Source organism: Aegilops tauschii, chromosome 5 (genome assembly GCF_002575655.3).
Source record: "Aegilops tauschii subsp. strangulata cultivar AL8/78 chromosome 5, Aet v6.0, whole genome shotgun sequence".
NCBI classification, from domain to species: domain Eukaryota; kingdom Viridiplantae; phylum Streptophyta; class Magnoliopsida; order Poales; family Poaceae; genus Aegilops; species Aegilops tauschii.
The window spans coordinates 202,861,239-202,933,327 of NC_053039.3; the positions used below are offsets into that span (position 1 = coordinate 202,861,239).

The 72,089-nt window shown below is 46.1% G+C and overlaps 1 protein-coding gene and 1 long non-coding RNA gene across 3 annotated transcripts; one reads left to right on the plus strand and one right to left on the minus strand.

The window, feature by feature from the left end:
* Positions 1 to 23,553: 23,553 nt before the first annotated feature.
* Positions 23,554 to 38,188, minus strand: LOC109775616 (aspartate carbamoyltransferase, chloroplastic). The gene is made up of 5 exons (XM_020334340.4): positions 37,629 to 38,188; positions 31,166 to 31,305; positions 29,798 to 29,971; positions 29,454 to 29,690; positions 23,554 to 23,904 (listed from the first exon to the last, which is right to left on the minus strand). The coding sequence occupies exons 1-5, from the start codon at positions 38,137 to 38,139 to the stop codon at positions 23,797 to 23,799; spliced, it is 1,170 nt and encodes a 389-aa protein (XP_020189929.1). The 5' UTR covers positions 38,140 to 38,188; the 3' UTR covers positions 23,554 to 23,796.
* Positions 38,189 to 38,575: 387 nt separating this feature from the next.
* LOC109775611 (uncharacterized) lies at positions 38,576 to 41,683 on the plus strand. Of its 2 annotated transcripts, XR_012184483.1 has the most exons (3): positions 40,086 to 40,562; positions 40,668 to 41,041; positions 41,126 to 41,683. It is a non-coding gene; the product is annotated as an uncharacterized lncRNA (long non-coding RNA). The 2 variants fall into 2 exon arrangements; XR_012184482.1 differs by having other exon boundaries at positions 38,576 to 40,562; positions 40,668 to 41,683.
* The last annotated feature ends 30,406 nt before the right edge of the window (positions 41,684 to 72,089 follow it).

Below are 72,089 nucleotides of genomic sequence, written 5' to 3' on the forward strand. Positions count from 1 at the left end.
CCATGTTGATGCGCTGTTGTAGAGGTAGTGGTAGAATGTCCATTGGGAACAATGGATTGAATCCGTTGAGGACTCCGAAGGAGGACTTGCGGGTAGTTGAATGTCTTGCTCGATTGTAGGCGTACTCGGCGATGGGCAAACATTCCTCCCACTCCTTGATGTTCTTCTTGATCAATACACGGAGTGATGTAGGGTGGAACCCTAATGGCCGATCTTGCACGAATTTGAGGGGGATTCCTCGAAGAACACGATGAACACGGGGAAGAACAGGGAGAAATCACAAAAGAAACACTCAAGAACAAGTCCAATCACACATCCACTAGACAATCAAACACACAAGATCCACACGGTACATGAACAACAAAGGGACATATACAAGGTAGATTTCTTCCCAAATCCAAGAGGAGATGAGGTCTTGATGATGATCTAGATAGATCCTTCCCAGGGTCTTGAATCCCTCGGGATCTTCTCACGTGCTCACATGGAGGTCTTGATCTCCATGTGAGTGGTCTCTCTCTCAAGAGAAGTAGAGGTAGGAGCAAAGCTCGACTAAGATGACCTATCATAATGCTAACCCTAGAAATGAGGAGTGGGTGGTCTATTTATAGTCTAAGCCACAAAGGGGTAAGTGGGATAGGGATACAAGGCCAAAGGCCCAGCTACACATAGGCAGGGTTGGACGTCCGGTGGTTACCGGACGTATGGTCGCTCGCGGTAGTCCGGACGTCCGAAGGGCATTAGACTTCCGGCAATTGGCTTCTGGACATGTAGCACCAGATATCCATTCGGCATTGGTCATCCGGTCGCTGGTACTTGTCGAACGTCTGGTGGTCGTCGGTCGTCTGGCCGCTAGTTGGTTATATTTCTTGTCACCATCTGGTTTGCGTCAAATACCAGATATCCGATGGTGTTCAGTCGTCCGGTGGTTGTAGCTTTTAGCAGCTCCATTTCTTCCGTCTCCGCTTCCACGCTTTCCTCGCGGATGGTGTAGGTGTTCCTTGGCACTCGCAATCCTCGTCGTCGTGCGTGAAGTCCCGGCAATACCTATGCATGCACATGAGAGGAATGTCAAGTAGTATACCATCCTCGAAGGGTTCAAGTGAGCACGTGTAAAGGAGATGATTCACCTTTATGTATCTGAAATAGATGCTGCACGTGTCACTTGTCAAACAGGCTCTTGACATGGTCATGTCTGTAGGATGCTCCGCATCATCTCCCCCCTTGAGAAAGATCCGACCTCGGATCGAAAACGAAATCAGCATGTGAAAAAGATGGCTTCGTCGTGTAGAAGTGGACGATCACCAAGTACTCGTCATCTTCAAGCTCGAAATAGGCACACTCCAATGTCGCACCATCTAGTGACTCCTTCAAAAAGAGAAAGGACAACAAACACTTGGATAAAAAATTGGTTAGCGTTAGTGCAAAACCAATCATTCAAGTGGTGATTCACCCAACAAGTGTGGTCATCCAGCATAGCATATGGTGTGACAAAGGATTGTGACATGACATGTATGCACATAAATTGAGCACACTCAAGGTCATCATGGAAGCAAGCATGTAAATGTGAGGTAGTGATGCAAATACGTGTGTCAAGAGAATAAGCATCTACCTCATGGTCATAGCAAGCATGCATCAAGAGCTCAACAAATGGTCTATGGTAAGCATATGGGTGATACGTCCATTTTGCAACATGTTTACCTACTGTTATTTACTATGTTTTTATGCATAATAATGCTTTTTGGAGTAATTCTAATGCATTTTCTCTCATAATATGCAAGGTTTACACAAAGAGGGAGAATCCGACAGCTGAAATTCTGGACCTGGAAAAGCTACGTCAGAGTTACCTATTCTGCACATCTCCAAATGAGCTGAAAGTTCACGTAGAATTATTTTGGAATAAAAGAAAAATACTGGAGCAAATAACTACTGGAGGAGGCCCACTAGGTGGGCAGAACCCACCTCGGTGGTATATAAGTCATTTTGACCTAGAAAAAAAATAAGGGGAGGACTTTCGGGATGAAGTGCCGCCGTCGCGAGGCGGAACTTGGGCAGGAGCACTTTTGCCCTCTGGCGGAGCGATTCCGCCGGGGGGACTTCCCTTCCGGAGGAGGAAATCATCATCATTGTCATCACCAACAATCCTCTCATCTTGGGAAGGGAAATCTTCATCAACATGTTCAACAGCACCGTCTCCTCTCAAACCCTAGTTCATCTCTTATGTTCAATCTTTGTACCGGAACCTCAGATTGGTACCTGTGGGTGACTAGTAGTGTTGGTTACATCTTGTAGTTGATTACTATATGGTTTATTTGGTGGAAGATTCTATTTCAGATCCATTATGCTATTTAATACCTCTATGATCTTGAGCATGATTATCATTTGTGAGTAGTTATTTTTGTTCTTGAGGTCACGGGAAAAATCTTGTTGCAAGTAATCATGTGAACTTGATATGTGTTCGATATTTTGATGATATGTATGTTGTGATTCCCTTAATGGTGTCATGTGAACGTCGACTAGATGACACTTCACCATATTCGGGCCTAAGGGGATGCATTATGGAGTAGTTATTAGATGGGTTGCTAGAGTGACAGAAGCTTAAACCCTAGTTTATGCGCTAATTCGTAAGGGACCGATTTGAATCCAAAAGTTTAATGCTATGGTTAGATTTTATCTTAATACTTTTCTCGTAGTTGCGGATGCTTGCGAGGGGTTTAATAATAAGTAGGAGGTTTGTTCAATTAAGAACATCACCTAGGCACCGATCCACCCACATATCAAATTATCGAAGTAGCGAACACAAATCGAACCAACATGATGAAAGTGGCTAGATGAAATTCCCATGTACCCTCAAGAATGCTTTGCCTATTATAAGAAACCATCTTGGATGTTTTACAATCATTTTATAGCAACTTCATATCATTTAATGGGACTAACCTATTGCCCAGTGCCAGTTGCTGTTTTTTGCTTGTTTTTTACATCACATGAAATGAATATCAAACGGAGTCCAAACACCGCGAAACTTTTTGTGGATTTTTTATGGACTAGAAAACATCCAGTGGGCCAGGGAAGCACCTAGGGGGTGCCCCGAGGGGGGCACAACCCACCAGGGCGTGCCTGGGGGCCCAGGCGCGCCCATGTGGGTCGTGCCCACCTCGGTGGCCTCCCACACCCCCTCTTTGCCCTATAAATTCCCAAATATTCCAAAAACCCTTGGGTTAACCCTAGATCAGAAGTTCTGCCGCCACAAGGCTCTGTAGCCACAAGAAACCAATCTAGACCACGTTCCGGCACTCTGCCGGAGGGGGGAATCATCACCGGTGGCCATCTTCATCATCTCGACGGCCACCATGATGAGGAGGGAGTAGTCCACCCTCGGGGTTGAGGGTTTGTACCAGTAGCTATGTGTTTAATCTCTCTCTCTCTCTCGTGTTCTTGAGATGTCACAATCTTGATGTATCGCGGGCTTTGTTAGTATAGTGAGATCATATGGTGTTTTCCCCTCTCTATCTTGTTGTGATGAATTGAGTTTTCCCTTTGAGATTTCATTTTATAGGATTGAATAATTTTATGGATTTGAGAGCACTTGATATATGTCTTGCATATGAATACCCGTGGTGACAATGGGGTATTATTTTGATTCACTTGATATATGTCTTGGCACTCAACTCGCGGATTCCCGAGGTGACATTGGGGTAATCTACGCATAGGGGTTGATGCACGTTCTTGCCTTTGTTTCTCTGGTAGAAATCTTGGGGCACTCTTTGAGGTTCTTTGTGTTCGATTGAGTATTATAAATCTGAAATTATTTGGTGTTATTTTAGTACGAACTCTTGGATAGATCGATCAGAAAGAATAGCTTCGAGGTGGTTTTGTACCCTACAAACGTTTTCTTCTTATGTTCTCCGCTAGATAGGAACTTTGGAGTGATTCTTCATCGCACGTTGAGGGATGGTTATATGATCCAATTATATTAGCATTGTTGGGAGGTTGCACTAGTGAAAGTACGAACCCTAGGCCTCATTTTAAAGCATTTCAATACCGTTTGTGCTTCGTTTTATCAATTGATACCTTGCTGCTTTTATTGTTCCTACTACAAAAACCAATATCTACTATCCATATTACACTTGTATCACCATCTCTTTGCCAAACTAGTGCACCTATACAAATTACCATTGTATTTGGTGTGTTGGAAACACAAGTGACTTTTTATTATTTGGTTGCAGGGTTGTTTGAGAGAGACTATCTTCATCCAACGCCTCCCACGGATTGATAAACCTTAGGTCATTCACTTGAGGGAAAATTGCTACTGTCCTACAAAACTCTGCGCTTGGAGGCCCAACACGTGTCTACAAGAATAAAGTTGTGTAGTAGACATCAAGTTCTTTTCCGGCGTCGTTGTTAGGGAGGTTAGGTAAGCGGCACTCACACCCCGTCTACGAAGCTCTTTTTTGGCGCCGTTGTCGGGGTGGTGAGTGCTTGAACGTATATCTTTAGATCTTGCAATTGAATCTTTTAGTTTCTTGTTTTATCACTAGTTTGGTTTATAAAAGAAAAGTACAAGAAATTGGAATTGAGGTTGCATCATATTATTCATCTTTATAATGTATTTTGTGAAAATGATGGAAAGGAAAATTGTGCTCAGTTGATAGAAGAAGAATTCAATAGAATGTTTGGTATAAATGATGAGCATGATTGCAATGTTGTTAGTATGAATTCTTTGAATATCCCTGATGCTAATGATATGGAGAGCCATAAGCTTGGGGATGTTATGTTTGATGAAGATGATACTTTTAGTCCCCCAAGATTTGATGTGCAAATTTGTTATAATGATTTCATGCCTCCTATTTATGATGATTATAATGATGAAAGTGGATTTGGAGTGGTCATGACTTTATTTAGTGATGAATCCACCATCTTGGATGAGGCTTCAATTGACTATGATAACAAAGTTGCTATCTATGATGATTATGGTGATAAAATTTATCCTATAAAGAATAATGATAACCATGAAACTTGTCATCATGATTTTAATTTTCACTCTCACGATAGTTATTTTATTGAGTTTGCTCCCACTACTATTCATAAGAAGAAATTTGCTTATGTGGAGAGTTATAAGTTTTCTATGCTTTTGTGTCATGAAAAGAATGCTTTGTGTGATGGTTATATTGTTGAATTTCTTCGTGATGCTACTGAAAATTATTATGAGGGAGGAACTTATGCTTGTAGGAATTGCAATAATATCAAATTTCCTCTCTCTGTGTTGAAAATCTTGAAGTCTTGCTTGTTTTGCCTTCCTATGCTAGTTGATTCTTGTTCCCATAAATTGTTTGCTCACAAAATCCCTATGCATAGGAAGTGGGTTAGACTTAAATGTGCTAGTCATATGCTTCATGATGCTCTCTTTGTATTTCAATTCTTATCATTTTTGCGAGCATCACTGAAATCATCATGCCTAGCTAAAAAGGCATTAAAGAAAAGTGCTTGTTGGAAGACAACCCAACAGTTTCACCTAATGTTTTTGTGTGTTCACATGATTAAGCTACTGTAGTAATCATGTTTTATTGCTTTTGTTTCAATAAAGTGCCAAGTAAAGCCTTTGGGATAGTGTGGATGATAGTTAACTTTAATCTGTGCAAAAACAAAAACTTTGGCTTCCAGAAACAGAATTGTTTAAATTCACTGGAATGTGAAAAATTCAGAGGAGATTCGCCAGGAGCGCGAGCGAGAGAGCGCGAGAGCGAGAGCCGCCCCGCCGTGCGTCACTCCGACGCCGGCGTCCACCCTTCCGCCGCCAGCGGCTCTGGCTCCGGCGGCCACCCTCCCTCCTCCTCCACGTGCGGTGCGCCTGTCCCCTCGCAGATCCTTCTCTTCGGCGTGCGCCATGGCTTCTATCCCGTGTTCCGTCACCTTGTCCTTCCAGGGAGAGCGGTCGGCCGTCTCTGGCCTGGGCCTCTCGTCGGCGTCGGAGAGCTCGGACGGGGGCGGAGTCCCTGCGGTGGGGCCTGAGGAGGGACTCGCGGGTGGCCCGTCATGGAGGATCTCGCCATGGCAGGAAGCACCCGCCTCGAAGAGGTCTCTCTGGAAGCGTCACCTCGAGGAGCAGCCGCCGGTGGAGGTTCCGCGACGCCCTTCGCCTGGCCGCAAGGAGGTCTCGTCGAAGATGCGGGACAGATGCTTCAAGTGCCTAGAGAAAGGGCACTTCCTAAAGGATTGCACGAACAAGGTGGTGTGCCTCCGCTGCGGTCTGTCTGGGCACGTCGCCAGCCAGTGCAAGAGGCCGCGCAGCCCGTCGCCAGTGGAGGAGCTCCGGCGCGATGCCACTTCCAAGGTGGCCAGAGGAGCTTCGGGTGCGCGTGTGGAGGCGTGCCCGGGCCCGTCAAGGCCGAGCCCGTCGGCGCCGCGCACTCTGCCGCCCCTTGTCGTCGCCTTTGGGTGTCACAGCGCCAGCGGCCTGGCCCCGTCTGGCGCATCCGCGGTTGGTGGTCGCGGCCGATCTAGAGATGGCGCCGGCCGAGCTTTGCGTCGTCAGAAGGTCAAGGGCCATAGCTGAGCTCGAGGGGAGGCTCCAAAATGCCATGGTGGTGTACGTCGGCGGAGACAGGTCTGAGCTCTCGCCGGAGCTGATGAGGACATGACTACCTTGGATACGACCAAAAATATTGCATACATGCATATTTGTCAGGTGATTTCTAGTGCAAATATTCAATAATCTATTTATGTTATCCAGAACAAAAATACTTCACACACTTTTGTGTTTTGTCTATTTGCAGGTGTATGGGACATTTGTACAATCCACATATGAAGATAGGGGAAAAGGAGAAGTTTAGGTTCTATTCAAAAAGTCCTGTCACGTCACTTTTGGGCCAAGAGAAAATAGAGTCCAAGTCTCTCACGTTCTGGATTCAGATTCGGACTTCACAGACATACCTGACTCAAAACGCCAACAACTTTTTCATACGGACTCCGAATTGGGTGATTCTTTTTTTGTTGGAAAGTAGATTTCGTCCTCTTTCCAACCAATTGGATTCACCTTGAAATTCGTCCGGAGCGTTGAGATATGGACAAAACAGTCTGACGCTGCAGCAGAATCCGAGTCAAACAACAAGTCCAAAGGTGTTGCGTCACCTCCACTTGGGCCCATGAGCCTTGTACGACCTAGGGTTGGTTTTAGGCTGCCTTAGGACGTCCTCCCACCTCCTTGGCCGCCACCCCTTGCTCCTATATAAGTAGATCCGTCTAGTAGCTTTTTTCTTGGGATTTGTTTAGTTAAAAGTTAGCCATTGCAACTTCGTGTACATCGTTTGTGTCCAACGACCAGACCAAGACCGCTTACGGATCCCCACCATTATCAATACTTCATATATATTCGCAATATTCAGATTGCTTTATCATATTCTTGCTTGTTTTTCGATTGCATGCAGGAATAGACCTTCATGGTCAGGCTGATCATGCTTCCGCCATCGTCGGTAACCTCCCGGGGATTGGTTTAGTGATTGCTAAGGCACAACGTCATGCACGTTTGTAGTCGGATCGTCAAAGTTGACTCCACCAAATCGATAGTTATCATCTCATCGAAAGATCGGGACACCCTCGCCTCTATCAAGTGGTATCAGTTTTCAGGTTGCTCGGTGAGAATTTCCAGTTTCCCCTAGATTAGATTTATTTTCTTACCTATTGTCCAAGAAAAAGCCACAAAAAAGTTAGATCTATTCATCCTTTTGTCCAACGACCAGACCAAGACCGCTTCCGGATCCCCACCTTTATCAATACTTCATATATATTCGCAATATTCAGATTGCTTTATCATATTCTTGCTTGTTCTTCGATTGCTTGCAGGAATAGACCTTCGTGGTCAGGTTGATCGTGCTCCGGCGTGGTCAATAACCTCTCGGAGTTGGTTTAGCGATTGCTAAGGCGCAACGCCATGCACGTTTGTAGTCGGATCGTCAAAGTCATCTCCACCAAATCGATAGTTATCATCTCACCGAAAGATCGGGACGCCCCGCCTCTATCAACCAAGATCGGATTTTCCCGCACAAGCGCCTCTGTTGTGATGCTATGGCTGGACGACCATGCCTAGAAGAAGCCCTTGACTGCTTCGGAGATGTTGGCTTGCTCCCATTTGTCGTCGACAAGGAGCACTGGAATGAAGAGCTTCTGCACCAATTTTATGCCACTCTGCACATATCAGCCTACAAGAGGGATCCAAAGACATGGGTCCTTGAGCGGATGACAGGAGACATTCATCATGAAGCCAAAGCTCAGGATTTCATCGAGCTTACTTCCCTGCCCACTCCTGGTGATCTTTATGAGCCAGGTTGTCTGCTGTATGAGAAGGAAAGTAAGAGCATCTTCCAGAAGCCAGAGCCCAACATGAGCCAAATGCTGAGCATGATGAAGCCATTGCCTGGAGATGCTGAGTAACCAACACACTTCTTCATCAATGACCTCGAGTATTTGCCTCGCACCATCTACCAAATTGTGCGGCATACTCTGTGGGCAATTAAAGGGCACTCTCCTCATGCAAAGATCGAAGGCACAATGAAGACAATTGTCTTCTACATTCTCAATGGCATCCGCTTCAACACTCATGACTTTTTCATCACGCAGTTGGCGGCTTCATGCATTGATCTATTTGGCCAGAAGTTCTATGCACCATGGATCATGTGGATGATTAAGTTTCGCTCTTCAACCAACTATCAAGCTTCAGCGCGCAATCACGTTGTCTTCTTCCATGAAGTTGATATGTCTCATCAAGCCATCTATCCAGAACCTGCCAAGGAACCCATTCGCGAAGTATGATGCCTTCCAAAGCTTTTCAGCACCCATTGAAGCCATTCATGTGCCAAATTCCAATACTATTGTTGCTGGTCCCCTCGTCGGTCAGCTCAGGCTGCTTCATCATGCCAACACAGATTGAACAGCCAGCACAGTACCTCAAAGGCCTCTGAAGCATGCTCGTGTTCTAAATGACAGAGAACTTCTTGTTTCTCTTCATCAAAAGCAGGATAGGCATCATGACTGGATGAAGCATCAGATGCAAAGTCTTCTAGTGGATGTCAATCACATTCGTAACCTCTCCACCAAGAATTTTTTTGTTGCTCATGAAGCCTGTCGGCGTGCCTAGAAGAGCCTCACTCTGCTCTATTCTGAAGATGAACTCACTGCAGATGGCTTCACTAAAAGATTCAAGTTTGACTCCAGGCCTCCACAATCAACAAGTTGGCGTCCCACACCATCTATTGAAGATTCTGACTACTCATATTCAGCTCCAACTGTTGTTGCTCGAGTCATTGATGAGGAGGACGACACCACTTCACCAGCTATGGCTTCACTGCATCAAGATGCTGCATTAGCCCAACTTGTGATAGCCTGGCTTAATAGGGATGATAGACTACTCATATCAATAAGGAATTCCTTCTTTTTCGGGAGCCCATTCGAAAAGAACTCCAAAGATAAGCGTGCTCAGCTTGGAGTAATTTCAGGATGGGTGACCGACCGGGAAGTTGCTCCCGGGTGCGCACGAGTGAGGACAAAGTGCGCAGAAAAGACTAGTATTGATCTGTGGGGCCAGTCTAGATCCCGCCAGGAGTAACGACCACCGACGGGTGTGTCCAGGGCGTGAAAAGTTGGTATCAGAGCCGACCCTCGCGGTTACATGGATGTTTGCAGACAGGTGTGCGGTCATGTTGTTCATGATGTTTGTGACCCGTCGTGGCACATGGCATGGCACATGTACTAAACTGGATGCACAGACGTATGTACCAAGAGGGAACGTTTGATGCGGAGCATCCTACGATCATCCCCATGGACCTACCATCGTCTCATCAAGAGCCAAGAGGACCCATGACACGAGCACGAGCTAGAGCTCTCGGGAACGAGGTGACTTCCTTCCTTAGTGATATCACATATGATCCACTCGAGACATGGCTACTACCTAAGTCGGATATGCTATGCATGATTAGGTGTCAAGAGGAACCTCCCGAGGATGCACGTGAAGACGGACAAGCCGCCAGTTCACGGATGAAGAGAACCAACGGAAGAAGGCAAGTTCACCTTCCAGGCCCCGGACATCCGTCCCCTGGAGCGCCCACATCAGCAGCAGCCCAGCCGCCCAACATCTACAGGCCCCGGACATCCGGCCCCAGCCCGGACATCCGGCCAGAAGCCCGGAAATCCGGCGCCACGCACCAGAACCTACAGAACCTTTCGCCGTCAGCCCGGACATCCGGACCCCTAGCCCGGACATCCGGCTCCTCCCGAAGCCCCGGAAATCCGGCCTCCTCGCCCGGACATCCGGCCCCGCCTATCCAGAGAGCACAGAACGCCTCCACGCCAGCCCGGACATCCGGCCCCCAGCCCGGACATCCGGCACCTCCTGAAGCCCCGGACATCCAGCCCGACGCCCGGACATCCGGCTCCGCCTGTCTGCGCACAGTGAAGGGTCGAAGCCCATGTACCTCTTCGCCCCCTAGACTATATATACTCTCCCATCTCCCTCTTTCTAGGGTTAGCATTGGTTTAGCTCATATGTGAGATAGAGCATTGCTCATCCATACGGATCTACTCCACGAGAGAGACCGCGGCCCCTCTACGGAGACGATCCACGTTGGATTCAAGACCTCACGGAGAAGACCCACATCAAGACCTCCTCACGGAGAAGAATCGGTTACCGTTTGTATCGTCCGTTGTTGACTTTGGATCTTGTATCTTACCTTTGTGTTCATCGATCTAGCGCATGTGTGATCTATTCTTGTTGGTTGAGTGATTTCTCTCGTGTTTCCCTCGTGTTTCCCCTCGTGTTCATCACGTTCTTCGTTGGGATCCGCTCCTTTCGTGAAAGATCGGGCATCTAGGGTTCTACCCTGCATCATCTTGGTATCATGAGCCACGTTGATCACGATTTTGGAGCCCCCTCTCTTTGTTTTCGAGCTTGATTTTGTTGTCTTTCGTCCTAATCCAAAAATTCCCCCACAAAAATAGCATTTGTTGGTGTGATGAAGTTTTGTTCGATTTGATCCGCGGATTTCGTGTGTTGCAGGTAGATCTAGCTTTTCCCCATCTTTTCCCCAATTTCCATCCACAAAATCTTCCGAATTTTGCCCCGGATTTGAACTCTCCACGCGGTGTTCTTCGGATCCCGAGCCCGGACATCCGGCCATCAGCCCGGACATCCGGCCCCTGACAGCAACACTTCCATCCTCCACTCCGTTCACCGCCTAACTCTTGCCAAAAAAATTCCCGGTGCCCACATACACTTCCGCATACCTCCACCACTTCCGCATAGCACCACCATAGCCTTTTCCGCTACCAACCCCGACAATTTTGACCCATTTTGCTTTGAGAATTTGAGTTGTGGTTTCCGTGTCCTATTGTGTTTCGGCTATCTAGGTACGGTTCGGCATCAACATCACCACCGCTCATCTTCGCCAAGGACTACTACGAACGGCTACATCACTTCGGTATCACTTTCACTTTCATATCATCTTGGTATCGTGATATCATCATACTCTCTTGCATTTGCATTGATACCCCATAGCCTTACTTTTGCATAGCTTACCCATCGAGACTAGCCTTTGAGTATTGCCGGCAACGTGACTTGTGCACATTAGTGTTCATACTTCCCATAGCATACATACCATCATTGAGTTGCATATCTTGGTATCATCTCTTGTGTCACAAAGTTGTCTTCGCATACACAATTGCTATCTTGGTTCGTGAAGCATTGCATGAGAAAAGAGCTCAAACAACAAAGAGCCAAACAAGCTTTTAAGCAAAAAGGAGAAAGATAAGCAAAGAGCTTATAAGCAAGAACCATAGCACCATACATCATTAAGATTGTCATACTCGATCATCTTGGATCAAAGCATAGGAACATCATACATATAGCATACTTGGGATAGAAGTCGTTGCATTTTTGCTTAGTAGGTTGTGCACAAGTTCGTATCCGCCTATGGTGCAATCGTGCTAGCGTCTCTCTAGTGTTGTGCAACAAGAGCATCTTGGTGGATTCCACATTTTGGCTCACCCTTGGTTGCACAACCCCACATTATCTATTTGCGTGTGTGTTTCCATGTACCATATCTTGCTATTGGTCTACTTGTTGCATTTGCAAATTTGTGAATCTTTTCCAACATTATTGAGTCTCACTTACAATTGCATCAAATTTTGTGCCACCATCCTAACCAAGCTCCACCATAAGCTTTTACTTGTGTAGGTGTGAGAACCGACAAGAATTGGTACCAATTGTGCTATTTCCTTGCTACACATTGGAGTGATCTTTGATCCATTTTCAACAGCGGTCAAGGTACATTTGGTATTGGTTTTTCTCTTTCTCCCACTCACATATTTTTGTTTGGAATGATGGATAGGCCAAGTACTTCTACCAATCCACTCTTCTTGGAGCAAGACGACGACATGTCATCCTACGTCACCAACACTCAACTATTTGGTGCACACCGAGCTTTGCATCAAGAACAACTTGCTTTGGGCGATCGCATCGACAACCTCGCCACCGATCTACGACAATCTGAGCAACGTACAAGAGACTACTTTGACACATCCATGAGTTCCCTCAAAGAAGATATCCGAACCATGATGGTCCGCTCTTCTACAACTTCGTCCTCGTCAAGACGGAGCCGCTCAAGTCGACACTACGACGACACCATCTCCGGTTCAAGTACACCGACATCAAACACTCTTCGTCGTGCCGCGCGTCAAGACCGTCAAGCTAACCGCAATCCTCTACACGAAACCGACTCTCAAGAGCATCGACATCGTCACAACCAAGCTGCTTTCGCACAAGCACAAGAACGGCAACGCCAACGACAACAAGAACAAGAGGAGCGAGCGCGACAACATCAAGATGCACAAGATGCCGAGGCGCAACGTCAAGAACAACAACTACGTGAAGCTCAAGAACTTGAGGCGCAACGTGCCCTTCAAGATTCAAGTCGTGTCGTAGCCAATCGAAGCCGACAAGCTTGACTACATCAAGAAGCACTTCGCGACGAAGCTCAAGAAAGGATTTCCCAAGGACGTGTGCATCGTCAAGCCCCTCGTCAAGATCGACAAGCTCCTCGTCAAGATAGAGAAGTTTCTCCTCAAGCGAGACAAGAATGTCAAGTCCATCAAGAGCAACATGAGGTCGACAACCCTCCTCGCCAAGAGCAACTTGAGGAAGACAACCCTCCTCGCCAAGAGCAACATGAGATTGCCAATCATCACCGACATGGGCGTCATCATCCCCGACCCCAACACAATGAAGAGCAACGATATGGCAAGCTAAAGTTCACCATGCCCAAGTTTACCGGAAGCAATGACCCCGAAGAGTACATATCATGGGCATTGAACGTTGACAAAATCTTCCGCTTGCACAACTACGAAGAAGAGAAGAAGATCGCAATGGCATCCCTTGAATTCCAAGACTAAGTCCTCATTTGGTGGGAACAAGTCATTGAGCGCCGAGCGGCAAGAGGTGAACCACCCATCACCACTTGGGCACAAATGAAGGATGTCATGAGAGCACGATTCGTGCCAAACTACTACAACCGCGACCTCTTCAAGAAACTCCAACAACTCAAGCAAGGAACCAAGAGCGTTGAAGAGTACTACAAGGAAATGGAGATTGCCATGATACGAGCCAATGTCAAAGAAGATGATGAGCAAACTATGGCACGTTTCTTGAATGGACTCAATCACCCTATCAAGAAGATTGCCGACTTCCAACCATACTCGAATCTCATCGAGCTAGTGCACCAAGCTACCAAAGCGGAACGGCAAGTACAAGACGACTTCAAGTATGCCAAGTTCTCATCCAAGTCATATGGCCTCTCCAACAATCAAGCTTCAACGACTCCAACACCTTCTACCTCAACCAAGCCATCTACAAGCAACGGCGACAAGTCAAGTTACAAGAAAACTTCGACCAGCTCAAGTCGTCCTCCTACTACAAGCAACTTCAAGCCGAAAGCTTCATCATCATCTACTCCAACCGATGAGACCATCAAGACAAGTTCCATCAAATGTTTCACATGCGGAGGCCGAGGCCACAAGTCCTTCGAGTGCACAAACAAGCGCACCATGATCCTCAACGACGACGGAACCTATGACTCCATGAGTGAAGGAGAAATGGAAGCCCTTGAGCAGGTGGCCATGCACCGACAAGTGAACAACGAAGACGAAGATGATCAAGTCTTTTGTGATGAAGATTCAAGTCCCGCTCTTGTTGTCTCCAAGGCCTTGACTCTTCAACATCAACAAGACGAAGATCAAAGATGCCATATCTTCCACACAAAGGTCGGCATCAATGGACGGTCCGTCAAGGTCATCATCGATGGAGGTAGTTGCCATAACTTAGCAAGTGAAGAACTATGCTCCAAACTACAATTGGTCAAGTTGAAGCACCCGCACCCCTACAAGGTTCAATGGCTAAGCGACACCGGCACCATCCAAGTCGAGCATAGGGTACAAGTCTCTTTCAAGATCGGCGCCTATGAAGACACTTTGGAGTGTGATGTCCTTCCGATGACCGTGTGCCACCTCCTTCTTGGACGGCCATGGCAATTTGACCGAGGTGTCATTCACAATGGGCGTACAAATCAATATAGCTTCAAGATGAAAGGGAAAGAGTTTGTGCTACGTCCTATGTCTCCAAGCCAAGTGCTCGCCGACAAGCAAAACACCCGTCGTGGAGAGAATAGTGAGAGAGCGATCCACCAAAAAGAGAGTGAGCGCCACAAGCCCAAATTGAGTGCCTCCACGATGAGCGACAAGAAAAACTTAGTCCTATTTGCCACCAAACGTGAGATGAGAGAAGTGTGTGAGAACCCATCAAGTGTCCTACACTATGTCCTATTGTGCAAGGACGAGGCACCAAAAACTAACAACTCTCACGATCTACCTTTGGTGTTATCTTCTTATTGCAGGAATTCCAAGACGTTTTCCCCGATGAGCTACCTCCGGGTCTACCTCCACTACGAGGCATTGAGCACCGAATCGATCTCATCCCCGGAGCGCCGCTCCCAAACAAAGCTCCCTACCGCGTCAACCCCGAAGAAACCAAAGAAATACAAAGGCAAGTAAACAATCTCATAGACCATGGACATGTGCGTGAAAGTTTGAGTCCTTGTGCCGTACCGGTCATTCTTGTGCCAAAACGAGACGGTAGTTTTCGCATGTGTTCCGATTGTAGACCTATCAATGCTATCACCGTTCGATATAGGTACCCCATTCCACGCCTTGATGATACGCTTGATGAACTTTGCGGTGCCACTATCTTTTCCAAAATTGATCTTGAAAGTGGTTACTATCAAATCCGCATACAAGAGGGTGATGAATGGAAAACCGCTTTCAAAACAAAGTTTGGTCTATATGAGTGGTTAGTCATGCTTATGGGTTTATCGGAAGCAACCGGTACTTTCATGCGTCTTATGCATTACGTGTTTCGCCCTTATATTGGTGAATTTGGTGTTGTCTACTTTGATGATATCCTTGTGTTTAGCAAATCTCTCAAAGAACATGTCACCCACCTTCACACCGTGCTACAAACTCTTCAAAAAGAGCAACTTTATGCTAATATGGAAAAATGCCTATTTGGTGTTGATAAGCTTGTTTTCTTGGGTTTCGTAGTATCTTCTAAGGGTGTTCATGTTGATGAATCTAAAATCAATGCTATTAAAACTTGGCCACAACCAACCAATTTGCAACAAGTGCGTAGTTTTCTTGGTTTATCCGGTTTCTACCGTAGATTTGTGAAGGATTTTAGCACCATTGCTTCACCTTTGCATGCTTTGAGTAAGAAAAATGCACCGTTTGTTTGGGGCACATCCCAAGATATCGCTTTCAATGAGCTTAAGAATTTGCTTACTCATGCTCCCGTGCTTGCATTACCCAACTTTGACAAACCTTTCAAAATTCATTGCGATGTTAGTGGTAATGGCATAGGAGGTGTGTTAACACAAGAGAAGCGCCCAATTGCTTATTTTAGTGAGAAACTCTCCGGAGCGCAACTCAATTACCCCATCTATGACAAAGAGCTATATGCTTTAGTGCGAGTTTTGCATGAATGGGAACATTACCTACGCCCTCATGAGTTCATCATCCATACCGACCATGAAACGCTTAAATACCTTAAGGGTCAAACTAAGTTGAACAAGCGTCATGCTAAATGGAGTGAGTTTATTGAGTCGTTTCCTTATGTCATCAAGTATATTAAAGGTAAGGAAAATGTTGTGGCGGATGCGCTTTCTCGTATATGCATGCTTGTCACTCAACTTGAATTGAATGTCATTGGTTTTGAGCACATAAAAGACTTGTATGAGCATGACCCCACATTTGCTATTCCTTATGCCAAGTGTTTGACGCATACTTCTTGGGATCGATACTACATCAAAGATGGATATCTTATGAGAGCTAACAAACTTTGCATCCCCGAGTCCTCTCTTCGCTTGTTGCTTTTGCAGCAATCTCATGGAGGCGGACTCATGGGACATTTTGGACGTGACAAGACATTTGCTACGCTTTCCAAGAACTACTTTTGGCCCAAGATGTTTCGCAACGTCAATCGCTTCACCAACCGATGCTCTACATGTCGCAAAGCTAAGTCTAAAGCCCAATCTCATGGCCTCTATATGCCACTTCCAATTCCATATCAACCATGCGAAGATATTAGCATGGACTTTGTGCTTGGTTTGCCTAGAACTCGAAATGGCAAGGATTCCGTTTTTGTTGTTGTGGACCGATTCTCCAAAATGGCACATTTCATTCCTTGCAACAAGATAGACGATGCTTCACATGTTGCAAATTTGTTTTGTAGGGAAATCTTGCACCTTCATGGAGTGCCAAAGACGATTGTCTCGGACCGCGACATCAAGTTCTTGAGTTACTTTTGGAAGACCTTGTGCGCCAAGCTCGGAATCAAGCTTTTGTTCTCTTCGGCATACCATCCACAAACCGACGGCCAAACGGAGGTGACGAACCGCACGCTATCCACTCTACTATGTGTGTTGATAAAGAAGAACATCAAGGAGTGGGAGGAGTGCCTACCCATCACCGAGTACGCCTACAATCGTGCAAGACATTCGACTACCGGCAAGTCCCCCTTCGAGGTCGTCTATGGCTTCAACCATTGTCACCTTTGGACTTCTACCTCTACCGCTACAAGAGCGCACAAACATGGACGCGATTGCCCGAGTCAACTTCCTCAAGAAGATGCATGAAGATACAAGAAACACCATCGAGCGCCAAGTACAACGACTCACAACCAAGCTCAACGTCAACAAGCAGCCCATGATGTTCAATGTTGGAGATCTTGTGTGGCCACACCTTCGCAAGGATCGCTTCCCCAAGGAACGCAAGTCCAAGCTACTACCCCGAGCGGATGGACCCTTCAAGGTGCTTACACGCTACAACAACAATGCATACAAGATCGACATCCCACGCGACAAGTACTCCGTGAGCGACATCTTCAACATCAAAGATCTCTCCCCGTACCATGGTGATGAGGATTTCGATCCGAGGTCGGATCTTTCCCAAGGGAGGGGAGATGATGCGGAGCATCCTACGATCATCCCCATGGACCTACCATCGTCTCATCAAGAGCCAAGAGGACCCATGACACGAGCACGAGCTAGAGCTCTCGGGAACGAGGTGACTTCCTTCCTTAGTGATATCACATATGATCCACTCGAGACATGGCTACTACCTAAGTCCGATATGCTATGCATGATTAGGTGTCAAGAGGAACCTCCCGAGGATGCACGTGAAGACGGACAAGCCGCCAGTTCACGGATGAAGAGAACCAACGGAAGAAGGCAAGTTCACCTTCCAGGCCCCGGACATCCGGCCCCTGGAGCGCCCACATCAGCAGCAGCCCATCCGCCCAACATCTACAGGCCCCGGACATCCGGCCCCAGCCCGGACATCCGGCCTGAGCCCGGACATCCGGCCAGAAGCCCGGAAATCCGGCGCCACGCACCAGAACCTACAGAAGCTTTCGCCGTCAGCCCGGACATCCGGACCCCTAGCCCGAACATCCGGCTCCTCCCGAAGCCCCGGAAATCCGGCCTCCTCGCCCGGACATCCGACCCCGCCTATCCAGAGAGCACAGAACGCCTCCACGCCAGCCCGGACATCCGGCCCCCAGCCCGGACATCCGGCACCTCCTGAAGCCCCGGACATCCAGCCCGACGCCCGGACATCCGGCTCCGCCTGTCTGCGCACAGTGAAGGGCCGAAGCCCATGTACCTCTTCGCCCCCCTAGACTATATATACTCTCCCATCTCCCTCTTTCTAGGGTTAGCATTGGTTTAGCTCATATGTGAGATAGAGCATTGCTCATCCATACGGATCTACTCCACGAGAGAGACCGTGGCCCCTCTACAGAGACGATCCACGTTGGATTCAAGACCTCCTCACGGAGAAGACCCCCATCAAGACCTCCTCACGGAGAAGAACCGGTTACCGTTTGTATCGTCCGTTGTTGACTTTGGATTTTGTATCTTACCTTTGTGTTCATCGATCTAGCGCATGTGTGATCTATTCTTGTTGGTTGAGTGATTTCTCTCGTGTTTCCCCTCGTGTTCATCACGTTCTTCGTTGGGATCCGCTCCTTTCGTGAAAGATCGGCCATCTAGGGTTCTACCCTACATCAACGTTCTTGTGGCCCAACGAGGACATCGGTTCCTCTAAGTGGGGGTGTATGTGATAGTATCGTTTAATAGGGATGATAGACTACTGATATCAATAAGGAATGCCTTCTTTTCCGGGAGCCCATTCGGAAAGAACTCCAAAGTTAAGCGTGCTCAGCTTGGAGTAATTTCAGGATGGGTGACCGACCGGGAAGTTGCTCCCGGATGCGCACGAGTGAGGACAAAGTGCGCAGAAAAGACTAGTATTGATCTGTGGGGCCAGTCTAGATCCCGCCAGGAGTAACGACCACCGGCGAGTGTGTCCGGGGCGTTACACAACTGCACCACCAAACTCCACCATCGACCTGGCTGCCCCAACAACTTCACCAACTCCTCCGAGGAACGCTTAGACACTCTATGTCTTCACTCCTTTTTGGTCATTCCTCACAAAAGGGGGAGAAACATATGGGTTGATAGTCTTCGAGCGGGTCTATATGGGTCGGGTGCTTATTTTTGTTAAGTTTTGCAACTCTCGTTCTAGAAATGTTGGTTTTGAGTTGTAACACTGAAGTCCATATGGGACGTCTGCTACATTAGCTGCTATCCTTGATTGCATGGTTAAATTTCTATCTTATGCGCATGAAGTCATTCTGCACATGCCCATTTTTCATTGTGCATGTCATTATCTTCAATACATTTTTGTATGCATGATGAATTGTCTTCATGAATTGAAAGAGATCTCCACAAAGCAAAACCTGCCATGTGCATTTGCATTCAAAGGCAAATTACTTATATGCACATCTTTAGGGGGAGCCCTTTCAATTTCATGAAGCCAATGACCACGTACTTTATCTTTCACATGTTTATATCCCCGTTGAAAACTTCAACCAGTTTGTCATCAATCACCAAAAAGGGGGAGATTGTAAGTGCATCTAGTGCCACCCCTAGTTGGTTTTGAAGTATTGATGACAAACGTGGTTGAGGGACTAATATGTTTGTGAGATTCACATGATAACACAGGTAGAAGTCCCTCATTGATTCGGTTTACCTATCAGAGATGACCCCTAAAAATGTATGAAGACAATGATGGTTCGTGAAGACATTCACGTTGAAGATAATGACGTGTGAAGACATTCACTTGAACACAATGTAGTGCGAAGATATAGTTTTTTTGTAGTTTCATTTTCTTCTTTCTTGAGTCATAGGAACCACCGAACTGTCAAGTGGGGTCCCAGTGAACAAAGTCAGAAAACCGATGTGATGCTCAACCTAGATCATATGTCTTCGAGTGAAGACAATGAGAGAAAATCTTATCCAGAGTTGGATGAGTCAGCTTTGCTTGTAACCCAAGTCAAGCTGCCGAGTGTGTTTGAAATCCGACCGTTGGACACGTGTCGGTTCCTTAGTGACCCAGGATCATTTCGGACATATCATGTCAGGTTGCCTCCTGGCTATAAATAGCCCACCCCCTACACCATAAATCAGTGGTTGCTCAGAGTAAGTGCACGACTTTTGTTGTTTGAGAGCAACCCACCTCGGAAGCCTTTGAGAGAGAATCCTTGCGAGGACAAAGCCCAAAACACCCAGAGCCCAAAGAGTGTTTAGCATCACTGAAGTATTTCTGTCCGCGTGATCTGAAGACTTGTTACACTTGAAGACTGTGTATCTTCCAGTCGGTTAGGCGTTGCATTCTGAGGATCCAAGAGTCATTGTGGATCACTAGTGAACGAAGTCTGTGAAGGTTTGGAAGTCTACCTTGAAGACTTACCAGAGTGATTGGGCGAGGACTAAGTGTCCTTGGCTCAAGGGGAATAAGGTGAAGACGCGGTCTTCTGAGTTCAATCACAACCTCTCTAACCAGATGTACAGTTGTCATAGCAATTGCAACTGGAACTGGTCAACCAAATCCTTGTCTTCGTCAATCTACTGGTTCTATCACTTCACCCTTTACTTTCTGTTTAGCTTCGTGAAGTCATTGCTTGCTTGCCCTATTTGACTTACTCTGTGAAGATATTCTCTCTGATTGCATATTTGGCTCACACTGTCTTCCTATTCTGATATACTCCACCTAGCAGCTAATTGTCCTCGTGCTTACCTTAAAATGTTCCGTTGACTATAGCCTGTCTAGTGTAGTTCATCTTCCGCTGCATATTGTGTAGGTGTTGTTTGCTTGCTAGTCTTCGAAGACATTTCATGTCTTGAAGACTTTCATAAAAATCACCTATTCACCCCCTCTAGTCGATAACTAGCACTTTCAAGCACCACTATGATTGTTTCGACCCAGTAAAGTACCTCAGGTGGGAGCAGCCGAAAACTGATTGTCACAAACGCACAAAAATCAATCAGCAGGTCAGAAGAAGAAAAGGGTAAACATAGAGTTGACAAAAATACGAAGTCGGCCTTCCGATAAGTCATCAAAACTAATGTCACGTAGGTGCTCGTCACACTCAACACCATAGACGAAAAAACGGCTAGCCACTAAAGACCGTAAGAAAGGGAGGTCCTTGGATTATAAGAACCCTACCTGAGGTTGCATGCCCGGCTGATGAAGCTCTCTGACAGCTTATGTTTAGGTCCTACAAGTCCAATTGCCTGGTTTTTCGGTCAAGCCGATCCGGGCGCACACATCTCAGCTAAGAAGCTAACCTCGAAAACACTCACGAAATTATCTTAGAGGCAGAAGCCAACGACTGGCTAACCAAGCATTTAACATCATGATCGAAGCACTTAAATTAATCTCTCGAAATAGTCTTTCGCCCCGCTTTATAAATAAAGCAACGATCCATACAATCCAAGTTCAACCACACTCGACAAACAACGGCTGTGGCCACAGCACAGTCAAGCCCAAGAAAGCATAAAAGAAATAGAAAAAAACGCCACCTAGTGGCGACCGCAAAGCGGCACTACGAGGGTGAAAGTCGACGCGCCGACGCCAGAAGCGCATCCATCATCAAGCCGAGTCGGTCTCGATCACGCTGCCTCGAGAGCGGGTGCCAGTGCTGCAGGAAAGCAAGGAATTTGAAAAAGGAGTCAGATGCCTTTCTCGGAAACACCTTCTCAATCACCATCTTATTCCTAGTCGTCCAAAGAGTCCACGGCAGCGCCGCGAAAATGAGCCAAAATAGGCGACGATGTCGTGACGGCGGTAAAGCTCTATGCTGGAGGAACTCAGCGAGATTTAGGGCCTCCCATTCAAGCCCCAACGCCTCGCAGACATATGTCTAGAGTACCCTCGCCGCGGTACATGAGAAGATGATATGAGTCCCAGTCTCTGGTACCGCACATAATGTGCAAATACCATCGCCAGGTCCGTTCCGCTTACGTACCTCAGTCCCCTTAAAAGGCCAAATTTTGCTTTGCCCACATATATACACAAAGTAGTTGGTCAAACTCCTAAAGGTTTATACAAAAGTACTCCTCGGCATATCAAGTGCGTACGACTAATTTATGATCCTCTAGAGGTGGCAGCTCTTCTCGGTAATCCGAACAAAGTTGTCGTCGACACCTTTGGGGCCAGCCCTGGCGATCTGGCCGACGTCCAAGTCAGGATAATGCATTTGGACCATCGCCCAAGCTTAACGGGCGCCTTCATGAGCGCCTGGTGCCTTTCACTCCTAGATCCGGGCACGCGCCTCCTGAAAATGTTGGGAGAGCTCTGAAGGAAACGGCTAGAGAAAGGGAGCCCTAAAACTCACTTCATGCCTTCAAATTGTTTTTCATTGCCGTATATTAGGGCAGTTGTTGGAGATGTTCTTAACTCTTATTAGCTCCATCCGGGATTATGCCCCTGCTATTTTGGATCAAACTTTGACCATCCATATAACTCACGACATATGATCTACAAAAAATATACCGTTGGGGCCAGCAGACACGTCAAGGCTCAGGTTGGGCTGGAGAGGCCCACATGGGTGCTTCACCAACTCTCATATCCCCTTTACCTAGTTTAGTTTTAGCTTTTTCCACGGGGAAAGGTTCCCATGTTATTCCTAAAATTATAAAAAGAATGACAGCAGAGAAATTATAAGCTACGCTCGAAATTACATTTCTGCTCCCGAGCTCAAGTGAGCTCAGTGAACAATAAAATCAAAAACAAATCAAAAAAGTTCAAAAATATCCAAAAAAAAATAGAAGAAACATTGACAAAAGTTCTAAATGCTTGCAAAAAATCATGATGGAATCACATTCCTCTAAGGCGTGGCAAAATAAACAAATTCAGTACACCAAAATGCTTTAGGAAGTAGCATTTTCGAAGTACCAATTCTGTTGTTTTTTTTTCTTTTTGCCACACCTTCTAGGAATGTTATTTCATCGAAATTTTGCAAGCACTTAAAACTTTTGTCAATGTTTCACCCAAATTTTTTTTTGGAATTCTATGAATTGTTTTCAATTTTGTTTCGATTTTACTGTTCACCCAAGCTCAGTGAGCTCGGGTGCAGAAACTCTCGTATGAGAAACTGCATAGGGGAACTCAAACCCGGGCTGGCAATAGTAACCTCTGTGCTTGTCTACTGGTAAGCTCCAGGACGGTTCTTTTTTCGAGAAAACGCAAAGGACGGTGCCTTTTGCGTTTCTTTTCATTGAAAAGGTAAAAGTTCAGTTACAATCCTCCTAATTGGTATGGGGTACAAAAAAGACCCAGGACGGTTCTCAGGTTCCCAAATTATGGAAGTTCAACATTTTGGAAGTTTGCAAACTTTGAACATGTGAATTCTGAAAGGTGAGTGATATATTTCTAACCGAGAGTAACTCAAATAGTTGTCGCAAACTTGTTTGTGAGAAGTAGACTTGAACCATGCAGCCAGAAGCAAAAGCAACTTGAGGTAAAAGCTGTCCAGCTTCAGCGAGCCAAAACAGCAGTGTCCATCAGCAAATGAGAAAGCAAACATGGCTGCCTTTTTGTACTGGACCATAATCAGCAAGTGAATTTCGTAGGTAAAATAGAATTTTCTTTTCCAACATTGCATTCCATCCTGAGGAAAAGGATGTTCCACATAATAACAGAAAATATTCCTATGGAGCATTTATCATACAATCATTGCTTTATTCTTGCAAGGATCCAACTTTCTTATACCTTGCACAGCACCGAACAGTTGAACTTGGAGCCAACGATAAGACTACATTTCTGATCCTTTGACATCACAAAGCTCACGCACCAGGAAAAAGAATGTCAATGGCCAACAAGCAGAAGTTTGAGCAGTGCCATCCTTATGTAGAGGCCATTCTTAGCCTGCCTAAAATATGCAGCCCTTGGATCACTATCAACATCCACTGTGATCTGCAAAACGACAAACATTGAATCCCGCACATTCCAATTTGACACGAGCTAGGAACCAATTAAACCCATGTATCACTATGATACAATACCCAAGCAACCAAGAAATAACATGCCAACTGCCACGAACGTTGATTTCTTCATAGAAATGAAGGAAATCATAGGTGATTCTCATGAAAAGATAATTTTCACATTGTTAGGTAATTAGTACATGTTGCTGCTCGGATGTGGAAACATCACAGCTCAACAACTTTCCAAGACACCCCCCCCCCCCCCCCCCTCCCTAAATTGGTACAGTATGGCTTCTATCTCTTGGAACTCGATGCTGTTGATCCACCATGAGGTTGACAGGGGTGTTTATATTTATAGCCATGTACAGCATCTGTATTTTCCCCATAGTATAAAAGGCTTTGTGCATATTTCCCTCAACCATACGTGTATAATATACCTATGGGCCCATGGGAATACAAGTTGCTACTTCCTTAACACCAAGAACTGCTTTTGGCTAACCAATTCCCGAGCTCAGAATGGATTCGTCACAGAAAAAATGGACCAGTATACTCCATAGTGAAGGAGAACTCATTATAATATTTATCTGCCAACTAGCCGGTCCCAAGCCCGGGTAAAGGAGGAGGGTTGTGATAGGCTTGGCGAGCCAACGTAAAAACTCAGCCACTCTTATGGAGATGAAACCCAAAAGATTTTCGTTGGGGCGTAACCCTCTCAGCGACGCGCCACATCGGAACCCCGGTGTGGTGGCAAATGGGCAAGGGCCAGGCCGTCACCCCCCTGGTGGCGCGCCGTATCTTGGTCCGGATACGGTGGCAAGTTAGCGAGGATCGGGTCGTCACATCCTTAGTGGCGCGCTACATCGGCGCCCGGATATAGTGGAAAATGAGCAAGGGTCTTCGCATTTGACTCGACGAGTGCGAAGGGTAAGGAAGCTAGCCGAGCCTAGGAGGATTCGCTTAGGTAGCTGGAACGTAGGGTCTCTGACAGGGAAGCTTCGAGAGCTAGTTGATGCAGCGGTGAGGAGAGGTGTTGATATCCTTTGCGTCCAAGAAACCAAATGGAGGGGACAAAAGGCGAAGGAGGTGGAGGATACTGGCTTCAAGCTGCGGTACACGGGGACGGCTGCAAACAAAAATGGCGTAAGCATCTTGATCAACAAAAACCTCAAGTATGGAGTGGTAGACGTCAAAAGACGTGGGGACCGGATTATCCTGGTCAAGCTGGTAGTTGGGGACTTAGTTCTCAATGTTATCAGCGCTTATGCCCCGCAAGTAGGTCACAATGAGAACACCAAGAGGGAGTTCTGGAAAGGCCTGGAAGACATGGTTAGGAGTGTACCGATTGGCGAGAAGCTCTTCATAGGAGGAGACCTCAATGGCCACGTGGGTACATCTAACACAGGTTTTGAAGGGGCGCATGGGGGCTTTGGCTATGGCATCAGGAATCAAGAAGGAGAAGATGTCTTAAGTGCTCTAGCCTACGACATGATTGTAGCTAACACCCTCTTTAGAAAGAGAGAATCACATATGGTGACTTTTAGTAGTGGCCAACACTCTAGCCAGATTGATTTCATACTCTCGAGAAGAGAAGATAGGCGTGCGTGCCTAGACTGTAAGGTGATACCTGCAGAGAGTGTTGTACCTCAGCATAAGCTGGTGGTTGCTGACTTCCGCTTTCGGATTCGTGTCCAGCGGGATAAGCGTGCCAAAGTCGCTAGAACGAAGTGGTGGAAGCTCAAGGGAGAGGTAGCTCAGGCGTTCAAGGAGAGGGTCATTAAGGAGGGCCCTTGGGAGGAAGGAGGGGATGCAGACAATGTGTGGATGAAGATGGCGACTTGCATTCGTAAGGTGGCCTCGGAGGAGTTTGGAGTGTCCAGGGGAAGGAGAAGCGAAGATAAGGATACCTGGTGGTGGAATGATGATGTCCAGAAGGCGATTAAAGAGAAGAAAGATTGCTTCAGACGCCTATACCTGGATAGGAGTGCAGACAACATAGAGAAGTACAAGATGGCGAAGAAGGCCGCAAAGCAAGCTGTCAGTGAAGCAAGGGGTCGGGCATATGAGGACCTCTACCAATGGTTAGGCACGAAGGAAGGCGAAAGGGACATCTATAAGATGGCCAAGATCCGAGAGAGGAAGACGAGGGATATTGGCCAAGTCAAATGCATCAAGGACGGAGCAGACCAACTCTTGGTAAGGACGAGGAGATTAAGCATAGATGGCGGGAGTACTTCGACAAGCTGTTCATGAGGAGAATGAGAGTTCTACCATTGAACTAGACGACTCCTTTGATGAGACCAGCATGCGTTTTGTGCGGCGAATCCAAGAGTCTGAGGCCAAGGAGGCTTTAAGAAGGATGAAAGGAGGAAAAGGCGATGCGCCCTGATTGTATCCCCATTGAGGTGTGGAAAGGCCTCGGGGACATAGCGACAGTATGGCTAACCAAGCTTTTCAACCTCATTTTTCGGGCAAACAAGATGCCAGAAGAATGGAGACGGAGTATATTAGTACCAATCGTCAAGAACAAGGGGGATGTTCAGAGTTGTACTAATTACTGTGGAATTAAGCTGATGAGCCATACAATGAAGCTATGGGAGAGAGTCATTGAGCACCGCTTAAGAAGAATGACAAGCGTGACCAAAAATCAGTTTGGTTTCATACATGGGAGGTCGACCATGGAAGCCATTTTCTTGGTACGACAACTTATGGAGAGATACAGGGAGCAAAAGGACTTGCATATGGTGTTCATTGACTTGGAGAAGGCCTATGATAAGATACCGTGGAATGTCATGTGGTGGGCCTTGGAGAAACACAAAGTCCCAGCAAAGTACATTACCCTCATCAAGGACATGTACGATAATGTTGTGTCAAGTGTTCGAACAAGTGATGTTAACACTGATGACTTCCCGATTAAGATAGGACTGCATCAGGGGTCAGCTTTGAGCCCTTATCTTTTTGCCTTGGATGAGGTCACAAAGGATATACAAGGAGATATTCCATGGTGTATGCTCTTTGCGGATGATGTGGTTCTAGTTGACGATAGTCGGACGGGGGTAAATAGGAAGTTAGAGTTATGGAGACAAACCTTGGAATCAAAAGGGTTTAGGCTTAGTAGAACTAAAATCGAGTACATGATGTGCCGTTTCAGTACTACTACGTGTGAGGAGGAGGAGGTTAGCCTTGATGGGCAGGTGGTGCCTCAGAAGGACACCTTTCGATATTTCGGGTCAATGCTGCAGGAGGATGGGGGTATTGATGAAAGGGCAGGTGGTGCCTCAGAAGGACACCTTTTGATATTTGGGGTCAATGTTGCAGGAGGATGGGGGTATTGATGAAGATGTGAACCATCAAATCAAAGCCGATGGATGAAGTGGCGCCAAGCTTCTGGCATTCTCTGTGACAAGAGAGTGCCACAAAAGCTAAAAGGCAAGTTCTACAGGATGACTATTCGACCCGCAATGTTGTACGGCGCTGAGTATTGGCCGACTAAAAGGCGACATGTTCAACAGTTAGGTGTGGCGGAGATGCGTATATTGAGATGGATGTGTGGCCACACGAGGAAGGATAGAGTCCGGAATGATAATATACGAGATAGAGTTGGGGTAGCACCAATTGAAGAGAAGCTTGTCCAACAGTCTGAGATGGTTTGGGCATATTCAGCGCAGGCCTCCAGAAGCTCCAGTGCATAGCGGACGGCTAAAGCGTGCAGAGAATGTCAAGAGAGGTCGGGGTAGACCGAATTTGACATGGGAGGAATCCGTTAAGAGAGACCTGAAGGATTGGAGTATCACCAAAGAACTAGCTATGGACAGGGGTGCGTGGAAGCTTGCTATACATGTGCCAGAGCCATGAGTTGGTCGCGAGATCTTATGGGTTTCACCTCTAGCCTACCCCAACTTGTTTGGGACTAAAGGCTTTGTTGTTGTTGTTGTTGTTGTACACCAAGCCATATCATTTGGCATAGTATAAGCGGCTTTCTGAATATTTCCCTCACCCATACGTGTATAAGAGCATCTCCAACAGCCGCGCCAAAAGACGCGCGCGCGGGGTAAATTGGCTTTTCAGCACGCGCGGGACGTTTTCGCGCGCTCCAGCGGTGGCGGGAATTGCGCGCACGCGGGAAACGATTGCGCGCGGGGGGGGGGGGGGGAAAGGCGGCCGCTCGCGCGCTACATTTGGCGCGCCGCGTCCGGCGCGCCTATAAATTGCAGCGCCCTCTGCCGCTCTCTCCATCGCCCTCTGCCGCGCCTCTGCCGCCGACACGCCACCACCGCGCCACCATGCCGCCTCGCCGCCGGGGAGGTACGGGCTACCGCGGCGTCCGCATGCGTCCGTCCAGCACCTACTCCGCCGAGATTCGGTCGGGCGGCGGCATGCGGCTCCGTCTCGGAACCTTCGGCACCACCCAGGAGGGCGCCCGCGCGTACGACGCTGCGGCGTGGCGCCTCCTGCGATCCCGTCAGGACATGAGCTTCGCCGACGTGGCGACGCGGGAGCGCGCACAGGAGTTGGCGCCTTTCCCGCGGCTTCTCACTGACGAGGATCGTCGCAAGCACCATAGGCGGGAGCATCGTCTCAGGCTGGCCGAGATGGACGAGCAAGCCATGGCGCTGTGGAGCCATCGCTTCCCGGAAGACACCAACAAGGAACAGTTCTTCGCCCAGAGGAGGGCGAGGAGGGCGAAGAGGAGGGAGGAGCGAGCCGACTATCGCGAGGACAAGCGAACGCGGAAGGCGGTCGCTAAATACAACCAAGCGCTAGGAGATGCGTCCTCCTGGAACTCCGGCGACGAGCGGTTCCTTGACGCCTACGCTCCGACGTCGGAGGAGGACATCACTGAGACAGAGTCCGAGTCGGACAACTGGTAGTAGTAGTAGAACTATCTACGAAACCAAATATGTATCGAATCGTAGAGTAGAAAAAACTGAAATATAGCGCGCCTGCTGGAGCGGCGTGGGCGCGCTTTAATTTGCGGCGGCTGCTGGAGCCAGCGCACCGCCGCGCGCAAAAGCTGGCTAACCCGGCGCTGTATCGTGACTTTTAGCGCGCGGCGCGTTGCGCGGCTGTTGGAGATGCTCTAATTACCTATGGTCACATGGGAATACAAGTTGCTACTTACTGCTTTTGGCTAACCAATTCCCAAGCTCCGAATGGATTGGTCATAACTACATTGACCAGTATACTACGCCAAGCCATATCATTTGGCATGGTAACTACCTTCGTTCACAAATATAAGATATTCTAACTTTTTTCTGAATCGGATGTTTATAGATATATTTTAGTGTTTGTTCAGTCATTTCAGTCCCTATGTAGTCCATATTGAAATATCCAAAACATCTCATATTTGTGAACAGAGAGAGTACTAATTAGACATAACAGATTACTTCAGCACCCCAATTCAAAGACTCGTTAAATATTGGATTAAGCCTTTGACAATCAAAAACTCCCCGGTGACACAACGAGATTGAGATGCAACATAAGGTGACACTCATAATAATAAACAATCATTTCTGTGATGTATGTGAAAGGATAACTGCTAACCTCATCCAGCCTTGGAAGGGGATGCATGATAACAGCATGCTTTGGCAGCACACCTAAAACCTTCTTATCCACAATATATTTCCCACGAGCAGCCTCATAGTGATCGATCCTCTCTCCGAATCTTTCTTTTTGAATGCGTGTTTGATAAATTACATCACACCTGGATGCCACATCCAATAAATCTGAACTTTCTTCCCATTCAACACCTTGTGAAGTTAAGTACTCCTTAATATCATCCTTTGAACAAGAAGAAATACAAACAACAATCCATTTATTCCATCGGACTACAATAGAATTCAAAAGAAAAGAAGCCAGACAATATTAATTATTGGGGATAGAAGTACCTTCATTTTTACAACATCTGGAGATACGAAGTATATCTTAATGTTCTGGTACTTAGCGATCAAATAGGCCAGAGAACGAACAGTTCTCCCATTGGCAAGGTCTCCAACCAAACCAAGTTTGATTCCATCTAGCCTACCAATTTCTCTCTTTATTGTATATACATCCAACAGAGCCTGAATGAAAGAATGAACATATCAACTACAAAGAATGCAAAAGTGGTACTTCAGCATGATGTAACAACAGAAAGTAGATTCCAATGAGCACAAACAAACTATATTTACCAACGTGATGAATTAGACAAAGAGGTGGTGGACGAACTAATGGGTAATGGGCACAAACAATTAGCTGAAAACCCGTTGACTTCCATTCAATATAGAAGGCGTACAGATACACTTTCAGTGCATAAGGCGTGCAAGCGAGTTTAATGTATGTTCTCTCTTTCTTTCACAATTTATCTTTCCCCTCAAATCAATATTTACGAGCAACTATTCTCTCTCGTGATCATAACACATGAATACATGGGTATTGTGGTCATCAACTTCTATTTTATCGCGGCCGAATAGCCTCTTTAATACATAATCCTGGTCCTTGTTTGTAAAGCGTCCTGCTTTAGACGCTTAGGCGTTGCTTAAGTGATAAGGCGCTCTGGCAGCACCTTAGAAATATGCCCAATTTAGGCGCCGCTTAGGCGTCAGAGCAGGTGATGCTCGCCTTAGGTCTCTTTACCACCTTATAAACAATGATCCTGGTAAAAATACAGTATAAAAAGAAACAAACGGGGATGGGGTTGTCACAGCAGAAATTTGTACGGTGACGCCAACAGAATGAAATTCTGCTCAATTTACACAGAAACCTTCAAAAGTACAGGACAGCACATTGCATATTCCAGAAAGGTTTATAATCCATGACTTGTCAACATTACTACAGATAATTTTATTCTTCGAAATAATACGGCCAATTGGGAAATACTAGGATAGCCTCAACCAAGTGCTAGAGGCAGACACAGAAGTGTATCGCTCATTTATACTAACGATTAAAGAAAGGCTGCAGAACTGTCAACAAAATTGCCATCATCACCCTACCATGAAGCATCATTCATCAACTCAATTCTACAAAGAAAGCATGGCAAAACAGAAACTGGATCCAAAATCAGCCTATAGTATGAATTGACAATATCTGATCAACACCTAATACTACCAAAAAAGGGAATGCCATCACATGGTTCACTGACCATTCACTATAGCACCTACCCTCAAATAAAAGTTGCAAATTCCTTGTTAGAAGAACCGTCTTATTCTAAGAATGTGGACATTGGTTAGGTGCTTCCCAATAAAAGGAGCAGGAAGAGTTAGCAACATAATAATTACCTGAGTAGGATGTTGCCCTGGCCCATCACCTGCATTAATAACCGGAATTTCTGCAGTAGCCGCTGCTCTTCTGGCAGCTCCACTTTCAAAATGTCTCAGAACGATAATATCAGAATAACCTTCAACGGTTCTTATGGTATCTGCATTGGTTATACATGGTTTGACATAATGTCTGTTTAAAAAAACACGCATTATTTTGAATGGAGTACAAGTAAGAGCATCTCCAGCAGATCACCCAAAAATTCTTTCCCCAATAAGCGGTTATTAGGGCTCTCCCACTAAATTTATTGGGTTTCATAGGTGTGCTGCTATATAGCAGATCCTCTCCCTCCCTCTCCCTCTCCCTCCCTCCCTCCCCCTCTCCCTCTCATGTGCATGGAAGATACCAGCAGAGCTCCGGCGACAGGTGGCACGGTGGGGCAGGGGACCAGTGCAGGCAGAGCGGGCGGGCGGGCGACAAGGTGGCGATGGTGCGGCGGCGGCACTGCGCCAGGCGGCGGCAGTGGCATGGTGTGTTATTACCAACTAGCAAGAGCACAGGGACTCTGATTTGGGAATCAGTTTCTGGTCTGCGATGGATGCAGCTAGCTAGGCTTCGCCCCTTATTTATAGGGGAAAGCAACTAGTACAGAACCACCTCAGTGGCTTTCTTACAACCTAAGACATCTTGACTTGACCCACTTACTTGTAGCCTAAAACACAGGCTTGACTCACTAGCTTACTACCTAGGGAAAAGACTCGACTCATTGACTGACTGCTGCAAGGATTGCTCTTAACAATTCCCCCCTATCCTTGCAAATCAGACTTGAATTGATTTGGACCATCCCAATCCTAGCACACAGCTCATGGAATTTCACCCGCCCTAGTGTTTTCATTAGAATGTCAGCGAGTTGGTCTGTGGTGTTGATGTAGCTGGCGTTGACACTCCCATTCACCAAGCAGTCCCCGATGAAATGGTACCGTAAGTCGATATGTTTGCTGCATTATGATAGACCGGGTTCTTGGCCAGCGCCAAGGCGGACTTGTTGTCCCCCATTAGCCCGACTGCCTCGAATTCTCTCCCATGGAGTTCACCAAGCAGCCAAGCCAGCCAAGTCCTTGTGTTGCAGCAGATGTGGCAACCACATACTCTGCCTCACAGGAGGTCAGAGCCACCACTCGTTACTTGAGTGACTGCCAGCTCACCAAATTACTACCAAGAACACCGTGCCACTCGTGCTCACCGGCGAGGTCACTGTCGCTTTAACCAATCAGCCGTGCCTCTCCAGTCTTCCACCTATAGCATAAACCATGGTGGCTGGTGCTAGCGACATAGCGAAGGATGCACTTCACTGTTGTTGCTCCACCACCTGCTCACACGCATTTCTGATTTCCTCCTCCCAATTCTCTGGTAATGTATATCCTCTCAACTAGAATAGGTTCAGTTAGTTAGACTGTTAGCGATGGTGTATGTTACCCTCAACGCTACGCTCCTCACCGTCCGGTTCTCCCGAAGCACAACATGGTGACGCACGACCAACGTGGGATCTTCCTGCCGAACCGTCGCTACGCCAACCTTTGCTTCTAACGTAATCTCGTCAGTTCCCCGCTCGGCTCGTGTTGCCCTGCGTGATCCTCACTGGACTGCGGCCATGCAGGTGGAGTTCGACGCCCTGCACGCCAACAAGACTTGGACGCTTGTCCCTCGGTCCCATGGCGCCAACCTCGTCACCATAAAGTGGGTATTCTGTCAGAAGTTTCACCCCGATGGTTCCCTGGACATGGTTCCCTAAACAGGTACAAAGCAAGGTGGATCGTGCGCGGGTTCGCTCAGCCCGCCAACGCGGACTTCTCGGAGACTTTCTCCCCCGTTGTCAAGTCGGCCTCCACTCGCTTCCTCCATTCACGCGGTCCTACAGGAGTGTATTATGTGTCAACAGCCGACCGGTCGGTTTCGCTGACACCGCTCACCCCGACGACGTTTGTGTGCTATCTCGTTCCCTCTACGGACTCAAGCAGGCGTCGCGCGCTTGGTGCCATCACATTGTTGTGTTCCTCGGCATACTTGGCTTCCGCGCAACAACGTCAAACACGTTGTTGTTCATGCTTCATCACGGAGATCATGTGGCCTACCTCCTCCTGTACGTCGATGATATTGTCATCATCGCATCGCACGCTGCTCTTCTTCATGATGTCATCGCCTAGCTGAGTGCCGAATTCCAGTTCAAGGACCTCGGCGCGCTGCATTTCGTCCTCGACATCAATGTCCGCCGCCGCAACGCCCCCGACTTCTTCCTCCATCAGGAGGAGTACGCCATCGACCTGCTTGATCACGTGGGCATGACTTGATCATGTGGGCATGACGGCTGCAGACTGGCCTCCACGCCGGCCGAGGCCAAGCCCAAGCTGTCTGCCGCCGACGGCAAGCCCGCTGACAATGTCGCAGCATTGTCGGTGTGTGATAATATCTCACTCTGACATCTGCTACACCGTGCAGCAGGTTTGGCAGCACATGCATGCACCTCATGACGTGCACTGGGCGCTCATCAAACAGATACTTCGGTACATCCGCGGCACACCAGGCTTCGGCCTTCATCTCCGTGCATTTGCCTCCTTCAAGCTCGTCGCGCACACTGACGCCGATTAGGGTCCAGCAGACGGTCTTTCACACCTTCCTCAAAGCCAATGAACACAGTAGGAGAGCTCCGGTCATTGAGCTTACGCAGGTCCCCAGTTCCTTAACATATGCTAAGCACCCAAAGGTGCGAAGGTAGCGGACAGCCGGCTTGCGGCCGTGCCACGCCTCGTAAGGCGTCTTCGAGCAAGGAATTTGGTGGGAGCACAATTGAGAAGCAAGACAGCAATGCTCACAGCCTCCCCCCAAAATTCAGCTGGCATGCTCAGCACATGCCACTGCCACCACCTTCTAGTTCCGCCACTCGACGACACCATTCTGCTGCGGCGTGTAAGGTGCAAGGTGCGGAGAAGTAGCGTTGGATGCCTTCATCGGCACAATAGACAACACAATAGATAGCAAACTCCGTTGTGGTAAAATCATCGTCATTGTCCATGCGGAACATGCGCAATTTACATCCACTCTGAGCTTCTGCTTCTGCTCGAATTATTTTATGGCATCAGGTGCATTATTCTTGGCAGCCAAGAGCATCACCCACATGTAGCGAGTGGTGCCGTCCACCAGCAGCAAGAAGTAGCGCCATCCTCTAGGTGTCGGCGAAACAGGGCTGCAAAAGGTCGCCATGGACGAGCTCAAGAAGCTCCTACGTGTGGTACCTTGCTTGCTGAGGAAATGTGCCGCAGCGATGCTTAGTGATGACACCCATGTCGCAGAGCTGCTCCCTGTGATGCAGCCATGGCAGCCCGCGTGTCATAGTGAGGTGTCCCATCTTCTCCAATGCGTCAAAATTGAGGTGCCAATATCTCTCATCCCACCGCCAAGTGATGTCGTCGTGGCGGGCAGAAACATATTGGGCAGGCCACCTGAAGATGTAGGAGGTAAAGGCGATTCTGGCCATACCTAACCCAAACAAGGAGTCGACCTTGTTGATCCCAAATTCAAAGCACATCTCTTCTGGTCAGCACACATGCATCGCTCTCATCGAGCTGACCAATGTTGTTGATCGAGTTCTTCAGCCATGGGATGAAGTAAACGCCACTGAGGGCCTTGTGTTTCGTTGTTCTTGCCAGCGAAGATGATGGTGCCGATGCCCCTGATTTCGACGATTTTACCATCGCCAAATTTGACGGTGCCAGTGACCGTTAGGTCAATTTCAGCAAAGGCATCGCCATGGCCTGTCACATGGTTTGTGGCGCCACTGTCGAGGTACCCGCCCTCGATTCGCTCATCGTCGTTGTTTGTGCCGAGGTAGGCTTTCGCCTTCGGCTCATCGATGCGAAGGGGAGCATGCTCTGGAGCTAGAGTGGTACTATCCTACACCACTATGGCTGAGGCTAGAACAATGTTGTCATGCATCACCATGGCTGGGGTGGAGTGATGTTGTCCTGTACCTCCATGGCTGGGGCTGAAGTGACGTTGTCCCGCACCTCTGTTGCTAGGGCTGGAGCGGCACGGACCTGAGCCATGACGAGAGCAGGCTCATCATCTTCCTCTGCTTGGGCCAGGAGAGCCCTGTTTCTCCTAGGCTGCTTGCACTCCTTGGCCCAGCCATGACGCTTACAATTGTGGCATGTGTCATCGTGTGCGCCATCCCTGGGTGCCGCGTGATCATGACCACCTTCTCCACCCTTCTTCCGTTGCGGTCACCATCGTCGTTGTACACTACCGCACGCAGGCCTGGAGTAGTTGCTCCCTTGGCGAACTTCCATCTTCTTCAGCCACTGCTGCTTGGTGAGAAGAAGCCTGTCATGCCCATGTGGAGGCTCCTGCGACTCAAGACGGTTCTATGCCGCCTTTAACCAACCAGTGACCTCTTCAAACGACAACTCAAAGATGTCGAGGAGGATCTCGATCAAAAGAGCAAGCTAGGAGAACTTGAGCGACACAAGTCACAAGAATTTCTCGATGACTTCAGATTTATCTATCGGTTCTACGAGAGTGGCGAGGCTTGTGACGAGGTTGGTGAGGCGCAGCGCAATGTCGGAGACGGACTCCCCGTCATGGAATGAGATCGTCTCAAATTCCTTCCTCGACTGTTGCGCCTTGCCCTTCCACACGCGATCCATGCCGACACGCATGGCTCGGACTGCCTCCCAACCCTCCTGCGCGCTCCGCTTGACAGCCAGGCTGGCCATCATCTCTGGCGGTCCAGCACCATTCGACCTTCCTACAAGTCGTAAGCGCCAAGCTCAATAGCCTCCCGGAGGCCCCGAGCCTGCAGCATGACTTTCATGCGAAGGCTCTATTCGGCGTTGTTTGTCCGTGTCAGCATCGGGTACTTGCCACCGCCAAAGTTCTTAACGACAACCTCGCGCCTTCCAACATCACGGTGGCGCGGTCATCTTGGTGGTGGTGAGGGGGAATGGCGCCGTGGCTAGGGAGTTGGACTACGGGCAGCGCCCTGACCTAAAACTAACATCTCTTAGGATCCTCACCTTAACCAGCTCTGGTGCTAATTGTTAGCAGCAACTAGCAAGAGCACAGGTAATTCTGATTGGGAACTCGGTTTCTGGACTGAGATGGATGCAGCTGGGTAGGCTTCACCCCATATTTATAGTTGAAAGCAACTAGTACAGAACCACCTCCATGGCTTTCTTACAGCCTAAGACATCTTGAACCACTGACTTGTAGCCTAAGACAGAGTCTTGACTCGCTGGCATAGTACCTAAGGAAAGACTGACTGACTGCTCCAAGGATTACTCTTAACATGGTGGTGGTGCGGCACGGCGGTGGGCGGCGCAGTTTGGCAGTCCGGCAGCGACGTGCGGCAGCGGCGCAGTGGTCGGCGGTGATTGGCAGCGGCCCGCTGACATGGCATGTATTGGAAAAGGTATTGGCAACTTCCACTCTATGTAGAGATGGCGGTTTTTTTGGTGGGAATAGGGAATCTGTTGGAGCGTGTTTTTTGTGCAAACTTCCTCTATACGATGAAATTTTTGGCGAAAGGGAAGCTGCTGGAGATGCTCTAAGAATCCAAAAAAAAAATCCCGGTATAATCTGGGAAACGTTATTTAAAAATTAAATAATACTCCCTCTGTAAAGAAATATAAGAGCGTAGATCACTAAAGTAGGATTAATCAACCGTGTGGTCCCTACATCAAAACCAGCAGGAACTGCACATTCATATCATCCAAGAAAAATAAATTCACAATGATTGAAGTAAACTAGTAAGGGTGGCCCTATCTTTTAACAATGGAATTGGATGGACGCAATTATATGAACATGGTAGCCAATCTATAATTAAAGTAGGATGTTCCCAATTGTAGTTCATAATAATTTATATAAGCATCCACCCCCCACCCCCACCCCTACCCCACCCCCATCTGTATAGTTCACTCCACACCAGCATGTAAGAATTTTCTCAACTGTTAAATAATTAAGGTTGAGAGCCAACTAGTTCCAGTAGCTGACTTTTCTTTGATGGCCTCACCAAACATGGCAGATAACCCATGTTTGTTTCACTGTAAGTCGTATACAGACTACCCAAAATTTTCTACTTTACAGATCCAAGGAAGTGATGATGACCTCCTCAAATAATCTTCACAATGGTTCTAAGGAAATCCCAGGTCCTCAAAGTTTCATAATTTGCTACAACTCGCAGTTATTGCACAACTAGTGCCTAGTTAAGATCTCACTTGAAAATCAAAACCGATGTTCCTCCATAACCCACAAAATTTGCATTTCCTCACCTACCGGCATCGCCCAACCACTACCCATCCTGATTCACTCTCAAAATAACTACAATTAGAATTAAGATTTCAGCTTGTCCATTCCACGTGAAGGTCACCAGGCAGCAATTAGCACAAATGCTCAAGGCAAGGCCTGACAAGATACTTTTAGGCAACTCACCTTCTAGGGTCTCGCCCTTGGCAGCGGACGAGAACTCGCGAGCGTTCTCGGTGGTGAGCACCTCTCCGCCAAGACGGCGCATGGCGGCCTCGAAGGAGAGGCGCGTGCGAGTGGAGGGCTCGTAGAAGAGCGTGGCCATGAGGTACCCCTCAAGGACGCGGCTCCGGAACCCGTGGGAGCCGCGCTCCACGGCCTCCATCTCCCGCGCCACCTCAAAGATCTCATTAAGCACCTGCCGATCGAACTGCTGCGCCTCGATCACATCTCCGAGTTGCAGGGAAGCCGTGAGGGGCGACGGAGACAGCGAAGCTGGGGCGGCGACCGCGCGGCGGGGATAGGATGAGGAGGGCTTGAGCTGGGGTCTCCACGAGGGGATGGGGAGGTGGGGATGAGGGAGGATGACCCGGACGGCCGCCATGGGGGAGTGACCGGAGCTAGGGTTTAAGGTTTTAGGAGTCGGGGGAGGTTTGCTTTGGTTTGCTTTCCGCCTGACTTTTTGGACGACCGCCATGGGGGAGTGACCTGATTTTTTCTATCTACTAGTCTACTCCTTTCATCTCATATTGTAAAACGCTTTTTAACATTATGTATCTACTACTACTCCTATTTATCTATCTCCTACGCCTATAAAAGCACAAAGTGCGGAGATTCAAAATACCATTCTAACCATGATCTCTGTATGGTCTAGATATGTTGCTAAAACGATATAAACGTGTGTTTAGCAACCTCCCCATGGCGCACTAATAAACGTGCACCCACGACACCCACCTCTCGTGTCCTCCCTTTCCCGGCTCGCGCACTGCGATCCCCTACCCGTCGCCTGCCTCACTCGCCGCGTCATCCGCAACGTGCCTGCCGCTCTCACCTCCCCGCCGCCTACCCCATTCTCCGCCCCGCTGTTCGCCCCACATGTCGCTCGCCCTCTTCTTCCTTCTCCTTGACGCAAGCCCTCGCTCTCTCCCCCGCCTCACAATGACGACGGTGGCCCATCTACCTCGAGATCGACAACGATGGTGGTTGCGGTGGCTAGACAGAGAACCCTAGCCGCAATGGTGACGGTGCCGCACCTTCCCCCAATGACCTCCATGGATCTGTGTTGCCTCCCTCCTCCAAATCCAACGACCACCAAGGTGGGCTCTTCCATCTGTCAATACTCTCCTCTCCTTCCCTCTCTGATCCCTTTATTGGCTCTTTTGTTTGATTCAAGTAGCAGGGACCCTTCATGGACGAGGACGACAAACGTAACATGTGGGACCCCATGACCGAGCCCCGACAAGCTCGTAGACGACATCAGTTCGACCTCTACCTCGAAGGCGACCTCCTCAAGATCTGCCACGTGTACGAGGGTGATCTCTGCAGAAGTTTCTAGTTTAGCTAAATATTACTGAAAACATCGAGGCACTATTCAGTACCCAGGTACTGAAATATTGCTAAACGTTGCTGAATTTTAGTTGTTTGGTGAGTAGCTATGCAGAAGATTATGTTTCAGAGGTATTATTATTGAAGACGTAGAGTATCACTACAGCTCCTGCAGTAGAACGAGATCATTAACATGGTTAAAGTTCTGATGTTTTGGTTGTAGTTTTATGATACTAGAATCCTTTGTTTGCTCCATTTTGTTGGTGATATTGCACTCTACTCTGTTATGCTCACGGTTCATCTTCATGTAGTTTTAACATTTAGTGTGCACGTCTTTCTCCATTTGCTCCTTTTTGTTGATGATGATGCAATCTAGTATGTTATGTTCACCTTCCTGTATTGGCTTGGCTATGATTTGGTAGTTGATGCGTCATCTAACAATTATGCATTCCAGGTATAGTTTCTGATCCTTATGTCTAAAAAATATATTTCAAAAATTCTTAATAAAACCTATCAAATTTTGTATGGAATGAATGTTGTTATGTGATTAAATTTCATGTGTAAGAGGATCAGTTAGCCCGCTAGAATAAAAGCTCTGAATCATGTCACTTCTCCAACTACCAAACACTAAGATTTTGTTGTGAAAGAGAAACTCGTTTCATTTGTGTACTGTTGTCGATGATTCGTCAGACATGGTAGACTATACATGGCAGAGCTATGCCCTAGAATACATGTCAGTAACCACTCACAAGGGGAAAAACACAGATTATTCTGGCAGCCATATAAGTGTATCACTTGTATTTGTTAGCACCTTTTTAATTACACAATACTCTATTGCCTCTGATCTAATGCAATTGTGGTAACAGTCTGAGGGGATGATTCTTCAGTTCCATGAGTTTTATCCAATCTACCATTTTTAAGAAGTTGCTCCTCACTAATTTATATTCTCTCACCGTGCACACTGTCCACATCAGCGATGTGCCACGTCATCTACTATATTTACGGACCCTATATCTACAATCAACAAGTAGCCTTCCACCTAAGCAAATCTGCCACCTCAACATTTTTTTCCTTTTTCAACTTAATGCATCGTGTGATTTTAATCTCTGTAGCTGTTGGTCCCTCTTCGTATTGCGAAACTGAAACCAACGATAGTATATTAATAGGAGAGCCGATCTCTGTAGTTGTTGGTCCCTCTTCATATTCTAAAACTGAAACCAACGATAGTATCTTGAGAGAAGCCGAGAGTCTGAGACCATCCTGCTAATCTTCTCCTGTGATTCCGTTACTCTTTCCAATAATTTATCTCCCATGTCATGTTTGCATCTTTCCCACTTCAGACCATCCCTTGGCCTTCTACGAATCCGCGCATACAAATTCAACTCTTCGCTGACCCGATGGTTGGCGCAGTGGCGCTGCATCATCCAAGCTTGCAGACCCCTGCCGCCACCGGATTCAACAGCGAGCAGCTGCGACGACCCTGCCATCGATGGATTCGATGGCGAGGAGCTGCGCCCAGCACCCTCTGCAACCTAGCTCCATCGCCCTTCTCGTGTACCATCTTCAAATCTGCTGGTGAGTCGCTAGTTTTCGCCTTCCAATAATCAAGACCTTGATGGTGGCACAAATCGGATGAATCTGTTATTTACATCCATCGCCTGCTGGTACTGCGCGTGTTAGCTGGGAGCCCGGGAGGACGGGACACATCTGCACACATCTGCAGCCGTCAACGTCGCATGCCCTCTTCTCTGTCCCAGGTTCCCCCCGCATCCTCTTATTGGCAGCGTATGTTGATTAATACCTCGCCCATCCAGTTTTTACATGTTCGCATGAGTTAGCTGTCGTGGAAAATTCATGTCTTGGCCGATCCAAAGCTCAATTACAGAATTGTATCTGAGATGTAGGAACTTCATATCATCTGGTTGTTTTTAGATTTTGCTCCTAAATTTTACATGCCCTGATATAGAATTTAATCCCATGCCTTTCGCATTAGTTTCAGCATTTTTTTAGTCTATGTCGACAAGGTATTCGATCACAACCCAAGCAAGTCGCAGGTCTGTATGTTTTTGCAGAAATTTTTAATCTACGTCAAAAGGATATTTTTCTATTTGATCACTGACCACCTCCTCTTACTTTAGTTACAGGTCACACATGTGTTACACAGTCTCATTGTCGACAAGATATTTTACAGGCTCCTAGCAAATGATCCATGGAATGCATCATAAATTCATAGCAAGATACAGTTTGCCCTGATAGTATCTTGTGGAGCATATAGAATGAATAGACGTCTATTAGAATATGGTCTATTGTCTGCCTCGCTTCTCTTATGAAGCTGCAAGTATTTACAGGGCAAATAGGAACAATTTGTGTGTTGATTTGTGATTTATATGTCCGTATATGTTGATGTAGTTTTCAATCAAATTGTATCTGTAATCTTTATCGTACTTTTGTTGGCTTTGCAGGAACAGTTTGTTGTGATGCCTACCATTTTCTTGGCAACTTGGACGTTGTGTTCTGAAGTTTCAACTCATGTGCTATCACTAATGTTATCCCATGTCAATAATAGTAGTGCTCATTGTCGACAACCAAATCAACTGAGCTTTTATTTTCTCTTGGTCAAATTTAACTTTTTTTCCTAGGTCCAAGAACCATAAAAAATAACATCAAATCCGACGAGATTAGCTCTCATAACCAGACACTCACAGCATAGCAATTTGTGTTTGCAATATTTCATCAAGATATTAACATACAGAGATGCAAACCAACGGACAACAAGAATTGTATGCATCATTGCATCAGAAATTGCAATTTCTTTGTAGCATTTTTATCTACTATGTTCTCTGTCGGCAAGGAAACAACTAAGCTACTCCAAGCACTTGGCACACCAGAGAAATAACACCCATAAATTTTATATTGTTTTGTTAGTGTTTTCAGAAACATACATCTACAGTATCTCATAGATAGTTTTCTGATACTTCAGTATATGGGTGTAATAAGCTTTATAACTAGCTGTCATAGTGTTGTCCATTGAGTAAATTGCAAGAAACCACCACTTTGAAGGCTAGGTTTGCAGAAAACAGTCTATACATTTTTTTTTGGCAGAAAACACCATGTCTAGCGTAATCTTTTTGCAAATAACACTGGTCGGTGGATTAGGGCCGATTGAGCGCGTTTATGACATGTGGGTCCCGTATTTTGCTGACGTGGCATAACATCATCGGAGATGGCGTTAGAGGGGTTCTTTTTGCCAAAAACACCTCAAAATAACAACCTACCTCACTTGCCCCCACCCGACACCGGATCCGGCGAGATCCGCAGACAGGAGAAGGGGAAGGGGCCGCGGGCAGGTCCTGCTTCCTGCGGCAGGCGGCGCGTGGCGTGGAGCTGCGGTGAGCGGGCGGCTGGGACGAGGCGTGGTCGGGCAGGAGGCGCACAGGCCAGGAGCTCGGGCGGGGCAACGCTGCTGCTGGCTCATGTGGCCGCGGACGAAGGCGGCTGCCGGCGGCGCGGGAGCATGCTTGGGGAGGAGCAGGGGCGCGCGGGGCCTTGAGTAGCTGATGCGGCCTCGGGCGGCTGGAGGCTAGATGTGGCTGGCTGCTCGGGATCGAGCCCATCTTGATTTGGAGCTTGGGGCGCCATGGGGCAGCATGAGCTCGGCGACGGGGCCCAGACCCCGACGACCGCCGCCGCCGTCTCCCAGACCCGGACGACCGCCCCCGCCGCCTCCCAGACCCGGACGACCGCCGCTGCCGCCTCCCATACCCGGATGGAGCGCCCCCTCGCCATCGACGAGAGCCATCGTCGTGTTGATGTTCTGCTCGCGTGCTTGGATAGGCTCAGGGAGCTGATTGCTTTTTTGGTTTTCATCTAAGGGTGTTCCTTCAAATTACATGGACTCGTTTGTAAATCTAGATAAATACATCATCTAACGCCGTCTTGGCCAAACCGTTACGCCACGTCTGCAAAATCTGGATCCACCTGCCATAACATACTTAAAGCGCTCTAATCCGCCAATCAGTGTTATTTGCAAAAAGATTACGCTAGACATGGTGTTTTCTGCCAAAAAAATGTACGTATAGTAGTGTTTTCTGCAAACCTAGCCTTCAAAATGATGGTTTCTTGCAATTTACTCGTCGTTCATTAGCATAACTAAACTCCATCAGTGTGCCTACGGTTCTATTTGTTTCTAATATATGATCACATCTATGATTTAACTTTATAGTTTTACATCATGTGCTTATAAAGTCCCGCAGCAACGCGCGGGGCATCATCTAGTTATTCGTGGATTGATAGAATTATCTTTGCTCCATGAATGAACAGGTAGCGAGAAAAGGTTCCCACTATTTACATATTGTGTGCTTGGTGGCAAATCATTGTACTTGCTTAATCATCTGCATCAACGAATATTTTAAATGTTTATTTGATGTGGATGCACCATAGAGTAGTGTTCTTTCGCTATTTCTTTTAAATTTTAAAGTTCAACGCAAAATAATAGTATGGCTCTTGCTGAAATTTTAAAATTGAAGCTATCTGGTGTTGATGTTGTGCAACTTCGAAGGCTACAGTCTTTGAAATCAATGGACGAAGTAGTTTCTTCTATATACTAGATCGGACAATCCTTTTCTAGTGAAAGTACATTGTTGAAACTTAAATAAAGAGCAACCTACTGGTTTTTCATCTCATTTTCCTTTTAAGAAATCAGAAACTTTAGCCAGGTCACTACAGTGGGCGACAGATAAGCTAATTTGTTATTTTTGTTTCTAATGAAGCAAGTTTTAGAACAATGGTTGTAGAAGACTTTATGCGTAGATTTGTACCACATATGTATAAAAGAAACTAGACTGGTCGTACCCGAAGGCGCACTCAGTAAGCTTATCGACCCTTTTATTATTTGTTTGCACCTAACTATTATACATTCCATTGTTTAGTTGGTCATGTAGGTGACAAGTGACGATCTACTTACTAAAAGTCTACGCGTAGCCATATTTTCCCTTTAACTCTTATCATCTAAGGGGTTTTTTTTTTGTGTGTGCTCGCCAAGACTTGACGGGGATGACATCTAGGGGCAAAATGGAAGCTATGTTAACTACGTAGATAAAATGAGATCTATCTATAAATGCAGTACACTAAAAAAAGACACATCCGTGATATTATGGCCCAAATGAAAACTTTTTCTGTCATGGTTATGACACCTTATGACGATAATTGTGGCAAAAACACGTATCATCCTAGATATGGTGTGTAACACTCCGGATGTAACTTTCCATATTTGTAACTCCAACTCTTGCCATTTTCGTCTATGTGTTATGATATTTCCTTCGTGGTCGGGTTTTGTCTTTCGTTTTGCATTTTGTTCATGTCATGCATCTCATATCATGTCATCATGTGCATTGCATTTGCATACGTGTTCGTCTCTTGCATCCGAGCATTTTTCCCGTTGTCCGTTTTGCAATCCGGCACTCTCACCTCCTCCGGCGCACCCTTTTTTCGTTTCTTTTCGTGAGCGGGTGTTGAACGTTCTCGGAATGGACCAAGTCTTGTCTAGTGGCCTTGGTATACCACCGGTAGACCACCGGTCAAGTTTCGTTCCATTTGGAGGTCGTTTGGTACTCCAACGGTTAACCGGGTAACCGCAAAGTCCGTTTGTGTGTGCAGCAAAACCCCCTCTCTAAACAGCCCAAAACCCCTCTAAGTCACTTCCATGCTCTCGGTCGTTCGATCACGATCGGGTGGGCGAAAACCGTGCTCCATTTGGAGTCTCCTAGCTCCCTCTACCTATATATACACCTCCCTCCCGAAATACATTCGCAGTCCAAACCCTAACCCGCTCCTCCGCGCCGCCGGACGTGTCCGCCCGGCGTCGGACGAACCGCCCGCAGCCAGTCAGAGCACGCCACGTGTCACTCCGCCGCCCGTACGCCCGCGGCCCGCGGAGCCCATCCGGGGCCCGCGCGAGCCCGCCGCGCCGCCGCCTGGCCCGTCCGCCGCCCGGGCGCCTCGCCTCCCTCCGCCGCGGCCCCGCCGTCCCGCCGCCGCGTCACCTCGCCGCGCCGGCGTCCAGCCGCCGCCGACCGCCTCCGCCCGTCGCCGCCGTGCCCCGCACCTCTCCGGCGAGGCCGGCCCCGAGCGCCGCCTCCCCGTCCCTCCTCACTGGCGCCCCGTCCTCTCCCCGAGCGCCGCCCTCTCCTCCCCCCATCTCCGGCGACGAGCAGCAGCTCCGGCGAGGCGAGCTCCAGCCGGTCCCGAGCCAGATCTGGATCGAGCCCTCGGGTTGACTTTTCTCCCCTCTCCCGAAAATCCTCCAAGTCCTTTATTTTTAACAATACGTGCACCTGTTCATCGCATCATAACTCTCTGCATATAGCTCCATTTCGTGCGTGTAATATATCGAAATGTTCGTATCATGATGCTCTTCATTTTTTTACATTGCACCATGTTCATTTGAGTCCATCTTGATGCCCAAATCTCTGGTGCAAGAGTGTTAGTTGCTGTTATCTGCTGTTACTTATCAGAACTTGGTGATTTGTTATTTTTGTTGCATTTAATCTGTGCATCTTATGGGCATGAGCTCTACATGTGTTTTGTTGTATGCCATGCCATCTTTACAGGGGTGTATGACATGTATTTTTATGATCTCTGTGGTGACTAGCACAAGCATGCAAACTAGGCTCCGTAATGTTTCTGATTTCAGAGACTTAGTAGTTTTTCTAAGTCTGTGACTGCTGTTATTTTGTTGCTATGTATCCATGTGGCTACAGAGAGATCCATGCTTATTTTGGAGATGTTCATTAAGGATGTTTTGTAGCTATTGTTGTAATTGATCCATTCATGCCTTTGTTTGCAATTAGGGAGGGCCATAGCATGACTCAATCTTGCTCTACTTTTGCTATAAAATATTTCTGGCAGATTGTTTACGTGTTATTCAATTTTCCAAGGTTGTTGTAGTTGTTTCATACATGCTATGTAATTCCTCTTGCCATGGATAGCTTTATAAACATGCAATCTTACTGTAGGTATGCTTGTTTTGTCATGAATTGCTTTGTGGTGAGTGCATCAAGCTCACCAAGATGCCTTCATATTATTGTTTCTACCATGCTCTGTTTTCTGCTAAGTCTGAAACCTGTTAACGAAACTTGCTATGTTTACATGGTTGCCATCATATCTTCTGGTCCTTTTTGTCTTATGGTCAGTAAGGGACTTTTGTCATATGCATTTAGTATAATACTGCCATTCCTTGTTTTGCCATGTTAAGTTCCTGTAGCATGTTCATTTCATGCTCTGAACATTGCTACCTGATGTTGTTCCAGTTATGTCCAGTAATTTCACCAAGTCTGTGAACCTGTTATCTTTTGCACTTTTGCCATGCTTGTTTGAACCTGCTGTAGTGTGAACTAGCCGTAGCTCAGTGTTCATCTTTGGTCAAGCATCTCCTGTAGTTTACTGCCATATACTTTGTTGCTATGTTGGAGTGCTGTAGCATTGTTACTTGTTGCATTCTAGGTGCTATCATGCTGTTAATCGCAGATTCGTGTCATTCTTGTTTTGCTTGCCATTTGCAAACCGTGCATCCGTTTCCGGTGATCTTTATATCGATTTCGACCAAAATCATCTCATCTTTCCAGTGGCATGCTTGGTTTGACAAGTTACTGCCTTGTTCATCTTTTTTCTTCCGGAGCACGCATATGCATCGCATATCATACATGTTTTGCATCATGTTGCTTGTGCATTTCCCGTGATTGATTGTGGTTCCATTGCTTGTGTTCTTGTCTTGGGTAGAGCCGAGAGACGAGTTCGTGAACGAGGAACCTGTTGAGTACGCTTACGAGGATCAAGCTTTCGACAACTCTGAGAACCTTGCAGGCAAGATGACCATACCCTCGAAATCACTTCTATCTTTACTTTGCTAGTTGTTCGCTCTATTGCCATGCTGCGCTACCTATCACTTGCCATATCATGCCTCCCATATTGCCATGTCAAGCCTCTAACCATCCTTTTCCTAGCAAACCGTTGTTTGGCTAAGTTACCGCTTTTGCTCAGCCCTTCTTATAGCGTTGCTAGTTGCAGGTGAAGTTGAAGTTTGTTCCATGTTGGAACATGGATATGTTGGGATATCACAATATCTCTTATTTAATTAATGCATCTATATATTTGGTACAGGGTGGAAGGCTCGGCCTTATGCCTGGTGTTTTGTTCCACTCTTGCCGCCCTAGTTTCCGTCATACCGGTATTATGTTCCTTGAGTTTGCGTTCCTTACGCGGTTGGGTGATTTATGGGACATCCTTGACAGTTCGCCTTAAATAAAACTCCTCCCGCAAGGCCCAACCTTGGTTTTACCATTTGCCACCTAAGCCTTTTTCCCCCGGGTTTTCGCGAGCCCGAGGGTCATCCTTATTTAAACCCCCGGGCCAGTGTTCCTCTGAGTGCTGGTCCAAACTAGAGCCCTTTGCAGCGCCACCTTGGGGAAACTCGAGGATTGGTTTTAGTTGTACGGACTGCTCATCCGGTGTGCCCTGAGAACGAGATATGTGCAGCTCCTATCGGGATTTGTCGGCACATTCGGGCGGCTTTGCTGGTCTTGTTTTACCATTGTCGAAATGTCTTGTAAACCGGGATTCCGAGACTGATCGGGTCTTTCCGGGAGAAGGTTTATCCTTCGTTGACCGTGAGAGCTTATGATGGGCTAAGTTGGGACACCCCTGCAGGGTATTATCTTCCGAAAGCCGTGCCCGCGGTTATGAGGCAGATGAGAATTTGTTAATGTCCGGTTGTAGAGAACTTGTCACTTGACTTAATTAAAATACATCAACCGTGTGTGTAGCCGTGATGGTCTCTTCTCGGCGGAGTCCGGGAAGTGAACACGGTTTGAGTTATGAATGACGTAAGTAGGAGTTCAGGATCACTTCTTGGTAATTGCTAGACGACGACCGTTCCGTTGCTTCTCTTCTCGCTCTCTTTTGCGTATGTTAGCCACTATATATGCTTAGTGCCTGCTGCAGCTCCACCTCATTACACCATCCTTTCCTATAAGCTTAAATAGTCTTGATCTCGCGGGTGTGAGATTGCTGAGTCCTCGTGACTCACAGATTCTACCAAAACAACTGCAGGTGCCGACGATGCCAGTGCAGATGATGGGATCGACCTCAAGTGGGAGTTCGACGAGGAATGTGGTCGTTACTATGTGTCTTTTCCTGATGATCAGTAGTGGAGTCCAGTTGGGACGATCGGGGATCTAGCATTTGGGGTTATCTTATTTTCATATGGATTTTGACCGTAGTCGGTCTATGTGTGGATTTTGGATGATGTATGAATTATATTTATGTATTGTGTGAAGTGGCGATTGTAAGCCAACTCTTTATCCCATTCTTGTTCATTACATGGGATTGTGTGAAGATGACCCTTCTTGCGACAAAATCACAATGCGGTTATGCCTCTAAGTCGTGCCTTGACACGTGGGAGATATAGCTGCATCGTGGGCGTTACATGGTGGGCTCCTACTTCTATGATAGAAGATGTGTTTTTCGTCCTGGGTGGGTCGGAGACGCACCTGCATGACATTCTTTGGGTCGTCCATGACATAAAAAATCATGGTAGAAGTGAGGGCGAGAAAAATTTCGGAGACTTACTGGTTACAGTGGGTGGTCGGGGCCGATGCAGTGTGGTTTGCGCATTCCCCTCGTACGCCCGTGTGTCCGAAGCATTCGCTAACTGAACCCGAGCGAGACGTTCGCTTACTGAACCCGAGCGATCGCACTAGCTAGCTACATATTGAACACGAGCGATCGATCCCACTACCTACTGAAGCCGATTGATCATCCCTTCGCTACTAACTGAACCTGAGCGATTCCTTCGCTGCTAACTGAACCCGAGCGATCGATCGCTGCTGCTGCTTACTGAAGCCAATCGAGCCCCCCTATGAGACATAGCCAGCCGGTGTTGGGTTGTCTCTCGATGAACAGTGATTGTTGCTGCCGCGTGCGCGATACATAGAACGAGTCGCGACGTGGTGAGTTGAGCTAGTTGGTTGACTATGGATGAACAGTTCCGGTGGGGGTTGGATGAACAGGACCCCGTGGTAGTAGGCGGTTTGTCGTTGGATGAACAGAACCCCGAGGAAGCTACCACATCCCCAGCCGGTTGGGGTGGATGAACAGGACCTCGTGGAGGCTGGATGAACAGTAGCCGGTGGAGGCTGGAGGAAGTCGACGGTTGATGAATAGTAGCCCATGGAGGTGGATCGAGGCAGTAGACGGTGGATGAACTGTAGCCCGTGGAGTCCCGTTTTGTGGTACGCCACAACCCTCCCGATGAATAGGACCCCGTTTCGACCGTGGACAGTTGAAGAGAAGTCTGTTTCCTCTGTTTTGTTGTACGTCAAACCCCTCCCGGTGAACAGGACCCCGTCTTGACCGTAGGCGGTCGGAGTAAAGTCCGTTTCCACCGTTTTGCGGTGCGTCGGACCCCTCCCGATGAATATGATCCCGTTTCGACCGTAGGCAGTCGAACAGAAGGCTGTTTCCTCTGTTTTGCCGTACGCCGGACCCCGTTTCGCCTGTTTCGTCCAAGCCGGTTGGCTCCCGATGAACAGGAGATGTTTCGACCCAGTCTGCTTGGCTCCCAATGAATACGACGCATTTCAACCTAGTCGGTTGTCTCCCGATGAACATGATACTGTTTCTCCGTTCCGGTCCAGCCGGTTAGCTGTCGATGAATAGGAGGCCAGTGTTGTCGTTTGTTTCCTCTCCATGTACATGAGCCCTGCCCGTACGTACGCGCGAGTACGCATTCGAGATCCCGCCCGTATGTACGTACGTGGCTATATTTTTTGCCCTGTGGTTGTACGTACGTGTACATGATTTAGAGGGACTGCCTAAACTGCTATGTCAGGGGCTCTAATACGACACGTGCTGCTACTTACTCGTCCACAATTCATCATTACAAAGAGACTGATCGACCAGTATATACGTACACGTTTGCGACCAGACAGATAACTGTACGTATGCTTTCGACCTGGTGGGTCGCAACTGTCTGGGGGATAAGGGCACACATCCTTGCGTGCGAAGATATAGCTGGTGGGCCCCAACTATTATGGGAGGAATCATATTTTTTCACGTAATAAGGAGGCAATTCCTTGCGTGCGAAGATGTAGCTGGTGGGTACCAGCTGTCAGGGGGAGGAACCTTTTTCCCGCGTAATGAGGAACTTTGCTTGTGTGCGTCCATGGACCTCGTGGGTCCCAGCTGTCAGCCTCTCCACGTGCAATCCTCTTCTGGTGACTCTCTTTGTTGACCACACCGCGCCGAGCTCACCAAGGCGGTGGACGGCGGCGAGGCCCCTAACAGGAACGACCTAGAGATGGGGAAGAAGCGGCAGTGGAGTCGCAGACGGAGCGGAGTACGACATACGAGGGTTGACCGGTTCGATGCGGCCTGGGGCTGCAGCCGGCGAAGAATAACAGGAGGGGTGGAGGGATGGCCTGTCTGGTGGTGGGGTAGCACTTCAAAGTGAGGCATGCGAATCAGTGTCGCTGACCGCTGGAGGCGGGAGCAGAAGGTCCCATCGGTGCTGGAGGAAGAAGACGAGAGATTGAAGATGCAGGTCGGTCATTGTATGTACATCCAACGACTGCAGATGTCAAAATCATTTGTTGACTAAGTTGAGAACGCCTTCCATAGGCTTCGAGCTATTGGCCCACATGTCCGCCTTCTTGCGTGCGAAGATATAGCTGGTGGGTCCTAGCTATCGGGGGAGGAATAAAAAAATTCCCATAATAAGGAGGCACTTCCTTGCCTACAAAGATGTAGTTGTTGGGTCCCAGCTGTCAGGGAGAGGAAACATTTTTTTGCTTAATAAGGAGGCACTTCCTTGCATGCGAAGATGTAGCTGGTGGATCCAAGCTGTAAGGGGGGAATAATAGTTTTTCCGTGTAATAAGGAGCCAGTTGCATGCGTGCATCCATGACCCGGTGCGTCCCTACTGTCAGCCTCCCCATGCATTGTCCTCTTTCGATGACTCTTGTTTGTTAACCACATTGACAATGCAGCATCGAGCACACCAAGGCGGTGGACGACGGCGAGGTCTCGGATGGGAACGAGCCGTAGATGGGAAGACACAGGAGTGCAGTCGCAGATGGAGAGGAGTACGAGGGTTAAGTGGTTCTGGTGTGGCGTGGGGCTGCAGTCGGTGGAAAATAACAGAAGGTGTGGAGGGGTGGAGGGATAGCATGGCCGGCGGTGGGGTAGCGTCGTAGTGATGTCTGCTAAGCAAAGCTGCTAGCCGCCGGAGGCTGGAGCAGGAGGTCCCGGCGGCACTGGACGAAGAAGACGAGAGATTGAAGATGCATGCCCGGTGGCACATATTTAACACATGTTTTCTAGAATTTACAGTCCATTTGTTGGTTGTGTAAACAAATGATGTAGCGTCTATGCGGCTCATATTTTTTTAAGAAATCACAACCCATTTGAACTTTCTTGGAATACACAAAATTTGTTGAGCTTACTGTAAATATAATGTTAGGTTAGAATTGATACATGATAATATAAAATTAGCTAATTTGCAAGTTATTGTTGAAAATAAAAATGAGCGCGTTATTATTATACTGGTCCTTAAATCTTGGCAAGCTTTTGTACACAATTACCAGGATTTTCGTTGCCTTAGAGTAAAAAACAACCAGGATTTCCTTGCCAACTTCTGTTAAACATTTTTTTCTATAAGTTAATAAGACGTGAGGTGTTTTTATAATGTATATATAAATTTCTATTAAATATACGATTATATATATAATGTAGTTAGAAGGGAAAACATAAATTGGACCTGGCATTCTTATTCTTATATACAGAAAAATAGAACATAGATCTGCGTGTTATTCAAAAAAGATAAATTGAGCTGCCGATGTTTAAGAAAAAAATAAAACCTAGGCTGGGAGGCCCATAGGCCGGTTGATACATGATGGACCTCAAAAAATAAGTTGAAACCACTGTGTCGGTATGCCGTGGGCTGCACATGTTAAAAAACAAAATCTAGGCTAGGTAGGCCACAACCAAGCTGATACTTGTTCGCCCTTTGATAAAAATGATACCTACTAGATCCCCGATACCCCCAAAAAAGCTCTCCGATGACAGTCTTTGTTGTAAATTTGTTTCGTTTATTGACTAGGTTGACAAACCCATGGACCCCAACGTCGGTATACAATTAGGATGAAGCTTTTTTTCAATGAGGCACTTGCTTGCGTACAGCCATGGACCTGGTGGGTCCCGACTCCCGACTGTTAGCTCTCTACATACAATCCTCTCCAGATTCCTCTCATTTGTTGAGCATGTTGACAACGGCAGACGGCGGTGCCGCGGCGAACGCACAAAGCCGGAGGACGACGTCGTGGACTCGGATGGGAACGAACTGGAGCCAAGGAAGATGCCTAGAGTAGTGAAACAGGGCGCCTTCATTCTTTCGAACATACCGCAGTAGCCTAGTGGCTACAGCCCTCTCACCCAAAAGTTGTACTGCCCGTGTTCGATTCCACCGAGTGAAGTTGAAAAATATCTAATTTTTTTGCCTCGGCTATTACTGACATGTGGGTCCCGCCATGTCACCTGCACACATTTTGTCCCTAGTTTACTCAATTTTTCGCACACTCAACATTGTCTGGGCATTTTAAAAATAGCATATCTTTTTGACTGTGCATCATATGAAGATGTGATATACATGAATGTTGATCAGCATGATGTTAACCTGTTGTTAGTACCATTTTTTACCATGAATAAAATTTCCAATATGCTGTTATCCATGTTTGAAAAGGGCGTGTTGATTTAAATGCTCTGCCTCTGAACATGCAGTTTCTTATCCTGAAACTTGCAGTTTTTCTCTGAAAATCACTTGGACAGGTAGCCATCACCGGTGGTGGATTGGATGCTGCGCTTCTTCAATCCCTCGGTGGCGCGAGGGGGAAGAAATTGAAACTTCCATCCCGTGTTGGCCGTTGGGGAATGGGGCGAACTTGAATTAAGAGTGGGCAGGGGGCACGGCGCAGGCAGCGCCGCCGGCACCTGAGCGGCAGTTGGCAGTCCGGTCATGCTGCTGGTTTGGGCGGCGGGAGAACAAGCAGAGGGAAGACTGAAGAAGCACATCAGACGCGATTTTTTTGAGTGGATTGTTCTCGATGGCATATTTTTTAACTTGCCTGTGCATGATACAACTTATATTTTTGGCCTCCTAGTCCGTGGCGGTCCAGCAACAAATTTGCTGGGCGGGCTAACCTATAGAAAACAGCACTTGATTTTCATCGAGCCCAAAAAACAATGCAATACTCTGTTTTTTAGGCCGAAAACATTATGCCGTTGCTAGCCTAACAAGCAGGTGCCATTCTTCTCGGGACGAAGGTGTGTCGTGTGACACTGACACGTCACAATACCACGGTATACATTCTGACAAGTTCACACATAAGTACAACAGAAAAGGTAAACATTCGGATCAAACTCAGGTTCATGGGATAGTTTCATATTCATAGCCAACATTCAAAATCAACAACTCAGAAGATTCATATATACACAAGTTCAGCATGCCTATGCATCCAAATGATTGATAGATCACAAGCTAATATTCATAGCTAACATTAACAAAAAGATTTAGATATACACAAGTTCATCATGTTTACGCATTCAAATGATTGAGAGATCACAACCAATATCATCCATCGACACACTTTAATTACCCAGGGTACAGACTGGTAAGTGATGTTCACTCGGTGGTACTTCTTGCTAAAATTAATGCTTGTCTGAGCAAACTTTAGAGTACATAAGAGGCAACATATACCGTCTGAACTTTGCTTGTAGGTTTATCCTCATGATAGTGGCCTCATGCCGTGACCGTGAGAGGTTTGAGCAACTTGGCCACTACTTTCATCCAACTAGTTTACTAACTCATCTTGGTCCTGTAGCTCGCCAAAATTCTACATTGCAGACAAGAAAGGAGGCGATCAACAAAATGAACCACCCAAAGTTTTTGTGCAGTTTGATATGAGGAGAATAATGAGTGGAAAGACCCTAAGCTTGGGGATGCCCAAGGCACCCCAAGGTAATATTCAAGGAAGACTCAAGCGCCTAAGCTTGGGGATGCCCCGGAAGGCATCCCCTCTTTCATCTTCAAAACTATCGGTATACCTTACTCGGAGCTATATTTTTATTCGTCACATGATATGTGTTTTGCTTGGAGCGTATTTTCAATTTTACTTGTTGTTTGAATAAAATCATTGGATCTGAAATCTTGAATGAAAAAGAATCCTCCCATGGCTAGTTAATTATTTGCCTACTCAGTGTTCTTTACTTATATCTTTTTGGGGTAGTTTGTCATTTACTCACGTGCTTCACGTATATCCTATGAGTAAATGGTTGAATGAATTGAATATCATAAATCTAAATTTATATACGTTTCATATGCTTATAACATGGGGAGTAATGACTTCACACATAATAAGTATAGGTAGTAAACTTATTGAAAGTTAGCAAACGCATAATTGGTCACTTGAACAATTCATGAAAGAATATTGAAGGAAGAGAGATTTCACATATAAATATACTATCTTGGACATCTTTTGTAATTGTGAGCACTCATTAAAATGTGACATGCTAAAAAGTTAATGTTGGACAAGGAAGACAACTTAATGGGTTATGTTTTCCTATATCCGAAACGTTACATTGTCTTGGATCATCCAACATGTTGAGCTTGCCTTTCCCTCTCATGCTAGCCAAATTCTTTGCACCAAGTAGAGATACTACTTGTGCTTCCAAACATTCCTTAACCCAGTTTTGCCATGAGAGTCCATCATACCTACCTATGGATTGAGTAAGATCCTTCAAGTAAGTTGTCATCGGTGCATGCAATAAAAAATTGCTCCTTAAATATGTATGATCTATTAGTGCAAAGAAAATAAGCTTTATACGAACTTGTGATAGGGAAGAAATAAAAGCGACAGACTGCATAATAAAGGTCTTTATCACAAGCGGCAATATAAAGTGACGTTCTTTTGCATTAAGATTTTGTGCATCCAACCATAAAAGCGCATGACAACCTCTGCTTCCCTCTGCGAAGGGCCTATATTTTCTTTTACCTTCTACCCTTATACAAGAGTCATGGTGATTTTCACCTTTCCTTTTTACACTTTTTCCTTTGGCAAGCACTTTGTGTTGGAGCGATCCGGATATATATATATCCACTTGGATGTAGGTTTTCATAAAGTATTATTGTTGACATTACCCTTGAGGTAAATGGTTGGGAGGCGAAACTATAAGCCCCTATCTTTCTCTATGTCTGATTAAAACTTTGAACCCATAAATATCACGTGAGTGTTAGCAATTGTGAAAGATTAAATGATAGTTGAGTATGTGGAGTTTGCTGAATCAAAGGTCTTACGTAGACCCTTCCCGAAATAAGATGAATTGCAATTGTTTGATGACTAAGAGCATGGTTTGTTAGTTTCAAGGAAGTTTATAATCTATACTTTAACATGTGAATAACTTGTTACTTGATCATGAGAAGTTTTATGAGTTGAGCTACTTTTATGATATATAATGATGCTAGAAAAAGTGATAGAAACTATCATTGATCAAACTTAAGCACTTGCTAGCATTCACACTTCATAAATTATTTCTTTTATCATTTACCTACTCGAGGACGAGCAGGAATTAAGCTCAGGGATGCTGATACGTCTCCAACGTATCTATAATTTATGAAGTATTCATGCCATGTTTACTATTGTTTTATATGATTTTGGTATGATTTGATTAGAACTAACCCAGACTGACGTTGTTTTCAGCAGAACTACCGTGGTGTTGTTTTTGTGCAGAAATAAAAGTTCTCGGAATGCGCTGAAAATCAACGGAGAATTTTTCTGGAAAATATAAAAATAATGGAACAAAGAGTTACTGAAGGGGAGTCCCGTGGGCCCCACGAGGGTGGAGGGCGCGCCCCTGTGCCTCGTGGACTTCCCGTGGGGCCCCCTGACTTGTTCTCGACGCCAACCTCTCCTATAAATGCCCAAACCTCCAGAAAATAACCTAGATCGAAAGTTCCGCCGCCGCAAGCCTCTATAGCCATGAGAAATCAATCTAGGCCCTCTCTGGCACCCTGCCGGAGGGGGCTATCATCACCGGAGGCCATGGAGGAGGATCCTGGAGGGGCCATTATCGCCATGAAGGCCAAGGACCAGAGGGAGAACCTCTCCCCATCTAGGGGGGAGGCCATGGAGGAGGAATCACAAGGGGGAGAACCTCTCCTCCTCTCTCTCGGTGGCGCCGGAGTGCCGTCAGGAGGGGAATCATTGTCGCGGTGATCGTCTTCATCAACATCACCATCATCATCACCATCCTCATCTCTTTTACGCGGTCCACTCTTCCACACCCCGCTGTAATCCCTACTTGAACGTGGTGCTTTATGCCACATATTATGATCCAATGATGTGTTGCCATCCTATAATGTTTTGAGTAGATATCCTTTGTATTTGGGTTGATTGATGATCTAGATTGGTATGAGTTGTATGTTTTATTTTGGTGCTGTCCTATTGTGCCCTCCGTGTCACGCAAGCGTGAGGGATTCCCGCTGTAGGGTGTTGCAATACGTTCATGATTTGCTTATAGTGGGTTGCCTGAGTGATAGAAGCATAAACCCGAGTAAGGGGGTTGTTGCGTATGGGATAAAGGGGACTTGATATGTTAATGCTATGGTTGGGTTTTACCTTAATGATCTTTAGTAGTTGCGAATGCTTGCTAGAGTTCCAATCATAAGTGCATATGATCCAAGAAGAGAAAGTATGTTAGCTTATGCCTCTCCCTCATATGAAATTGCAATGACGACTACCGGTCTTGTTAACGATTGCCTAGGATAATTCCGCACACCGACCCATCATTATTCCACACTCGCTATTTATAATATTTAGTAATATATTCTAACTTTATGATAACAACACCTACTTTTATATTTTAGCTCTCCGATACCATGCAAAGTTATCCTCTTCATACCCACAACGTAGTTTTATTTCTCGTTTCTAGTTGGAAGCAAACGTTCGGTGTACATAGAGTCGTATCAGTGGCAGATATGACTTGAGGGAATATTTATCTTACCTTTAGCTCCTTGTGGGTTCGACACTCCATACTTATCACTTCCACCTTTGGGAATTGCTCCGATGATTCCCTGCACTTGGGGATTATCATGCTTCAAAGTGGCACCATGATCTTCATGATAGAGAGTCTCCTATGTTGTCACTTTTATACTAGTGGGAGTTTTACATTATAGAACTTGGCTTGTATATTCCAATGATGGGCTTCCTCAAAATTGCCCTAGGTCTTCGTGAGCAAGCAAGTTGGATGCACACCCACTTAGTTTCTTTTGTTGAGCTTTCATACACTTATAGCTCTAGTGCATCCGTTGCATGGCAATCCCTACTCACTCACATTGATATCTATTGATGGGCATCTCCATAGCCCGTTGATACGCCTAGTTGATGTGAGACTATCTTCTCCTTTTTGTCTTCTCCACAACCACCACTCCACCTATAGTGCTATGTCCATGGCTCACGCTCATGTATTGCGTGAAAGTTTAAAAAGTTTGAGAACATCAAAAGTATGAAACAATTGCTTGGCTTGTCATCGGGGTTGTGCATGATTAAATACTTTGTGTGATGAAGATAGAGCATAGCCACACTATACGATTTTGTAGGGATAACTTTCTTTGGCCATGTTATTTTGAGAAGACATGATTGCTTTATTAGTATGCTTGAAGTATTATTGTTTTTATGTCAATATTAAACTTTTATTTTGAATCTTATGGTTCTGAACATTCATGCCACAATAAAGAGAATTACATTGAAAATTATGTTAGGTAGCATTCCACATCAAAAATTCTGTTTTTTATCATTTACCTACTCGAGGACGAGCAGGAATTTAGCTTGGGGATGCTTGATACGTCTCCAACGTATCTATAGTTTTTGATTGTTCCATGCTATTATATTATCCGTTTTGGATGTTTAATGGGCTTTAATATGCTCTTTTAGATTATTTTTAGGACTAACCTATTAACCGAAGGTCCAGTGCTAGTTTCTGTTTTTTGCCTATTTCAGTGTTTCGCGGAAAAGGAATACCAAACGGAATCCAAACGGAATGAAACCTTCGCGATGATCTTTCTTGGAACAAACGCAATCCAGAAGACTTGGAGTTGAAGTATGGAACTCCGCGAGGTGGCCACGAGGCAGGAGGGCGCGCCCCCCACCCTCGTGGGTGTTTGGGAACATAGTAATTTCTAAAAAAATCCTACGCACACGCAAGATCATGGTGATGCATAGCAACAAGAGGGGAGAGTGTTGTCCACGTACCCTCATAGACCGAAAGCGGAAGTGTTAGCACAACGCGGTTGATGTAGTCGTACGGCACCTCCAAGTTCAGCACACGTTCAGCCCGATGACGTCCCTCGAACTCCGATCCAGCCGAGTGTTGAGGGAGAGTTTCGTCAGCACGACGGCATGGTGACGATGATGATGTTCTACCGACGCAGGGCTTCGCCTAAGCACCGCTATAGTATTGTCGAGGTGGACTATGGTGGAGGGGGGCACCGCACACGGCTAAAAGATCAAATCAATTGTTGTGTCTTTGGGGTGCCCCCCTGCCCCCGTATATAAAGGAGCAAGGGGGGAGGTGCGGCCGGCCAGGAGGGGCGCGCCAGGAGGAGTCCTACTCCCACCGGGAGTAGGACTCCCTCCCTTCCTTGTTGGATTAGGAGAAGGGGGGAAAGAGGAGGGAGAGAGGAAGGAAAGGGGGGGCGCCGCCCCCCTCTCCATGTCCTATTCGGACTAGAGGGGGAGGAGCGCACGGCCCTGCCCTAGCCGCCTCTCCTCTTCTCCACTAAGGCCCACTATGGCCCATTAAGCCCCCGGGGGGGTTCCGGTAACCCCTCGGTACTCCGGTAAAATCCCAATTTCACCCGGAACATTTCCGATATCCAAATATAGGCTTCCAATATATCAATCTTCATGTCTCGACCATTTCAAGACTCCTCGTCATGTCTGTGATCAAATCCGGGACTCCGAACTACCTTCGGTACATAAAAACTCACAAACTCATAATATAACCGTCATCGAAACTTTAAGCGTGCGGACCCTACGGGTTCGAGAACTATGTAGACATGACCGAGACACGTCTCCGGTCAATAACCAATAGCGGAACCTGGATGCTCATATTGGCTCCCACATATTCTACGAAGATCTTTATCGGTCAGACCGCATAACAACATATGTTGTTCCCTTTGTCATCGGTATGTTACTTGCCCGAGATTCGATCGTCGGTATCTCAATACCTAGTTCAATCTCATTACTGGCAAGTCTCTTTACTCGTTCCGTAATACATCATCCCGCAACTAACTCATTAGTTGCAATGCTTGCAAGGCTTAAGTGATGTGCATTACCGAGTGGGCCCAGACATACCTCTCCGACAATCGGAGTGACAAATCCTAATCTCGAAATACGCCAACCCAACAAGTACCTTCGGAGACACCTGTAGAGCACCTTTATAATCACCCAGTTACGTTGTGACGTTTGGCAGCACACAAAGTGTTCCTCCGGTAAACGGGAGTTGCATAATCTCATAGTCATAGGAACATGTATAAGTCATGAAGAAAGCAACAACAACATACTAAACGATTGAGTGCTAAGCTAACGGAATGGGTCAAGTCAATCACATCATTGTCCTAATTATGTGATCCCGTTAATCAAATGGCAACTCATGTCTATGGCTAGGAAACATAACCATCTTTGATCAATGAGCTAGTCAAGTAGAGGCATACTAGTGACACTCTGTTTGTCTATGTATTCACACAAGTATTATGTTTCCGGTTAATACAATTCTAGCATGAATAATAAACATTTATCATGATATAAGGAAATAAATAATAACTTTATTATTGCCTCTAGGGCATATTTCCTTCAGTCTCCCACTTGCACTAGAGTCAATAATCTAGATTACACAGTAATGATTCTAACACCCATGGAGCCTTGGTGTTGATCATGTTTTGCTCGTGGAAGAAGCGTAGTCAACGGCTCTGCAATATTCAGATCTGTATGTATCTTGCAAATTTCTATGTCTCCCACCTGTACTAAATCCCGGATGTAATTGAAGCGTCTCTTGATGTGCTTGTTTCTCTTGTGAAATCTGGATTCCTTCGCCAAGGAAATTGCACCAGTATTGTCACAAAAGATTTTCATTGGACCCGATGCACTAGGTATGACACCTAGATCGGATATGAACTCCTTCATCCAGACTCCTTCATTTGCTACTTCCGAAGCAGCTATGTACTCCGCTTCACACGTAGATCCTGCCACGACGCTTTGTTTAGAACTGCACCAACTGACAGCTCCACCGTTCAATGTAAACACGTATCCGGTTTGCGATTTAGAATCGTCCGGATCAGTGTCAAAGCTTGCATCGACGTAACCATTTACGACTAGCTCTTTGTCACCTCCATAAACGAGAAACATATCCTTAGTCCTTTTCAGGTATTTCAGGATGTTCTTGACCGCTGTCCAATGATCCACTCCTGGATTACTTTGGTGCCTCCCTGCTAGACTTATAGCAAGGCACACATCAGGTCTGATACACAACATTGCATACATGATAGAGCCTATGGCTGAAGCATAGGGAACACCTTTCATCTTTTCTCTATCTTCTGCAGTGGTCGGGCATTGAGTCTTACTCAACTTCACACCTTGTAACACAGGCAAGAACCCTTTCTTTGCTTGATCCATTTTGAACTTCTTCAAAACTTTGTCAAGGTATGTGCTTTGTGAAAGTCCAATTAAGCGTCTTGATCTATCTCTATAGATCTTGATGCCCAATATATAAGCAGCTTCACCGAGGTCCTTCATTGAAAAACTCTTATTCAAGTATCCCTTTATGCTATCCAGAAATTCTATATCATTTCCAATCAACAATATGTCATCCACATATAATATCAGAAATGCTACAGAGCTCCCACTCACTTTCTTGTAAATACAGGCTTCGCCAAAAGTCTGTACAAAACCAAATGCTTTGATCACACTATCAAAGCGTTTATTCCAACTCCGAGAGGCTTGCACCAGTCCATAAATGGATCGCTGGAGCTTGCACACTTTGTTAGCTCCCTTTGGATCGACAAAACCTTCTGGTTGCATCATATACAACTCTTCTTCCAGAAATCCATTCAGGAATGCAGTTTTGACATCCATTTGCCAAATTTCATAATCATAAAATGCGGCAATTGCTAACATGATTCGGACAGACTTAAGCATCGCTACGGGTGAGAAAGTTTCATCGTAGTCAATTCCTTGAACTTGTCGAAAACCTTTTGCAACAAGTCGAGCTTTATAGGCAGTAACATACCGTCAGCGTCAGTCTTCTTCTTGAAGATCCATTTATTCTCAATGGCTTGCCGATCATCGGGCAAGTCAACCAAAGTCCAACTTTGTTCTCATACATGGATCCCATCTTAGATTTCATGGCCTCAAGCCATTTTGCGGAATCTGGGCTCACCATCGCTTCTTCATAGTTTGTAGGTTCGTCATGGTCTAGTAACATAACCTCCAGAACAGGATTACCGTACCACTCTGGTGCAGATCTTACTCTGGACCTACGAGGTTCAGTAACAACTTGATCTGAAGTTCCATGATCATCATCATTAACTTCCTCACTAATTGGTATAGACGTCACAGGAACCGGTTTCTGTGATGAACTACTTTCCAATAAGGGAGCAGGTACGGTTACCTCATCAAGTTCTACTTTCCTCCCACTCACTTCTTTCGAGAGAAACTCCTTCTCTAGAAAGGATCCATTCTTAGCAACGAATGTCTTGCCTTCGGATCTGTGATAGAAGGTGTACCCAACAGTCTCCTTTGGGTATCCTATGAAGACACATTTCTCCGATTTGGGTTCGAGCTTATCAGGTTGAAGCTTTTTCACATAAGCATCGCAGCCCCAAACTTTAAGAAACGACAACTTTGGTTTCTTGCCAAACCACAGTTCATAAGGCGTCGTCTCAACGGATTTCGATGGTGCCCTATTTAACGTGAATGCAGCCGTCTCTAAAGCATAACCCCAAAACGATAGCGGTAAATCAGTAAGAGACATCATAGATCGTACCATATCTAGTAAAGTACGATTACGATGTTTGGACACACCATTACGCTATGGTGTTCCGGGTGGCGTGAGTTGCGAAACTATTCCGTATTGTTTCAAATGTAGACCAAACTCGCAACTCAAATATTCTCCTCCACGATCAGATCGTAGAAACTTTATTTTCTTCTTATGATGATTTTCAACTTCACTCTGAAATTCTTTGAATTTTTCAAACGTTTCAGACTTATGTTTCATTAAGTAGATATACCCATATCTGCTTAAATCATCTATGAAGGTGAGAAAATAACGATACCCACCGCGAGCCTCAACATTCACCGGACCACATACATCTGTATGTATGATTTCCAACAAATCTGTTGCTCTCTCCATAGTACCGGAGAACGGCGTTTTAGTCATCTTGCCCATGAGGCACGGTTCGCAAGTACCAAGTGATTCATAATCAAGTGGTTCCAAAAGTCCATCAGTATGGAGTTTCTTCATGCGCTTTACACCGATATGACCTAAACGGTAGTGCCACAAATAAGTTGCACTATCATTATCAACTCTGCATCTTTTGGCTTCAACATTATGAATATGTGTATCACTACTATCGAGATTCATCAAAAATAGACCATTCTTTAAGGGTGCATGACCATAATAGATATTACTCATATAAATAGAACAACCATTATTCTCTGATTTAAATGAATAACCGTCTCGCATCAAACAAGATCCAGATATAATGTTCATGCTTAACGCTGGCACCAAATAACAATTATTTAGGTCTAATACTAATCCCGAAGGTAGATGTAGAGGTAGCGTGTCGACGGCGATCACATCGACTTTGGAACTGTTTCCCACGCGCATCATCACCTCGTCCTTGCCCAGTGTTCGCTTAATCCGTAGTCCCTGATTTTGAGTTGCAAATATTAGCAACAGAACCAGTATCAAATACCCAGGTGCTACTGCGAGCTCTGGTAAGGTACACATCAATAACATGTATCACATATACCTTTGTTCACCTTGCCATCCTTCTTATCCGCCAAATACTTGGGGCAGTTCCGCTTCCAGTGACCAGTCTGCTTGCAGTAGAAGCACTCAGTCTCAGGCTTAGGTCCAGACTTGGGTTTCTTCTCTTGAGCAGCAACTTGCTTGCTGTTCTTCTTGAAGTTACCCTTCTTCTTCCCTTTACCCTTTTTCTTGAAACTGGTGGTCTTATTGACCATCAACACTTGATGCCCCTTCTTGATTTCTACCTCCGCAGCCTTTAGCATTGCGAAGAGCTCGGGAATCGTCTTATCCATCCCTTGCATGTTATAGTTCATCACGAAGCTCTTGTAGCTTGGTGGCAGTGATTGAAGAATTCTGTCAATGACGCTATCATCGGGAAGATTAACTCCCAGTTGAATCAAGTGATTATTATACCCAGACATTTTGAGTATATGCTCACTGACAGAACTATTCTCCTCCATCTTGCAGCTGTAGAACTTATTGGAGACTTCATATCTCTCAATCCGGGCATTTGCTTGAAATCTTAACTTCAACTCCTGGAACATCTCATATGCTCCATGACGTTCAAAACGTCGTTGAAGTCCCGGTTCTAAGCCGTAAAGCATGGCACACTGAACTATCGAGTAGTCATCAGCTTTGCTCTGCCAGACGTTCATAACATCTGGTGTTGCTCCTGCAGCAGGTTTGGCACCTAGCGGTGCTTCCAGGACGTAATTCTTCTGTGCAGTAATGAGGATAATCCTCAAGTTACGGACCCAGTCCGTGTAATTGCTACCATCATCTTTCAACTTTGCTTTCCCAAGGAACGCATTAAAATTCAACGGAACAACAACACGGGCCATCTATCTACAATCAACATAGACAAGCAAGATACTATCAGGTACTAAGTTCATGATAAATTTAAGTTCAATTAATCATATTACTTAAGAACTCCCACTTAGATAGACATCCCTCTAATCCTCTAAGTGATCACGTGATCCAAATCAACTAAACCATAACCGATCATCACGTGAAATGGAGTAGCTTTCAATGGTGAACATCATTATGTTGATCATATCTACTATATGATTCACGCTCGACCTTTCGGTCTCAGTGTTCCGAGGCCATATCTGCATATGCTAGGCTCGTCAAGTTTAACCTGAGTATTCTGCGTGTGCAAAACTGGCTTGCACCCATTGTAGATGGACGTAGAGCTTATCACACCCGATCATCACGTGGTGTCTGGGCACGACGAACTTTGGCAACGGTGCATACTCAGGGAGAACATTTTTTTCTTGAAATTTAGTGAGAGATCATCTTATAATGCTACCGTCAATCAAAGCAAGATAAGATGCATAAAAGATAAACATCACATGCAATCAATATAAGTGATATGATATGGCCATCATCATCTTGTGCTTGTGATCTCCATCTCCGAAGCACCGTCATGATCACCATCGTCACCGGCGCGACACCTTGATCTCCATCGTAGCATTGTTGTCGTCTCGCCAAACTTATGCTTCTACGACTATCGCTACCGCTTAGTGATAAAGTAAAGCATTACAGCGCGATTGCATTACATACAATAAAGCGACAACCATATGGCTCCTGCCAGTTGCCGATAACTCGGTTACAAAACATGATCATCTCATACAATAAAATTTAGCATCATGTCTTGACCATATCACATCACAACATGCCCTGCAAAAACAAGTTAGACATCCTCTACTTTGTTGTCGCAAATTTTACGTGGCTGCTGTGGGCTTAGCAAGAACCGTTCTTACCTACGCATCAAAACCACAACGATAGTTTGTCAAGTTGGTGATGTTTTAACCTTCACAAGGACCGGGCGTAGCCACACTCGGTTCAACTAAAGTTGGAGAAACTGACACCCACCAGCCACCTGTGTGCAAAGCACGTCGGTAGAACCAGTCTCGCGTAAGCGTACGCGTAATGTCGGTCCGGGCCGCTTCATCCAACAATACCACCGAACCAAAGTATGACATGCTGGTAAGCAGTATGACTTATATCGCCCACAACTCACTTGTGTTCTACTTGTGCATATGACATCTACGCATAAAACCAGGCTCGGATGCCACTGTTGGGGAACGTAGTAATTTAAAAAAAATCCTACACACACGCAAGATCATGGTGATGCATAGCAACGAGAGGGGAGAGTGTTGTCCACGTACCTTATAGACCGAAAGCGGAAGCGTTAGAAGTCATACGTCTTCATGATCCGACCGATCAAGTACCGAACACACGGCACCTCCGAATTCAGCACACGTTCAGCCCGATGACGTCCCTCGAACTCCGATCTAGCCAAGTGTTGAGGGTGAGTTTCGTCAGCATGACGGCGTGGTGATAATGATGATGTTCTACCGACGCAGGGCTTCGCCTAAGCACCGCTACAGTATTATCGAGGTGGACTATGGTGGAGGGGGGCACCACACACGGCTAAAAGATCAAATCAATTGGTGTGTCTTTGGGGTGCCCCTGCCCCCGTATATAAAGGAGCAAGGGGGAGGTGCGGCCGGCAGGAGGGGCGCGCCAGGAGGAGTCCTACTCCCACCGGGAGTAGGACTCCCTCCCTTCCTTGTTGGATTAGGAGAATGGGGGAAAGAGGAGGGAGAGAGGAAGGAAAGGGGGGGGGCGCCCCCTCTCCTTGTCCTATTCGGACTAGAGGGGGAGGGGAGCGCGGCCCTGCCCTAACCGCCTCTCCTCTTCTCCACTAAGGCCCACTATGGCCCATTAAGCCCCCGGGGGGTTCCGGTAACCCCTCGGTACTCCGGTAAAATCCCGATTTCACCCGGAACATTTCCGATATCCAAATATAGGCTTCCAATATATCAATCTTCATGTCTCGACCATTTAGAGACTCCTCGTCATGTCCGTGATCACATCCGGTACTCCGAACTACCTTCGGTACATCAAAACTCATAATATAACCGTCATCGAAACTTTAAGCGTGCGGACCCTATGGGTTCGAGAACTATGTAGACATGACCGAGACACGTCTCCGGTCAATAACCAATAGCGAAACCTGGATGCTCATATTGGCTCCCACATATTCTACGAAGATCTTTATCGGCCAGACCTCATAACAACATACGTTGTTCCCTTTGTCATCGGCATGTTACTTGCCCGAGATTCGATCGTCGGTATCTCAATACCTAGTTCAATCTCGTTACTGGCAAGTCTCTTTACTCGTTCCATAATACATCATCCCGCAACTAACTCATTAGTTGCAATGCTTGCAAGGCTTAAGTGATGTGCATTACCGAGTGGGCCTAGAGATACCTCTCCGACAATCGGAGTGACAAATCCTAATCTCGAAATACGCCAAACTCACAAGTACCTTTGGAGACACCTGTAGAGCACCTTTATAATCACCCAGTTACGTTGTGACGTTTAGTAGCACACAAAGTGTTCCTCCGGTAAACGGGAGTTGCATAATCTCATAGTCATAGGAACATGTATAAGTCATGAAGAAAGCAATAGCAACATACTAAACGATCGAGTGCTAAGCTAACGGAATGGGTCAAGTCAATCACATCATTCTCCTAATGATGTGATCCCGTTAATCAAATGACAACTCATGTCTATGGCTAGGAAACATAACCATCTTTGATCAACGAGCTAGTCAAGTAGAGGCATGTAGTGACACTCTGTTTGTCTATGTATTCACACAAGTATTATGTTTCCGGTTAATACAATTCTAGCATGAATAATAAACATTTATCATGATATAAGGAAATAAATAATAACTTTATCATTGCCTCTAGGGCATATTTCCTTTAGTGGGCCCCACGGAGCTCCTCCGACGTACTTCTTTCGCCTATATATACTCTTATACCCTAAAAACATCAGGGGGGCCACGAAACCATTTTTTCCACAGCCGCAACCTTCTGTACCCGTGAGATCCCATCTTGGGGCCTTTTCCAGTGATCTGCCGGAGGGGGAATCGATCATGGAGGGCTTCTACATCAACACCATAGCCTCTCCGATGAAGCGTGAGTAGTTTACCACAGACCTTCGGGTCCATAGTTATTAGCTAGATGGCTTCTTCTCTCTCTTTGGTTCTCAATACAAAGTTCTCCTCGATGTTCTTGGAGATCTATTCGATGTAATACCTTTCTGCGGTGTGTTTGCCGAGATCCGATGAATTTTGGATTTATCAATATTATCTATGAATATTATTTGGTTCTTCTCTGAATTCTTATATGCATGATTTGATGTCTTTGCAAGTCTCTTCGAATTATCGGTTTAGTTTGGCCTACTAGATTGATCTTTCTTGCAATGGGAGAAGTGCTTACCTTTGGGTTCAATCTTGCGGTGTCCTTTCCCAGTGATAGTAGGGGCAGCAAGGCACGTATTGTATTGTTGCCATCGAGGATAAAAAGATGGGGTTTTATATCATATTGCTTGAGTTTATCCCTCTACATCATGTCATCTTGCTTAATGCGTTACTCTGTTCTTATGAACTTAATACTCTAGATGCATGCTGGATAGCGGTCGATGTGTGGAGTAATAGTAGTAGATGCAGAATCGTTTCGGTCTACTTGACACGAATGTGATGCCTATATTCATGATCATGCCTAGATATTCTCATAACTATGCGCTTTTCTATCAATTGCTCGGCAGTAATTTGTTCACCCACTGTAATATATGCTATCTTGAGAGAAGCCACTAGTGAAACCTATGGCCCCCGGGTCTACTTTACATCATATTAGTTTCCCGTCAACTTGCCAATTTCTGCCACCGTTTATTTTGCAATCTTTACTTTCCAATCTATACAACAAAAATACCAAAAATATTTACTTTACTATCTTTATTAGATGTCACTTTTGCGAGTGACTGTGAAGGGATTGACAACCCTTTATCGCGTTGGTTGCAAGGTTCTTGATTATTTGTGCAGGTACTAGGTGACTTGCGTGTAATCTCCTACTGGATTGATACCTTGGTTCTCAAAAACTGAGGGAAATACTTACGCTACTTTGTTGCATCACCCTTTCCTCTTCAAGGGAAAACCAACGCATGCTCAAGAGGTAGCAGCATACGTGTGATGTCTACTACACAACTTGTTCTTGTAGACTCGTGTTGGGCCTCCAAGCGTAGAGTTTTGTAGGACAGTAGCAAATTTCCCTCAAGTGGATGACCTAAGGTTAATCAATCTGTGGGAGGTGTAGGATGCAGATGGTATCTCTCAAGCAACCCTGCAACCAAATAATAAAATGTCTCTTGTGTCCCCAACACACCAAATACAATGGTAAATTGTATATGTGCACTAGTTCGGCGAAGAGATGGTGATACAAGTGTAGTAATGATAGTAGATATTGATTTTTGTAATAGTGACAATAAAATAGCAAGGTAGCAAGTAACAAAAGCGAGCACAAACGGTATTGCAATGCTTGAAAATCAGGCCTAGGGTCCGTACTTTCGCCGGTGCAATCTCTCAACGATGTAATATAATTGGATCATATAACCATCCCTCGACGTGTGATGAAGAGTCGCTCCAAAGATCCTATCTAGCGGAGAACATAATAAGAAATTGTTTGTAGTTATTCTTTCCGATCGATCTATCCAAGAGTTCGTACTAAAATAACACTAAGTTATTCTTTCCGATCGATCTGTCAAGAGTTCGTACTAAAATAACACTAAGTTATTCTTTTCGATCGATCTATCAATAGTTCGTAATAAAATAACACCAAAGCAAATTCAGATTCATTATACTCAATTCAACACAAAGAACCTCAAAGAGTGCCCCAAGATTTCTACCGGAGAAACAAAAGATGAGAACGTGCATCAACCCCTATGCATAGATTACCCCAATGTCACCTCGGGAATCCGCGAGTTGAGTGCCGAAACACATATCAAGTGAATCAATATTATACCCCATTGTCACCACGGGTATTCGTAGCAAGAAATACATCAAGTCCTCTCAAATCCATAAAGTATTCAATTCGATAAAACAAAATCTCAAAGGGAAAACTCAATTCACAACAAGATAGAGAGGGAGAAACACCATATGATCCAACTATATTAACAAAGCCCGCGATACATCAAGATCGTGCCATCTCAAGAACACGAGAGAGAGAGAGAGATTAAACACATAGCTACTGGTACAAACCCTCAACCCCGAGGGTGGACTACTCCCTCCTCATCATGGTGGCCGTCGAGATGATGAAGATGGCCACCGGTGATGATTCCCCCCTCCGGCAGAGTGCCGGAACGTGGTCTAGATTGGTTTCTTGTGGCTACAGAGCCTTGTGATTCCCCCCTCCGGCAGAGTGCGTATAATCCGTGGACTCAACATTGGTCTTTTGCTTGTTTGGACTCCATTTGATATTGATTTCCTGCGATGTAAAAAACAAGCAAAAGACCAATGTTGAGTCCACGGATTATACGCACTCTCACCCTTCCACCATTGCTAGCCCCTCTAGTACCACGCAATTTTCGTCGGCACATTAAACCCACCATTACCTTCCTCAAAACAGCCACCATACCTACCTATTATGGCATTTCCATAGCCATTCTGAGATATATTGCCATGCAACTTCCATTGTTTCGTTTTATTATGACACGCACCATCATTGTCATATTGCTTTGCATGATCATGTAGTTGGCATAGTATTTGTGGCAAGGCCACCGTTCATATTTTTTATACATGTCACTCTTGATCATTGCACATCCCGGTACACCGCCGGAGGCATTCATATAGAGTCATATTTTGTTCTAGTATCGAGTTGTAATTCTTGAGTTGTAAATAAATAAGAGTGTGATGATCATCATTATTAGAGCATTGTCCCATGTGAGGAAAGGATGATGGAAGCTATGATTCCCTCACAAGTTGGGATGAGTCTGTGGACTTTATAAAAAATAAAAGAGGCCAAAGAATCCCACGAAAAAATAAAAGAGGCCAAGAAGCCCAAACAGAAAAATCAGAGAAAAGAGAGAAGGGACAATGTTACTATCCTTTTTCCACACTTGTGCTTCAAAGTAGCACCATAATCTTCATGATAGAGAGTCTCCTATGTTGTCACTTTCATATACTAGTGGTAATTTTTAATTATAGAACTTGGCTTGTATATTCCAGTGATGGGCTTCCTCAAATTGCCCTAGGTCTTCGTGAGCAAGCAAGTTGGATGCACACCCACTTAGTTTCTTTTTTAGCTTTCATACACTTATAGCTCTAGTGCATCCGTTGCATGGCAATCCCTACTCACTCACATTGATATCTATTGATGGGCATCTCCATAGCCCGTTAATATGCCTAGTTGATGTGAGACTATCTCCTTCTATTTTGTCTTCTCCACAACCACCATATTCTATTCCACCTATAGTGCTATATCCATGACTCACGCTCATGTATTGCGTGAAAGTCGAAAAAGTTTGAGAACACCAAAAGTATGAAACAATTGCTTGGCTTGTCATCGGGGTTGTGCATGATAAAATACTTTGTGTGATTAAGATGGAGCATAGCCAGACTATATGATTTGTAGGGATAACTTTCTTTGGCCATGTTATTTTGAGAAGACATGATTGCTTTATTAGTATGCTTGAAATATTATTGTTTTTATGTCAATATTAAACTTTTGTTTCAAATCTTATGGATCTGAATATTCATGCCACAATAAAGAAAATTACATAGATAAATATGTTAGGTAGCATTCCACATCAAAAATTCAGTTTTTATCATTTACCTACTCGAGGACGAGTATTAATTAAGCTTGGGATGCTTGATATGTCTCCAACGTATCTATAATTTTTTATTGTCCCATTCTATTATATTATCTGTTTTGGATGTTTTATATGCATTATTATGCTATTTTATATTATTTTGGGGATTAACTTATTTACCCAGTGCCAGTATCTGTTTTTCCCTGTTTTGAGTTTTACAGAAAAGGAATATCAAACGGAGTCCAAAAGGAATAAAACTTTACGATGATTTTTCTTGGACCAGAAGACACACGTAAGACTTGGAGATGAAGTCGGAGGAGTCCTAACGCGGCCACAAGCCTTAGGGGCACGCCCTGAGGGCTTGTGGGCCCCTCGGAGCTCCTCCAACCCTAATTCTTGGCCTATAAATTCAGAAATATTCCCAAACCAACAAAAGCATCCACCAAAATACTTTTTCGCCACCACAAGCCACTGTTTCCGCGAGATCCCCTCTTGGGGCCTTTTCTGGCATCCTGCTGGAGGGCGATTCGATCACAGAAGGCATCTACATCAACTTTATTACCCTACCGATGAAGCGTGAGTAGTTTACCACAGACCTACGGGTCCATCGCTAGTAGCTAGATGGCTTCTTCTCTCTCTTTGATCTTCAATACAATGTTCTCCTCGATGTTCTTGGAGTTCTATCCGATGTAATATTCTTTTGCGGTGTGTTTGTCGAGATCCGATCAATTGTGGATTTATGATCAGATTATCTATCAATATTATTTGAGTCTTCTCTGAATTCTTATATGCATGATTTGATATCTTTGTATTTCTTTCGAATTATCGGTTTGGTTTGACCAACTAGATTGGTTTTTCTTGCAATGGGAGAGGTGCTTAGTTTTGGGTCCAATCTTGTGGTGTCCTCACCCAGTGACAAAGTAGGGGTAGCGAGGCACGTATTGTATTGTTGCCATCAAGGGTAAAAAGATGGGGTTTTCATCATACTTCTTGAGTTTATCCCTCTACATCATGTCATCTTACTTAAGGCATTACTCCATTCTTATGAACTTAATACTCTAGATGCATGCTGGATAGAGATCGACGTGTGGAGTAATAGTAGTAGATGCAGGCAGGAGTCGGTCTACTTATCACGGATGTGATGCCTGTATTCATAATCATTGCCTTGGATATCATCAACTTTGCGTTTTCTATCAATTGCTCGACAGTAATTTGTTCACCCACCGTATTATTTTCCTTCAAGAGAGAAGCCTCTAGTGAAACCTAGGGCCCCAGGGTCTGTTTTCCATCATATATTTTCATATCTATAAA

What these genes read in the sequence shown, in the direction of transcription:
- LOC109775616 (XM_020334340.4), bottom strand. Translation starts at nt 38,139, where the DNA reads ATGGCGGTCGTCCAAAAAGTCAGGCGGAAAGCAAACCAAAGCAAACCT. An exon ending in CAGATGTTGTAAAAATGAAG is followed by an intron (nt 29,691 to 29,797) that starts GTACTTCTATCC and finishes TCTTGTTCAAAG; the next exon opens with GATGATATTAAGGAGTACTT. An exon ending in CCCTTCCAAGGCTGGATGAG is followed by an intron (nt 23,905 to 29,453) that starts GTTAGCAGTTAT and finishes GTCGTTTTGCAG; the next exon opens with ATCACAGTGGATGTTGATAG.